At 44.4% G+C, this 72089-nt stretch overlaps 1 protein-coding gene and 1 pseudogene across 1 annotated transcript; both read left to right on the forward strand.

Moving 5' to 3' along the window:
* Window positions 1-19289: 19289 nt before the first annotated feature.
* Window positions 19290-23083, forward strand: LOC123170698 (probable RNA-dependent RNA polymerase SHL2; annotated as a pseudogene).
* A 10182-nt stretch (window positions 23084-33265) lies between these two features.
* On the forward strand, window positions 33266-35445 carry LOC123169084 (putative F-box/kelch-repeat protein At5g24040). The gene is made up of 2 exons (XM_044586930.1): window positions 33266-33463; window positions 34081-35445. Exons 1-2 carry the CDS (start codon window positions 33339-33341, stop codon window positions 35252-35254), a joined length of 1299 nt encoding a protein of 432 aa, XP_044442865.1. The 5' UTR covers window positions 33266-33338; the 3' UTR covers window positions 35255-35445.
* The last annotated feature ends 36644 nt before the right edge of the window (window positions 35446-72089 follow it).

Below are 72089 nucleotides of genomic sequence, written 5' to 3' on the forward strand. Positions count from 1 at the left end.
ATAAGAAAGTTAGAAGAAGAAGATTAGAAGAAGAAGAAGAAGAAGAAGAAGAAGAAAATGAAGAAGAAGAAGAAGAATATATGACATTTATGAGCTAATTTAGGTGAAATTGATCGTTTGTGAGCTAACTTAGGTGAAATGGATCGTTTATGAGCTAACCTAGGTGAAATGGATCGCTTATGAGCTAACTTAGGTAAAATGCATTATTTTAGAGCTAACCTAGGTAACATGGATCATTTATGAGCTAAGTAAGGTAAAGCGGGTCATTTTAGAGCAAACTTGGGTAAAATGGATCATTTATGAGCTAAGTAAGGTAAACATGGGTCATTTTAGAGCTAACTTGGGTAAAATGGATCGTTTATGAGCTAACTAAGGTAAAATGGATCATTTTAGAATTAACTTAGGTAAAATGGATCGTTTATGAGGTAACTAAGCTAATTATGCCATTTTTGACATAAGTAAGCTAAGTACATGTCATTATTGAGCAAACCTAGTTAACTAAGCATATTAGAGCTAACTTTGGTCATTTTGAAGGAAACAAAGCTAAGTATAGATCGTTTTAGAGCTAACTTAGGTAAAATGGATGGTTTTGGAGGTCAGTAAGCTTATTAAGTCATTTTGCAGGAAATAAACCTAAGTCTAGGTCATTGTGGTAAGCATTTTGGAGGAAATAAGGCTAAGTCTAGGTCTTTATGCATTTGTTAAGCAAAACACTAGAGAAACTTCCCATGATCATGGAGGTGTAGGAGCGGGCAGGCTCGTGCCGGTAGCTGGAGAAGGATCGTGCGATGCTTGTCTGGAGTTACGCTGCACCAAAGATCATCTCCAATGTCTCGTTAGCATGATGACACTCAAATGTTAAGACTAGCAAGTAACGTCCATTCAAATTAAACTCACCGTGGTCCCAGGAGCAATCACTGGCATCGGCGGAGCGGTCTGACCGGTCTTCTCGCACACAGACTGCACATTTGGTTTTGACGACTCAGTCATACTAGTTAGTAATGAGACAAACACTACATGAATGTTTTGGCTAATCTGCAGAAGAAACTTACCACAAGGAGCTCGTACATGGTCCTTGCATGCATATCATTCCGTGCCCTCTCCTCCTCCAACATCGTTGTCGTCCTCTCCTCCAACTCCCGCTGTCATCATCATCATCACTATAATCAATGACGGGCTCATAGGGTTCAATGGCATCAAATATAAGACCTAACTCATAATTCACAAATATATGACCTCGTCGGCCTCTGGTGTCGTGGGTGTCGTGTCGGGGTCGGGGTGGCGTGTCGGGGTCGGGTGCTGTTTTGGGGTCGGGGTGTCGGGGTGGTCGGGGTCGGGGTCGGGGTGTGGTGTCAGGGTGTCGGGGGTCGGGGGTCGGGGTGTCGTGCCGGGGTGTCGGGGTCGGGGTGTCAGGGTGTCGGGGTCGGGGTCGGGGTGTGGTGTCAGGTTGTCGGGGTCGGGGTGTCGGGGTGTCGGGGTCGGGGTGTCAGGGTATCTTTTTCTTCTTCTTCTTCTTCTTCTTTTTTCCTTTTTTCCTTTTCTTCTTCTTCTTCTCTTCTTCTTCTTCTTCTTCTTCTTCTTCTTCTTCTTCTTCTTCTTCTTCTTCTTCTTCTTCTTCTTCTTCTTCTTTTCTTCTTCTTCTTCTTCTTCCTCTTCTTATTCTTGTTCTTCTTCTTCTTCTTCTGCTTCTTCTTCTTCTTCTTCTTCTTCTTCTTCTTCTTCTTCATCTTCTTCTTCTTTCTTCTTCTTCTTTTCTTTCTTCTTCTCCCTCCACCTCTTCCTCCCTCCTCCTTCTACTCATCTTATTCTTCTAAACTAAAACTAAAACTAATCTAAAATAAACTAAAATAAAAATAAAACTAAAACTAAACTGAAACTAAAACTAAAGTAAAACAAACTAAACTAAAAGAAACTAAAAGAAACTAAAAGAAACTAAACTAGAACAAACTAAACTAAAAAGGCGAGGAAGATCACTCACCTGCGCAGGGGATCGCCGGTGGAGGGGGAGGCGGCGGCCCGGTGGAGGGGGAGGCAGCGGCGGGTGGGGGCGGCGGCGGCCCGGTGGAGGGGAGTCCGCGGCGGGTGGGGGCAGCGGCGGCTTGGTGGAGGCGGAGGCCGCGGCGGGTGGGGGCGGCGGCGACCCGGTGGAGGGGGAGGCCGCGGCGGGATGGGGCGGGGACGGCCACGCATGGGAGGGGAGGGGGCGGCTGGCCGGCGTGGAAGGGTCGCCGCAGGGGAGGGGTGCGGGGCGACGGGGCGAGGGGGCGGCGACGGGCTTTGGGGCGACGGGGCAAGTTGGGCGGCGGGTGGTCGGGGCGACGGGGCGAGAGGCGGTGGGTGGGCGGATGGTGGCGGCGGGTGGCTGGTGGCGGGGGCGACGGCGAGTGGCGGTGGTCGTCGGGGTGGGGAGGAACAGAAAGAGAGAGAGGGAGGGAGCGGGGTGGGGGGACGCCCGTTAGTTAGGTTGTCTCTTTGCCGTCCGCCCCCCTTTGCCGTCCGCTTTTTGGCTCTTTGCCGTCTGCTAGCAGACGGCAAACAGGGGGGCGTTAGGTTTTTTCTAAGCAGCTCGTTAGTGGGGCCCACCTCTCTCTTTGCCGCCCGTCAGCTGATGGTAAAGAATTGGCTGATGGCAAAGACATTCTTTGCCATCAGCTAGTTCTTTGTCGTCCGTTTTTTTAAGCTGACGGCAAAGACCTTCTTTGCCGTCCGCCAGCAGAAGGCAAAGAATAGGCAGACGGCAAATAAGCAAATTCCAGTAGTGCTGGCCCAGTTGACCTGGAGATCTACCCCTTTGACTTTCATCAGACGGCTTTGACCAATGAACAGCTCCACCTGCATGTGATAGGCCAGCCCATGGGAACACTTCAGAGTAAGGTCTGGGCCCAACCCATCACAAAATCCCCTTCATGTGGCCAAGGAATGAAAAATATACAAAAAGTCAAAACAGAACCGTTGTTTTCTGTAAATATGAAGCAAACATGATTTTAGTTTGTTAAAATTTGAAAACATTGTATAGAAATAGAATCCTTTCAAGATTCTGATAAAAAACCTTTTTTTTCAAAATCGATGCAACTACAAATTACGTGCTATTTTAACAATGTGTAAGAGCTTATATGGAAAATTACATGAGGTCACATTCCAAACATACCCAAAAACAAAAACAAACTGGATATTTTTAATCTATGGAAAATTCTACCCCAAATAGATATATAATTTGGGTATGTTTAAGTTTAAATAAGTCAGATTTAAATTAATCAAATTTTAACAAAAAATATCACTTAAAATTAAAAAAGTAAGACATAATATATGCCGACGACCGCCATCAAGGCCGTCAGCATAAACTTAACGGCGTCAGCCTGCCGTCTGAGTCCGGGTATGCTGACAGCTTATCTACACTGACGGCTCTCGTCGGCATAGTCTGAGATTTGCCGACGGTCTTTCTATGCCTACGGCTTTCCGCAGGTCGTCGGCATAGATCGAGGTATGCCAAAGGCCCCGACAAAAAGCCGTCGGCTTAGGCGTTTATTCCGGTTGTCTTTCTGAGTACGTTCTATTTGTCCAGCATAATGTGATGTCTTTGTAAGTGCCCTTGCTTTGCCATGGGTTTTTCACGAGGTACTCGAGAAAGGCCGGACGTTACCGTAAAGACCATCCTCCTCCTCCTCATGAAAAGCCTCCCAGGCAATTTACCTCCTCCTTTCGTCGGTGTCGCCGTCAGTCCATCCCGGATCCGATGGATAGTGGGTGGGATCCAGCTCTCGTTCGTGTTAGGTTCAACCTCTTGGTTGGGACTATGTGGCAGCGGCGTTGTTCCTCGTTAGGAATAATGTCTCCCACATTTGGTACCTATCCTGATGGTGCGTCTAGTGTTGTCGGAGTGCATGAGGAGGTATGTCTAATGAGTGATATTTTTGCACTCATCGCACTGTTGTTTAAACTGAATAATCCTTGGATTTCCCAAGAGAATCACTCAGATATGCCTACTAATGACTAATGAATGCAAGAAATTGACAATTCCATTTCCTTAATGTGTTTCGAGAGGAAATGAGCCCAAACATGAAAGAATATCATCACATAAAAGGAACAAAATGTGGGAGAAAATGCAAGCACTAGTAAAAAAAGAGTTATCTGTCCTGGTTGGTAAGGGCCTTTTGTCCCGGTTGTTGAACCGGGACTAAAGGGTCGTTACTAATGCCCTAGCCCTTTAGTCCCGGTTCTTACACGAACCGGGACAGATGGGCCTCCACGTGGCCGCTGCGGCCAGCCCAGGCAGGAGGGCCTTTGGAACCGGGACCAAAAGGCATCCACGCGTCAGCATTTCAGTGGCTGGGGTTTCTGTTTTTTTTAAAGGTGGGAGGGTTTAGGGGGTAATTTAGGGTGTGTAAGCTAGCTAACAGAGATATATAATAACTGATATATAATAACTCTTCATGCCCGCATCATGCATCATCATGATAACAAGTCCTACTAATCATCATCATACAACTTCTACTCGTTATTAATAACAAGTCATACGATCATCATCCTCATAGTCATCGAACCAACCCTACTTAATTGTTCTTAGCACATGATCATCAGTATTAGGTAGGACCTAAATACCCTTTTTAAGGTAAAATAGTATAAAACAATATAGACCCCGACTCTCCATTATGGAGAATGGAGATCATCCTGTCTCCAATTTTTGTGCTTCGCTTCCTTTTGCTTCCAAGAACCTCCTTGCGACTGTCCATACATTTTTTCCATTCTTTGATTTTCATGTCTTCACTTCTTTTAGAAATCCGGTATGGACAGTTGAGATTCGTAGGATGACCTGGTTGTATGTTCAAAACATCAAGGCTATCATTCTGATACATCAAATGAGGCACACAATTCTCTGGGATTATCTGTTGAAAAACATAGTAATAACTTCATAGTTAGAAATGATGTACTAGTTTTAGAAGTATGCAAAAGATGCACGGATGTCGTAATAGTAAGAAATCTTACCAGGGTATCTCCATAGTAGTTACCGTAGTTCAACACGTGCACTAGTGGCACGTATTGGCCATAATGTGGAGGAGTTTTACAATAGATATTGTAATTCTCAAGATCAGTACAAAATCCGACCAGATGCGTTTTCTCCTTGTAAGTTAACTCAGAGCCATCGGTATAGTAGGTTCTGTCTACCATGTTCCGCACATTGTTTGAACAACCAAAATAAGCTGTCAATGAAAATAAGTTGTCAACTATTTTAAAATGAACAATATAAATTAGCTAATAACTATGTTTGAGAAACTCACATAGCGGTAGAATTGGAGGCGTATCAACAAGGACCCAAATGTCCATATTGTCTTGCTCGATGTCAGGATCACCAAGATCCATGGTGACAAGCATACCCTCATCAAAACCATACATCTTGCAAAATGCTTCCCAATTTTTGCAACCAAAATGGGTTACACTCTCAGAATTATACAGATTTACTTCAAAATCTATATCATGATGGGTCCTTAGGTGAATTTTCTTTGTTTCCATACTTTCATGGTCTTCAAAACCCATCCTCTCCAAGACGTAGCGTCTTGCATGGCATGGGATAAGCTAGTCGAATTGTAAAAGATGAAAAGTACACATTGAAATAGTCGAAGTCGTGCTTAATTACGAAAAAATAACACTTGTCGTCATTGCGTACTGTTTCAACATCGAAGGTCTCCTCCAGCTTAATACCGAAGCGCCGATCTTCGTCCAGGTGAGGCTTGTCGCACAGACCTCGGTCGTCGTGGCACCAGTCGCACTCCCACGGGAGACTTTCGTCGTCCGAGTACGACATTTTCTATGTTCATAATTCAAATATTAAACGTCTACAATTAAATATATGTACTAACAAACCTAAGTTAGATCATTATTATTCATCACGGGTTGACTATCGGTTTGTCGAGTCTTTTCTTGAAAACTCTCAGCTCACGTGGTGTATACATTCGACCGTTGATGATGGTCGCTCCTCCTTTCATCCCCGAGTGCATTACACCAAAATGTCTAGCACACGGGAATGAAGGAGACCGACCCCCACGACAACAGTTGGGATTCTTCGTCCTCTCATATATATATGGTGGAACTCTCCCTCACTGATTTCTCTCAGACATTTGTGACCGTCGGTGATGGTAGCTCCTTCTTTTCGTTCCTGAGTGCATTACACCAAATTGTCTAGCACACGGGAACGAAGGAGAAGCTACCCCCACGACAACAGTCGGGATTCTTCGTCCTCTCATATATGGTGGAGACTCAATAGACTTAAAGTCAACCAAAATATCGTTTAATTATCTTTCTAAAACCGGTTCGTGGCTGGTCTCACCTCGAGGTCGGAGGGGGTCGGTGACGGGGACGACGGCGGGGATGATGGAGGGGGGCTCCTAGATTTTTGTGAAAACAAAAACCCTATAAGCTATCAACTAATCATATGCATACGCCTTGCATAGTGCTCTCCAATTTTAGCATTCAAAGTAGGAGTAGTTTTCCAATTTGAGCATTCAATAAGCAAAATCAAATCAAAAAATAAAGTAGTATTCAAATTAGGATGCATTCAATTATAAGCAAAACTACATCATCTCCATGCGTCCGTACATCGTCCAATATTATCACTAATACACCTCGAATACTATCATACATATAGCATCGCTAGTGCAGCTAGAACCGTAGCACCCGACGGGTATCGGCGCGGGCGGTGGATACCCAAAGAGAAGGAACCATCACAGGATCATAGCTCCAGTGAGATCCCTGAAGAACCTGCCAGGTATTGTCGAACCTACACTCCAACGCAACCATGTAGCGACGGACATGCTCGTCCTCCTCGCTGACACGATGACGTACCACCTCCGCGGTGTCCGGAAGCCTCGGCACCATCACTGGCCCACGCGACCGCCACCAAACAAGGATCGGGTCAATGACGGGCTGGCTCCTCACCAACCTACGCCCCCCGGAAGGTAGCACCTCCCAAAACCAGCCCGGCGGAGCCCAGTCCCGGACATGGCCCCTCTGATCAAGCCGGCCTCCTCCGCCGAGTCGACGACGAGGATGCGGGATTGGCATCGTCGACGTCGATGCGGGAATAATTGCTTTAACTAAAAAATAAACTAGTTTTATTTATTTTCTTGCTAAAAATAAACTACTTCTATAGTAAAATAAACTAGTTTTATTAAATCAACTAGTTCAACAACTAAGCACTTACTATAAATAGAATAAAGTAGTACTTACTAAAAATAAACTAGTTTAACTAGTTCTATTATTTTTCTAACTAATTTTGTTAAACACTTTCTCTTCTTATTCTATGAACAAAATTACAACAGAAAAAAATCATAAAAATTCTATGAACAAAATTACAACAGAAAAAAATATAAAAATTCTATGAAAAAAATTGACATATTCTTTGTATATGAACACACAAACATTTGCATATTCAACAATAATATCACAAAAAATCTATGAACAGAAAAAAATTCTCACTTTTGCATATTCATTCATGAACAAATTACAACAACTCAATTAACTACACATCTAAACTACACATCTAAATTAACTACACATCTAAATTAGGAAAATTCATATGAGCTCACTAAGGGGCGGCGATCGACGAGGAGGCAGGGCACGGGGGCGACGGTGAGGGGGGCGGCCACGGGTGACGAGGAGGCAGGGGGCGGCGACGGCGACAGTGAGGGGCGCGGCGATGGGCGACGAGGAGGCAGGGGGCGGAGGTGAGGGGCGCGGCGAGGGGCGACGAGGAGGCAGGGGGTGCGTGGCGGCGACGGCGTCTAGGCGGCGCGGGACGGCGTCGGAGGCAGGGCGACGACGGCGACGGCGAGGCACAGAGGGGCAGCCTAGCGGCGTCGTCGGGGCGGGGAAGACGCAAACTGAATGAAAATTTTCACAAGTGCTAGTTATATAGACGAAGCATTGGTCCCGGTTCGTGACAGCAACCGGGACGAATGCGACCTTTAGTCCCGGTTGGTGGCACCAACCGGGACTAAAAGGGGGGCATTGGTACCGGTTAGTGCCACGAACCGGTACCAATGCACGGCTTTAGTCTCGGTTGGTGCCACCAACCGGGACAAAAGACCTTGTGCTATTGGCGCCCGCGTCGTAAGTTTAGTCCCACCTCGCTAGTTGAGAGGGGCGCGCAGTGGTTTATAAGCCCCACTGCCGCACCCCTCTCGAGCTCCTCTCCATTGCAGGCTTACGGGCCTAATTGTCACTGCTATGCCGGATGGGCTTACTGGGCCTTCTGCGGGCCTGAATCCTGGCCCATCGATGGGTTTCTAGTCGTATTCAGGTCGTGGTGGCCCAGTAGGTGGCATATTTTTTATTTTTACCTACTTTTTGTTTTCTTTTTTGCTTTATTTATTTTGTTTTGTTTCTACTTACAACAAAAAACTTATTTATTTTATTTTATTTTGTTTCTAATTACTTATTTATTTTACTTTATGATAATTCTTTTTCCTATTGAGGTTTCTAACAAAAAAAGTTCTTTGTGAAAATTCTTTTTGCTTTTAATGATTTTGAACAGAAAATACTTCGATAATTTTAGTTGCATCAATTTTATATAATTTTAGTTTCAATAATACTAGAGGTTTCTTATAATGTTTTGAACAGAAAATACTTTGTTAATTTTAGTTTCATAAATTTTATTAAAGTTTATTTTATTTTGTTTCTACTTATATATTTTAATAAAGTTTATATTATTTTGTTTCTAATTACTTATTTATTTTATTTGTTATTTTTCATGCATTTACTGATTATTTTGAGGTATAAGACCCTAAAATTGAAAAGCATTTCAAATGAACTCTGAAAAGGTTGAAAGTTGGCATGGTATCATCATTTCATCCACATAGCATGTGCAAGAAAGTTGAGATGGTTACGGCAAAAACTGGATGCACTTCATGTACAAAACTGACAATCTCTTTCAAAGTATCAGGATTTCATACGGAAACTCGTCTGTTACAAAAGGGATTTCATTTTTTTAAACATATTTGAACTCCTGACTTTTTGTGTGTTCAAAATGCACTATTCAAAGCCACATCATCATTTTTCAATCCTTTATGACTTCATTATTTTTCATGCATGTACTAATTATTTTGAGCTATAAGACCCTAAAATTGAAAAGCATTTCAAATGAACCTGAAATTGAAAAGCCCTACAAATGAACTCTGAAAAGGTTGAAAGTTGGCATGGTATCATCATTTCACCCACATAGCATGCGCTAAAAAGTTGAGAGGGTCCCGGCAAAAGCTGGATGCACTTTATGAACAAAATGGACAATCTCTTTCGAAGTATCAAGTTTCAGAGGAAAACTCATCTGTTACAAAGGGATTTCATTTTCTTGAACTTATTTGAATTCCAGACTTTTTGTGTGTTCAAAATGCACCATTCAAAGCCACATCATCAATTTTCAACCCTTTCTGACTTCATTTGTTATTTTTCATGCAGTGATGGATTGTTTTGAGCTAAATGACCCTGAAATTGAAAAGCCCTACAAATGAGCTCTGAAAAGGTTGAAAGTTGGCATGGTATCATCATTTCACCCACATAGCATGTGCTAAAAAGTTGAGAGGGTTACGCTAAAAGCTGGATGCACTTTGTGAACAAAATGGACAATCTCTTTCGAACTATCAAGGTTTCGGAGGAAAACTCATCTGTTACAAAGGGATTTCATTTTCTTGAACTTATTTGAACTCCAGACTTTTTGTGTGTTCAAAATGAACCATTTAAAGCAGAGACTGATTTTGAATGGTGCATATTCAACACACAAAAAGTCTGTAAAGATCGCCAACCCCAACATAAAAAAATGAGCATAGATGCGCCTATAGAGAGAATTCAACCTAAATTCATAATAAATTTCTATGAATATCAAAGAAATTTACTCTGAATTTAGGTCAAATTCCCTGTATAAGGGCATCTATTTTCATTTTCAGAGGAGCTCAACAAGGCAGAGAGGGACGGGCTTATAAACCGGTGTGAGCGCCCTTCGGTTGGCGAGGTGGGACTAAACTCTGACCACAACGAGGACCAACACTTTAGTCCCGGTTTGTGCCACAAACCGGGACTAATGGTCATGGGCCAGGGGGGACGCGCATTGGTCTCGGTTCGTGCGTGGAACCGGGACCAAAAGGTCCAGACGAACCGGGACCAATGGCCCACGTGGCCCGGCCGGCCCCCTGGGCTCACGAACCGGGACAGTTGCCTCCTTTGGTCCCAGTTCGTGAGCGAACCGGGATTAATGGTATTACGAGGGCCGAACCAATGCCCTGTTTTCTACTAGTGAAGGCAAAAGGAGAAGCATGAAGGTAAATAGAGCAGAAGATGGCGCACGTATACGAGCGCGCCCTCTTGTACCAGTGGTCGTACCGCTCGCCTTCGGTACTAGGGCATCGAACCACTGACACTTCATAAAAGAAGCCACGGCTAATTCGCAACAGAGGAGAGAATTCATCGAAAGATAGAACCAGAAACCAACCACAAACCCTAGCCGCGGCCAATCTCATCTCATCTCCATAGTCATCATCACCATCATCACCGCGACCATCTCTGTCAATTTTCTCTTCGGAGGTCATCTCTCTCCAAGTTAGTCATACTTGTAATCGATGCATCGCTATCGGTAACATTGCAAGACCTATTACAAATAGATCGTAAGTTTCTCCCAAAAAAAAGACCTAGGTCACCGAGTTTCCATTGCATGTCGAATGTTTCATCTATGGTATTCGTGTGACGACTATTTGCTGAGTGCCCACAAAAAGGACATCGACAAAGATCGAAACCTTCGACCTTTTTTTTGAAAACATTACAATCGAAGTCGCTCACATACATAAGCATACACTCATCCTTGTAAACGCAAGACTGCACACCCTACCCCTATAAGCACCTTCGAGAGAATGAGCCGGCCGGCAGATCATCTTGAGATTGACGAAATAGCCACAGATGCTTTGGTAGTCGATGGAATTGTCTCCTCCTAGAGAACGCAGATTGCCGTAAGGTCTAAAATAAATCTAGAAAATGCGAATACCAATGTCAAGTATAGGATTTAAACTATGGAATCCCCGACTTTTCTTTTTCATCATAGTACCCTCGACCTTTTATCCCGTACTGAATGCATGCAGCCGGTTTTCTTTAATCCTATTTTCACTATTTTTTTTGCCTTTTTATCTTCTTCTTCACCAAAGTGTGTAGTGTGTACACGTACAAAATCTCGTCAAACAAGCATGCTAGAGTTGTGTCGAATATTATGTACAAGGTAGGTTACAATTGGACTTGTAGTTGTATTGTGTTTAGGTAGGATACTGAGTCGTGTCCAAGTAGGACACTTGTATCCTAGGCCTCTCATATATAGCGAGTGTAGACACATGGTGTAACCTATGCCAACATAATAGCACCGGAACGCAGGGAAAGTCGGCGGCATCTACCGGTGTCCAGGGCGACCGGGTTTTGTATTGTAGCGGTGTCATGGGAGGAGCGCCCATAGTCAGGCCCCGGAGATGTAGCCATATAGGTGAACTGCATTAACAAATTTTGGTGTCGTGCTCGTGTGATTGCTTGGTCCTCGGTTGATCAACGGTATGCCTCGGATTTATTCTAACAAGTGATACTGCAGATTGTTCATCTAGAGAAAGTATCAAGTTTGAGATGCAGCCGGTTGCGGCGTGGTTCTCGACGAGATTGGAAGAAGCAATTGGAAGCAGCAGCTTAGTTGATAAATCGCAGCAGTGGTTCTCAGCGGCGTCAGCGGGATCAGAGTCGCGAGCAGCGGTTGGATCGGAGTAGGCGGTTGATGGCAGCAGACGTGTGGCGGCGGCAGAGCGAAAGTGTAAGGGTTCGCTAGGGCTTCCTCGAGGGTTGGCCGAGCTAGGCCAACGTGGATGCATGAGGCCCATGTGCAGGCATGCCGCGTGCGTCGCGCAAGGAAGCTGCTAGGGCGAGATGTGTTGTTGCGTTTTGCTGTACCAAGGTAACACGAGATATGTTTTGGACAAGGGGTCTGACTATAGCACATCTAGATATGAGATAATATTTCACATCTAAGTTGTAACATCAGCAGATTATTTTTTTATTTGTTTGTTGCCCTTTTTTTTGTCTGTTTTTTTTTCTTTTTGAGCGAGAATTTCTTTTGGCATGTTGTCTCAGTTCAAACGTTAAAAATCCTAAATAAGAAAGGCGAGCCTGGGATCAAACGGAAGACTACCTGGTTGTCAGTGCGCTTGGCTAACCACCTGACACAATTAGACTTGGTGGCTATTATGTAGCTCAGAACCTTATGAAGTATAAGCAGTGACAGATCTTAGACTTTTTTGAAACATCAAAACACAACTTTTTAGAAAAAAAAGAGAACTTTTTAAAATGCGAACCTTTAAAAATATACAAACTCGAACATTTTTTCAAAATGTATACCTTTTTTGAATCTTTGAATAATTCTTGAAAAACAAGAACATTTTTTAAACACGAACATCTTTTGTAAGCATCAACACTTATTGAAAACAGGAACTTTTTTTGAAACTCCAAACAAAATTTGAAACTGTAAACATTTAAGTACGACATCATCACACATTAGCAGATAAACAAAGCCCCGCTGTCGCATTGTTTGATTGTTTTGTCTTGTTTTCTCGCTGTTTATGTTTCGCCCATGACACCCAGCCCAAAACGACAGGAGCTTCTACTCGGCTAGCCCTTTGGTGTAAAACTGTCAGTGAGCATCGCGCGCAAAAAAGAATGTGCCGCATGTACTACAATTCGAACTGCATACCTCCTTTGCGGCTACACATCTTGCTAGCCACTGCAAGCAACGAGATTTGGTGACAAATGAGCAGTGCGAGGTCTACAGAACTAATGGCGGCGGCGTAACTGAACATTACTTGAAAATTATAAAGAAAATTTCAAATTTCAAATACATTTTTAAAATTAGGAACATTGTTTGTCAAACCCGAGCAATTTTAAATTTGTGTATATTTTTAAATCTATGACCAAATTTTAAAACACCTGATCCTTTTTTGAATTTGTAAACAAAACTTAAAAATGATAACATATTTGATTCAGAACAATTTTTGAAAATTGAATATTTTTTGAATTGGTGAACACAAACTTTCAAGCAAATATTTTTCAAAATACCAGATTTTTTTTGGAAACACAATTTTTTTTGAATTCATGAACAACACTGGCCTTATATACAAAAGGATATGACTCAAAAGGGTGTATCTCCTTTGTATACAACTATCTGATTTTGAAAAAAAGGTGGGGAACTAACTCTCAATGGGCTGGGAACTAAAAATCATATAAATGGTGGCTTTTCCAAAAAAAAAACTAACACATGAAAACTTGGGTTCCACCGACTCGGTTGCATAACTTTAAAAAAGTTTTTAAAAAATGGGTTGCAGATGAGCTTGCAACTGGGACATTCAAGAAAATGGGTTGGGACCAGAAAAAATAAAAATAAAATAATGTTGGGAGCTGAAAAGGGCCAAAAATGTGGACTAATAACTGTCAGGATCAGGGCTCACATTTTGCGTATTAAAGGTGGAATTGTAGTTGGATAAAAATTGGTCGCTCACCCCAATTGTAGGTTGATGTGACCTTGTAATTCCAACAACAAAAACTTGGAAACCAATTGCAAATCGATGGTGGACTTGCAACTAGGGAAGAATAAAAAAAGGATGACCTACTCGTAAAAATGAAGGTGGGCTTGTAACTAAGGCAACAAATAAAAATGGTTTAAAAAGCCCGATTGCAAGTAGAGGGTGGGCTTGCAACTAGGAGAGGAGAAAAAAGGTTGGTGTTGTGGTATGCCCAACGCGGACTTGCAGATTGAGGCGACAAAAAAACTTTTTGCGAGTTCAGTGTGGACTTGCAAGTGGGATGAAAATAAAACGATGTGCCGAGTTGTGAGTTGAGGGTGGACATGCAACTAAGACAACTATGGAAAACTACGAGACCAGTTACGATTCGAGGCTGAACTTGCAACTCGGACAACTACAAGCCTAGTTGCGAGTTGACGTGGACTTGCAACTAGGATGAAAACAAACTACGGTCTCAGTTGCGAGTAGAGGGTGGACTTGCAACTAAGATGAAAAACAAACTACATGCCTAGTTGCAAGTCGAGGGTGGACATGCAACTGGGATAAAAACGAATGGCCCATTTGCGAGTCGGGGGGGGGGGGGGTGAACTTGCATCTGGGATAACAACAGAACTATGGGCCCAGTTGCGATTCGATGGTGGACTTGCAACCAGGACAACTACACAAAACTACGAGACCAATTGCGATTTGATAACAGACTTGCAACTAGCACAACTACGAGCCTAGTGCGAGTCGAGTGTTAACTTGCAGCTGAGATGAAAACAAACTACAATCCTAGTTGTGAGTAGAGAGTGGACTTGCAACTGGGATGAAAAACAAACTACAGGCCTAGTTGCGAGTCGAGAGTGGACTTACAACTAGGACAACTACACAAAACTATGTTATCGGTTGCGAGCCGATGGTGGACTTGCAATTGGGACAATAGCAAACTACGAGCCCAGTTGCGAGTCGAGCGTGGACTTGCAACTCGGATGAGAAACCAAACATATGCCCAGTTGTGAGTCAAGAGTGGAGTTGCAACTAGGACAACAACGAAATTAGGAGCCCGATTATGAGCCAAGGGTATACTTACAACTAGGATGATACAAACTAGGTCCTAGTTGCGAATCAAAGCCGTACTTGCAACCGGGACAACTACCCAAAACTATGAGACAAATTGCAATTCGATGACGGACTTACAACTTGGACAACTACGAGCCCATTTGCGAGTCGAGGGTGGACTTGCAACTGGGAAAACTATGAAACTACAAGCCCGCTTGCAAGTCAAGGGTCGACTTGAAACTGGGATGAAAAAAATATGGGCTCAGTTACAAGTCAAGAGTGGACTTGCAACGGTGATGAAAAATGCTCTAGTTGCGAGCCGAGGGTGGGCTTGCAACTCGGATAACTATGAGCCTAGTTGCAAGGCGAGGGTGAACTTGTAACTGGGACAAGTACAAAACTACGAGCCTAGTTGCAAGCCAGGGTTCAACTTGCAACTAGATGAAACAGTTTATGTGCCTAGTTGCGAGTTAAGGGTGGACCTGTAACTAGGATGGAAAACAAAACACAGGCCGAGTTGCGAGTTAAGGGTGGACTTGCAACTGAGACGAAACAAACAATGAGCCTAGTTGTGATTTGACGGTGGACTTGCAACAGGGACAATAGCAAACTAGGAGCCCAGTTGCGAATCGAGTGTGGACTTGCAACTGGGATGAAAAACAAAACACATGCAGTTGCAAGTCGAGAGTGGACTTGCAACTGGGACAACTATGAAATTCCGAGCCCTGTTGCAAGCCACCCAACTGGGATGAAACAAACTACACTCCTAATTGTGTGCTAAGGGTAGACTTGCAACTAGGACAACTTCACAAAACTAAGACACCATTTGCGAGTCGAGGGTAGACTTGCAATTGGGACAATAACAAAATACAAGCCCATTTACGAGTCGAGCATGGACTTGCAACTAGGATGATAAACAAAACACATGTCCCGTTGTGAGTCGTGGGTGTACTTGCAACTAAGACAACTACGAGCCCATTTGCGAGTCGAGGGTGGATTTGCAATTGGGACAACTATGAAATTACGACTAGTTGCGAGCCAACGGCGGACTTGCAACTGGGACAACTTCACAAACCTACGATACCATTTGTGAGTCGAGGGTGAACTTACAACTGGGACAACTATAAAACTACGAGCCCAGTTGCAAGTCTGGGTTCGACTTCCAGCTGGGATGAAACAAACTACTGGTCTAGTTGCGAGTTAAGGGTGGAATTTGGATTTAAAACAAAACATAGGCCGAGTTGTGAGTTAAGAGTGGGCTTGCAACTGGGATGAAAGAAACTACGAGCCTAGTTCCGAGTAGAGGGTGAACTTGCAACTAAGACAATAACAAATTACGAGCCTAGTTACGTGTTGAGCGCTGACTTACAACTAGGATGAAGAATAAAACATATACCCAGTTTTGTTTTGAGGATGGATTTTCCTACGAGCGCGAATCGAGGATGGACTCTACAAACTCTCCACCAGGCCACAGAAAACGCACAACAAAACGAACAAGAAAAGAAAGGGCCCCGTCCCCCAAAACAATGACATATATGGGCACATGTGAAAAGAAACGCGAGAAAACGAGACAAGAGGACACATCACAAAAAATAACGATCTACCAGTGCATATGATCGAGTTTGTGCAAACATTAAAGCAAACAAACCGAACGTTTATAGACTTAGATGAGACATCACTACATCTCATGTTGAAGAGATGAGCAAATCTAAAAGAAAAAAAATCAAATGACGCTCTCCTCTACGTACACAATTGAACCAAAATAAACAAAAACGGAAAACAAAAAGACTCGCGATCCTTCACAAAAAAGTTGGAGCCCACAAAATAAACACAATACACAAAACATAAAAACGGCTCACTAAAAAAAGTTATATCAGGCCTCACTACTTCACAAGGGACAAACAGAAAACAGGACATAACGACAACAAGCACGACTCAGAAGCCGGATATCTAAGGGTATATGAGGTAGACGAGACATAGTTAACTCTCCTCTAGATGAGAATTAGCAAAAGTAATCTGAAAAAGGACCTAGATTGCGCTGCCAAAACGGCCCAACAAAAGACACGCGCGCGAGCAAGCCGACAAAGTAGATACCAGATGCACGGCACGACATAAGACATGTGCAACAAAACAACCTGCGATCAAGATTACACGACATTTAACGCAAACAGATGGCAGAGTGGAAAAAAATCAAGAATTTAAAACAAATAAATAAGAAAAAAAATGAAGAAACAGAAAAGAAAAAAAGAAATAGAAAATGTGACAATAGAAAATAGAAATGAAAGACAAAAAAATCATGAATTTAAAATTGTCCGTAATTTAAAACAGAAAAAAAAAGAAAAAAGAAAAAAAAACACAGAGGCCCAGATAGTAACAGGAAAACACTACAGCCCATGAGAACACTTGAAATAAAATAACGCTTAAGCTTTTTGCTTTGACGGAAATTGCCTAGCGGGACAACCGGAGACAACGCACTTAGTTAGACAAAGATGCTGCACGAGGGCACCCATCAAAAAGAACACCAATCTTAATGTTGTTTATCAAACAGTCTAGAATTTAGATGTGAGATAGCTATTTCACATTTAGATGTGAAATAGCAAACCTGTTTGGACAAAAAAAGAGGACCGAGTCCTTGTGTGGACGCGGTGAGAGGCAGATCGATTCGGCGAGGAGAAACAAATCCATCACGTTGGCATCCATTGGAAATAGCAGAAGGCGAAGCAAAGCTTAGCATTGGAATTTTGTGCCAGGGAGCGCTATACACGTGAAGACCAGAGAGATTTTTGGTTGGAATTTGCTAGTAGTACAACCTTGTGTACTTGGGCATTGTGTGACAAGAGAGCTCGGATAATTTTTCGCAAGGTCAGCTATACAAAGAACCATGTCGCCAACAGGTATCAGGTTTGAGGTGGACAAGTTCACAGAACTGAAAATCTTGGGTTATGGCAGACAAGAGTGAAAAATTTGTTGGCACAACAAGGATGCTTGAAGGCATTGCAGGAAGTCATGTCAGCTAAGATGGAATTATCATGTGATGGATGGAAATTCGCGGAAGACTATTTGAGAGCCTCGAGCGTGTCATGCAGCCGGACAAGTTCGGCTGGGTCGGACTAGATAGTCAGACGGATCGACGTGAGTCTTTGTAACAGAAAACGGTGGTGAGATCGGCGACAGCGATATAGGTGCGTGATGCTAATGGTGACCGACTTCTGGGGCGTGGAAACATGCGGCGCATGCCCGAGGCTTGTGCGGCTTCGACAAGACTATGGTGCAGAGTTGATTCAAGGTGATGTACACACGAAGCTTGGAGTCAACGGGGCGCAAGGGTGGACTGATCATGTATCATGGATTCATGTTGAAGGTGGAGCTGATTGTGGGGCTACGACGTAAGTGCACAGAGTGTCGAAGTTTATTCATCGGGGAAAAAACCGAGTGAAGCGTGGTTCGGATTGGAGCCCAGTGGTCTGATGGAAATGTGAAACTCGTCATCGGTCGGTGATGATCGATGGTACTCTGCAGTTGGGGCTTGAGTGGTGTGGGTTCGCGACCCTTGAGACTCGACCCGGACAGCGGAGGCTCGATGCGATAATAGCGGCGAGGTGTGCGGTATGCACGGGACATGGAGACGGGCCAGGGCTCTGGTGGTTATACATGTGGTGAGACAACAGCGAATTTAACTCGGATGACTACAAGCAACGGTGAAATTCATTCAAGTTTCACACAGGCGGTCAAGAAAGGAGCGGTGATGTTGAGTTCAGATAACTCTTATGTGTGACACCCAATATGTGAGTTGTTCACTTTCACACAGGTCAGTGATCGGTGTGTGATGGCGTTGAACGGATATTCTGAACGTTGGAGCGCAAACTAGAGTAAAGGGAACTTAATTTCGCACGAGTGTTGACTGTAGTCAAGAAAAGGAGGGACTACAAATTGCAGGTGGAATCACATGGAGTCTTTGGAGTAGCAGCGGTGCTCATGGATAAGCTCAAGTCCGATGTACATGGAAGTTTGACACATAGACGAATTCAAGGTGATGGAGAATATTCGCCAAATTGGAGTTTGTTAGAGTTGTGTTGAATATTGTGTATAAGGTAGGTTACGGTTGGACTTGTAGTTGTATTATGTTTAGATAGGATATTGAGTCATGTTCAAGTAGGACACTTGTATCCTATGCCTCTCATATATAACGAGGATAGACACACGATGTAACTTATGCCAACATAATAGCACCGGAACGCAGGGAAAACCGGCGGCATGTGTCGTGTCAAGGGCGACCAGGTGCGGTATTGTAGCGGTGTCATGGGGAGGAGCACCCATAATCAGGTCCCGGGATGTAGCCATATCGGTGAACCTCGTTAACAATTCTCGGTGTCGTGCTCGTGTGATTGCTTGGTCCTCGGATAATCAACGGTCGATATGCCTCGGATTTATTCTAACAAAGCACAAGTTCACACTAGTAATTACTGGTGTGTACACGTCACAACTAGTGATTAGTCAAAAGTCAAAACTCAAAACCGAGGCAGCTCTCGATCTGGGGGCATGCAACGCGTCGTTACTGAGGAGTAGAAAAAGACATCCCAAGGGAGGGAGGAGGGATTACATCGCCTAACGCCAGACACACAAGACACAACCGCTTCATCTCCTCTCCCAACCGCGTTCCCACACCGCGCCATGGCCATGCGATCGCGCGACCCGCCGGTGACGACGCAAGTGAGCGTCGGCGGCTTTGACCGCAGCGTCTCGGCCCGCAGCCTCGCCGGCTTCCTGGAGTACATGGGCATCGGCCAGGTCTGGCGATGCCGCGTCAAGAGCTCATGGACTCCGCCGGGCTCCTACCCCGACTTCCTCCTTCCAGCAACGTTGGCGCTCCCTTATGCGCCGTCGCCGCCCTACCTCCGAGCGCCCCCGCACGCGTTCGTCCACTTCGCGCACCCGCAGGCGGTGCGCCGCGCGATCGACGCCGCGGCGAGATCCGAGCTTCCAGTACGTGCTGGAGCTTCCAGTCATGCAGGAGCCAATGCCGAGGCTCAATGTACGTGCCGAGCTTCCAGTCATGCAGGAGCCAATGCAGCAGCAGCAACTCTTCTTCTGCGTACAGAAGGCCGAGGGTCTCACGTTCCCGGTTTTGTTCCTCGTGAATGCATTGGTGCACAAGGGGATCATCAACCAGCACCAGCTCACGCCGGAGTTCCTCGGCTTGCTGAGGGAAAGAGACGACCATGACAATGTGGCCGCGTTGAAGGATTTCTGGGGGGATAAGCTGCCAGTGTTCGATGCATGCCAGAGGCTAACGAAAGCCCTAGACAGAGTTAGCCCTAAACTTCTCCGGTGTGGGAAGGACAGGAGTCACAATAACACTGTCGAGGTGCGGCGTCTGGTGATCACGCCCAGCAGGGCCTAATGCTTGCCACCAGAAGAAGAGCTTTCCAACCGACTGCTATGGCACTACCATCATGTGGCCGATCGGTTCCTGAGAGTAACATTCATGGACGAGGCGATGCAGTCACTCAACAACAATACACTAAACTTTTACGCGGCGCCGATCCTCCAGGAGTTGATGTCACACTCATTTAAGCAGAAGACCACTGTGCACATGCGGGTCAGGACGTTCATGACATCAGGGTTCCACATGTGTGGAAGAAAGTACTCCCTGCTCGCCTTCTCGCCGAACCAGCTCAGGGATAGATCTGCGTGGTTCTTCGCCGAGGACGGCAACACGACGGTGGAGAGCATCAGGCAGTGGATGGGACGGTTCACGTGCAGAAACGTAGCCAAGCACGCCGCTCGGATGGGGCAGTGCTTCTCATCATCATATTCCACTGTCACGGTTCAGCCACATGAGGTGAACGAGAATCTTGAGGACATTGAGCGAAATGGCTACACTTTCTCGGACGGAATCGGCAAGATTGTGCCGGAACTTGCAATGGAGGTCGCCCAGAGGCTGCAGCTCACGGCCGACAGTCCACCATCTGCTTACCAGATCAGGTTTGGTGGCTACAAGGGCGTGATAGCAGTGTGGCAGGGAGAGAGTGATGATGGGATACGGTTGTACCTGAGGCCGAGCATGAAGAAGTTCGACTCTGATCATAAGGTGATAGAGGTGCTTGCCTGGAGAAGGTTCCAGCCAGGGTTCCTTAACCGCCAAATAAATAGTGCTCCTCTCGTCGCTGGGCGTCTCTGATGCCGTCTTTTGGCGGATGCAGGAGAGCATGGTGGGTAATCTTGAAAAGATCTTGACTGACAGTGACACAGCCTTTGAGATAACAAGGAGGTCATGTAGTCCTGAGAATGCAAACACGTCGGCGCTGATGTTGAGTGCCGGTTTTGGTCCCGGAACTGAGCCACACTTGAGGGCCATGCTCTTGGCCATCAGATCTGCACAACTTCATGATCTCCTGGAGAAAACGAGGATCTTCGTGCCAAAAGGCAGGTGGTTGATTGGCTGCCTCGACGAGCTTGGGATCCTCAAATATGGACAGTGCTTCATCCGTGCCTCGGCTCCGTTGCTCGATCCATGTTTGGTCAAGCGTGGTGCAAAGATCATTGTTGGCACTGTAGTAGTTGCAAAGAACCCATGCTATCATCCAGGGGACGTCCGGATACTCGAAGCAGTCGATGTGCCTGAGCTGCGCCACATGGTTGATTGTTTGGTCTTTCCACAAAATGGCGAGAGGCCACATCCAGATGAAGCATCAGGGAGTGATCTTGATGGTGATATATACTTCGTCACATGGGATGACAAACTTATATCTCCGAGCAAAAAGAGCTGGAAACCCATGGATTACTCCCCACCGGAAGTGAAACTACTACCACGTGAAGTATCTCAACATGTAAGTAGTGAAACCCATGACATTTTTCCCTTAGATATGTGTGTTATATGATATCTTCATTGCTCTTTGTATTCGTTATTTGCTGTGCAGTTATCCATGCATGTTCAACTCTTGGTTTAATTAATGTCAACCGTAACCATATGCCAGTTCAAATAAAGTTTTAGATCACGCAACAAGGCTAATGTGATCAGTTGGTTTTTAGTGTACATCAGTCTGATCAAAGTATAAGCTCAACAAAAGTTTATCAGCATCTTGGCAATCCTTCTTTTTTCATGGGTGGTGAATGTTGTCACCTACCAGAATATTTTCATTGGCTGAAATGAAACATGAGTTGACAAGTCCTGGCATTTAGTATTAAGGCTAGAGCTCTTGCATACCAGATAATTAAACACCTAACTTCTCTCATCATTTCTCAAGTAGATTACTTTATTTGGATATGAATGTCCGCATAGACGTGCTTCATAGTGTTTCCACACACAAATTGCAAGTGTGCAGATTGTTGCAATGTTTAAGTGTCCGATGTCAATTTTTCTGATTAGGTGTATGATGTTAATTTTTCTGTTTTTGTTTTTACAATGCCCAGTTTATTAATTTTTTTTTCAGGAGTAGTCAAACTTGGGAGGTTCCTGGGTGCCAAAAATCATTACTCACATGGCTTGTATCTTAATTTCGTCTCTGCATATGGCTTCCTTGTTTTGTGGAAAAATACTTTTTGTAGTTATTCGTTGCATTAGTAAATTAACATATTATATTTCTAACAGGACACAGTTGGTTTCTTCTTGGAGAACATGGTGAGTGACAATCTTGGTATGATCTCCAATGCTCATGTTGTTCATGCTGATCTTAGTGAATTTGGAGCTATGGATGAGAAGTGCATTCGCTTAGCTGAACTAGCAGCAACTGCTGTAGACTTCCCCAAAACAGGCAAATTTGTGGCGATGCCATCATATCTTCGACCAAAAATCTACCGACTTTCTGATAAAGGAAGATTCAAAATCATATAAATCCGAGAAGATTCTTGGAAGACTTTATCGGTCAATCCAAGAAGCTTCTGGTGGCAATTGGGATTCTGATGAAGCTTGGACCCTACATGATCTGCCTTACGACAGCGATCTAGAAGTTGCCGGTGCATCAGATTTCCTTGCGAGTGCATGGCAGTGCAAGTGCTCATATGATAGGCAGCTGAACTCACTGCTTAATCAATACGGCGTCCGCACCGAAGCTGAACTTGTGACAGGGCACATCTGGTCCCTTCCTAGGAACAACAGCAGAAAGCTAGTGGATGTAAAGGACAGGCTCAAGAATGCGTACAATGCGTTCCAGAAGGAGTATCGGTCTGTCTTCGAAAGCATCACATTAGATGAGGTTGAGATCTCCGATGACGATGAGAAGAATCAGTTGTACGAAATGAAGGCCTCTGCGTGGTACCAGGTAACGTATCACCCCAAATGGACTGAGAAGTCGAGGGCCTTATTGGATCCAGATGATGAAGAAGGAATGCCGGTGAGGCTTAGCTTTGCATGGATCGCGGTGGATTACTTGGTGCGGATAAAGCTAAGGTGCCATGGAGAAATGGAAGTTGGAGGACGAAGGCCAGCTGGAAGGCTGGCGGCCTACATTTCTGAGAGAATATGAGGACCGACCTTGATGCAAAAGATTGTAGCAAGACCACTCTGCCATTTTATCTTAGTATGCCTAGCATTGCTCAGTTTGTCATCATTCTGGGTCAATTGTCGTTTTTTGTACTGAACTTATTAGTCCGAAAATGTTTGTACCTACCAGCATTCTCTTCTTTCTGCCCTATATATCTATCTTTGGGTTGTGATGGCCGGCTGTTTCTGTGTGAAACTAGTGCAGCATGTGACAATTAATGAGTGTATCCATATATGAAAGATTTTGAATCTGCGCCATGTATTCTTGAGAAAACAGGAAAGGGTCGTGGTCACTGCATGTCAGTGTCGCTAGGGAAGCATCGAACTTCTCAGTGGTGATTATTTCCCTTCATTTTGCGTTTCTTTTCTTATCATTTGTGTTGCTAGTATTATAACAAATCTGCATTTCTTGATTGTCCCTTGTTTTTCATATTTCTTGATGATTACCGAGACACATTGAGAGAGAGGTTTTTCGTAAAGGAAAAATGCCTCGTGGCCCTGCTTTATAGACTAGTAGAAGGAAAAACGGGCATTCAAGAACATGCCAAGGTTCTCATTGATCCCAGAAAGTACCTTGTTCAATACAGGACAAACTAGAGTCACTACCGCAATTTCCATATTTCCTAAGTGCCTGCAACACTCAACATATAGTTTTCCGAGTAAAGATATCGGCTATGGGTTCTCTGCCTGAAACCTTCAATCAAAGGACATTTTGCCGAGAACCAACCCTTGGGGACTTGGCAAACTCGTTGCCGAAATCTAAGTGGGTACTCGGCAGAAAAAACGCACTTGACAGACCGAACTGCGGTGGCCGTTGCCACATGGCACATGTATTTGCCGAGAGCCGGAGAGCCGAACTCGGCGAAGCTAGACAAGCATGAGGCGACAAGTGGCGATGCCGGTACGCCGAGCACCAACTGTCTGGGACTCAGCAAACACACATTGCCATGTTTTGCAGTTTGTAAAGCTTATACTCGGCAAACTCACCCACAGGGAAACCCCTACGCACTCGCTTTGTCGGGGATTACCAATTCGGCAAAGCCTCTAGTGACTAATCAGAGCGCAATGGTGTGGCACCTTTGCAAAGCTTTGTTCCTGACAAAGTATCTCTACCGAATGTGGTACTCGGGAAAGCTTCTATCAGTTGGTATTTTACATTTGTTTTCCGTTAGTCCTGCAAGAAAATACATGTATATATAGAAACTATACCACACATAGTACCACATCATAGCCAACTCACAAACACTCCATCAAGCTCACAGAAGCATCATATATAGCATCATAACAAGTCGCAAGTAGTCACTAAATCCCAATGTGACAAATTTATGCTACATGGTCCACACAAAGCATCATGACCAGCAATGCCACAATTAGGAGGAACTGGATGAAGATTGTCAAGTTCTTCCAACTAAATCTGATCTGACCTGCACCCTTGCCTACTTTGTGGTTCCTCTTCTCTTTGATCAAATACTGGGAGTAATCATCCTCTGTCTCCTCCCTGGTATTAAAATCTTTGTAGAAATTGTCTTTGTAATGATTCACTTGTTCATGCATGCTTGCCATGAATTGTAGACTCCTAGATATCTACCTTAGTACACCATAGACCACTTGATCTACATAAGGAAGAATAACAAAATGTTACCAGTCAACACGGTGTTAGAAAAACACATGCACGGAACATAAGCAATATAAGGATTCATGATTCATATATGCAAAAGCATCAGAATTTTTCATCAGAGTTGACACCAACTACATAATTACATCCCTACATCAATGTCAAACTATCTATCTTGACTACTCCGGGAATGGAACTCTACTCCGAGCGATAGTCAGTGAAGTTGGTCATCATGGGGTCAGGGAATGTGGATCCCCCCCCCCCCCACCCCATTGGAGGAGCTAGCGCGTCGGCACGCACGGTCGGCGAACTCGATGCCACCGGCTCATCACTCTCCTCAAGACGTGCTTCTTTCTTGGCTAGCTCCTAAAAAAACTTCTGTTGCTAGGCATATGGCGGATTACTTTGGACTTCTGCTCATCCTCGACGGACTCATAGATCGAGCGGTTCTCGGCGAGGAGCTATGGGTTCGCCTGAATGTGTTCTGCCAAGTATGCCTCATGGGCGCACTCGGCCGCAAACAGCGCCACACGGTCTGCCTAATACACAGCCAGTGAGTTGGCGCTAATGGGAGCGGCGTCGTAGGATGACACCATGACCATGAGTTTGGTGCTAATGCCCTTTAGAACATTAACAAAAACGTGTCATAAACATAACATTACATAAATATCGAGCAACAAACAATAATTTTGCTAAGATGGAAAATTTGAATTTCAGTCTGCCGGGCCTCTCTTCAAAACATAAGCTTAATGTCCAAGTCAAATAATCCGTACTTCTACCACAAGGGGATTTTTCTGCAATGAAAGAAGAGACTTGCCAGGCTTCAAGTTCTTCAGTATCCCGCTCTCAAATTTCCTGAGGTAGATGAAGAGAAAACAAGGTATGCAACAGCGGACCAAGGCATCTTTGAACAACAGACCACCAATCAACTTAGCTGCTCAAGACAATTAGTGCTACGTTATTCAAAGAAGCCCTTGGTTTGTTGTTGCATCCTTTCATTTTCCTTCATCTACCTTCAAGTTATTTAAGAGTAGGATCGTGAAGGACTCGGCGCCCTTAAACACGTAACGAAACCGCTTTATGTTAGGAATGGAGAATGTTTTCCCTTCAACAACACTAATCTCTCATGTGATTTAATGCCGAGCAGATCGACACCCTACACATGGGTTTGCTGCCTGTGGTCACCTATCACTACTAGGGAAAACCTTATACACAGAATCTTAGCAGCAGCGCGGTTTAAAAACAAACGCTACTGCTAATTAGCAGTAGCGTGCTTGAGGGAACCGCGCTACCAATAACCCGGTAGCAGTAGCGCTCTAGGTGAAACAAGCGCTACTACTATAATTGCCACGGCGTTGCCTCCAAGGTAGATATTGTAGTAGCGCCCTTCCCTGGACGCGCTACTGCTAAAGTACTTAGTAGCAACATTTTTTTTCAAAACTCGCTGCTGCTAAGTATTGCACCTAATTAAGTTTAGTCCCATACTGCTAAGCGAACAAGGTGTTTACCACCTTAAATATGTTACTTCTCAAACTATCTCGAGCACTTGATCTTCATTGAACTATATGTGTAGGATTTGTGGCTGCAATATGAATCCTCGCCTGTACCTATACAGGTACAGTGAGAATTCATGTTGACTATTTAGATTCTACATAAAAAGATCAATGATGACCAATGTGTATTTTTGATGCGTGCTTAGACTTAGCAGTAGCGTTTTTCTCTAAAACGCGCTATAGCTAATTTAGCTATAGCGCGTTTCCTAAAGTGTGCTACTGCTAGTTCGACTTAACCACCCGCGGGCTTAAAATTTCACTAAGTCCTGCTTCCCCCCTCTCTCCCCCCTGTTCCCCTAACTCCTCTGTCGCCGCCGCCCGAGCCCGAGCCATCATGGAGAACATGGAGAACACCAACTGTGAGCTACACTTCAAAATAAAGAACATATCCATGAAGGTAGCGGACGCCGTTGCTTATACAAATCCTCCCGAAGCAACCTTCCATTGCAACCCGATTCCAGCCGGCTATGCTCGTGTCGTGGTTGATGAAGTGGTGGACCAATATTCGGGGCTAGAGCTTGACATTCCTGGACAGCATGAGGAGCACACACTGGGAGAGGCCATACATCGTATCATCCTATGGAGAAAGGATTGCATCATCTTTCGAAGGCCACCGACACCGTGTCGTCATCCGACTCCTCCTCGATGTGTGGCCATTCCTCCTCCTCCAAGTCCGGCACAGCAGCAGGCCACTCCTCCTGCTTCAAGTCCGGCACAGCGTGAGGCCACTCCTCCTTCTTCAAGTCCGACACCGCGTGAGGCCACTCCTCCTGCTTCAAGTCCGGTACAGCGTCAGGCCACTCCTCCTACTCCAACTCAGCCACGTCAGCCGTCTCCGCCGCCTCAGCAATCGGGGAAGAGAGCCGCCGGAGCTATGGTGCATAGCACTACGAGTCGAGGTAGTACAGGAGGTACAGGCGGATGCAAGCGATATAAATATGGTCCAAGCCTCGCTCCTCTTCCTCAGAGGCCTTACGACATGACTGAGGAGCAAAACAGAGCCATAGTGAAGGCCCAAGTGGACGCCCATTTTGGACCGAAACCGGCACCGCCGCCGAGAAAGTGCTTGAGGAAACGATTGACCACTTTATTCGTATGGCTAGACCACCAGCTCCCAAGCCTGTTGACTCAGACTATGAGCGCCAAATCAGGAAGGCACATTGAGCACGAGTACAGAAGGAATCGAGCTCGAGCTCGATCCAAGCAGCTGGCAAAAAATGCGGGAAAACCGTTCCCCAGCTGGGAGAACAGGCGACGCAATCGACCCCCCCGCTTGTTGTGCCAACAACACATAAGAGTACCGGCGCCCTATATATATGTGGGCAAACCGTTAATGTTCCCCAGCTGGGCAATCTGGTAATAACCGAGGAGCATATAATGCAGGCTGAAATGCTTGGTATGACTGTTGGACAATTCCTCAAGATCGAGCCCATGTCTCCGCTTAGAGAGGAGGAAATAAAACGGAAATATGTCCACGACGAACCTTTGGTCAAGCCCGAGGAGGTCAAGAACCTCCCAACGAGAATGTATGAATTGCATCAATGGTACATGGAAATTTGCAAGACCCACAATCTACAGTCCCTCATGGTGAAAGTCAAGGAAGAGGATTACTTCCATAAGCTAGCTCTGTCTATTGAGTATACATAACTGTTTCAGCTATTCAATTATGACGCACTCGACAAATCTATCGTCAGTTGCTATTGTCTGTAAGTGATTTCTTTCTGTAATTTAAGTCTCAAGCTAGCTGTAGTGCTCTCGTTGATCATTACCTGTAATTATCCTCACTATATTCTTTTCTGTGGTATTATGCAGGATGAAAATGTCCGAAATGAGAAAAACTGGACGCCATGGCATTGGGTTCATTGACCCAAATACCATTAATGAAGAGACATGGTCATATGAACATTATAAACAAGAAGTAGAGAATAACATGCTAGAGTTCTTGAAGCGCCTCAATACCAATGCAGATATACTACTTCCTTACAACTTCCAGTGAGTCCACACTGTCTTGTACTACAAATTCTGTTTTTGTTACTAGCTAGATACCACTGGATCTTGGTAGACATTAAAGTGCGCATGCAGGTTCCACTGGATCTTGGTAGACATTAAAGTTAAAGAAAGAAAAGTTGAAGTGCTGGACTCACTGTTTAAAGAACCTAAAGAGTACTCAATCGTGAAGGGGATAGTCAACATGTAATTTCAATCTCATTATATATATGTCCTGATATCAACTAATTAATAACTCCTTTATTCATTTTCTTTGCCGGCGGGCCGGCAGGGCTTGGCAAAAGTTCATCGAAGACGTTCCAGGCCCGTTCAGAGATAAACTGTATTGGTATCGACCCACGGTAATTAATTAAGTAGTACTATAGCTAGCTAGTTAGCTACCATGCAATCTCTTTAATTCTATAGTTTCAATAACATTAATTATCAGGCTTGATTAAGAATTGGAGACATGATAATCTCCATTCTCCATAATGGAGAGTCAGGGGCTATCTTGTTTTTTGCTATTTTACCTTAGAGAATATAGTAGGTCCTAAGAGAATGTAGTAGGTCCTATGAGGTACAATATGTTTATTATGTGGTACAATGTGTTAGAGTTGATTATGAGGAGTAGTTGTGAATATGACTAATGACCAATTTGCTATGTGATGTCTCATTGATGAAAACGATGATCATGAGGAGGTGTTATATGACAATGATGTATTATGATGATAAGTTGTTAATGATATGATGATGATGATATTTATTATATCATTGGGTGAAAGCCTTTTGCCTTGTTTAAATAAAATAGATCACCACTATACTGTGGATGATAAGTTTGTGTATCTTGGTCGTATTCTCACTGGTTGTGATCTCATGATCTGTGCTTCTTATCAATGAACATAAATGATCTTTGAGTTACACAAGGGCACCCCAACTGGATGACTGCAAGGTTGATGGGGACAGCCTCGGCATGCAATCCTATTCTTTTCGGGATCTAGATGTGGCCACAATTGGATTTGCCGACGTTCTTGGTAGGGGTGCTTCTGGTATGGTAGTCAAGGGTGTCCTTGCCAACAGAAACAAGGAGATTGTTGTGAAGAGGCCCGAGAAGATGGCTGAGGATGGGGTGAGAGAATTTCATCCGGAGGTGCGTGCAATTGCAAGAACACACCACCGACACCTGCTGTGCTTGATTGGTTTCTGTATTGAGGATACGTGCCGCCTGCTTGTGTACGAGTATATACCGAAAGGATCCCTTGCAAGCCTCCTCTTCAACTCAGATGTACCGCCAAGCTAGGGAAAGAGCGTTACGATTGCATTAGATGTCGCAAGGGGGGCGCAGTACCTGCATGAAGAGATACAGAACCCAATAATCCACTGCGACATCAAACCGGGGAAAATACTCATCGACAGTTCAGGGATAGTCAAGATTGCTGATTTTGGACATGCAAAGCTACTGATTAGGAACCATACCAACACACTCACTTGTGTCCGAGGCGCGAGACGCTATCTCGCGCCCGAATGGAGCAAGAACACAATGATTAATGTGAAGGTCGACGTGTACAGCTACGGTATCATGCTCCTTTAGCTCATAAGCTGTATGGGGAGCGTGGAGTTGAAGAGGGCCGGGAACAATTACGACATTTCTCAGTGGGCCTATGAGTGTGTGATGTTTGGTGAAAGCAAGGAAGTGGCCGATGACGTATGCATTGAAGAGGCTGGTTTGATCTGGTGCACAAAGAACATGCAAAATGAGCTCGGATGCTCCAAAATGCTTTCGAAAGTAGCATTTTCGGAGCATCGATTTTTTTTTGTCACGCCTTCCACGGATGTGATCTCATGATGAAAATTTGCAAGCACTTAAAATATTTTTCAAAGTTTACCAAAAAAAGTTTCAGAATTTTTTGAATTTGTTTTCAATTTTTTAACTGTTCATCCAAGCTCATTTGAGTTCGAGCTCATATACTTTGCGTCCGTATTTTAGCAGCTTGTACCATAAGGCAAGTATTTTTTTTGCAAAATAAATTCTTTCATTACTATGAAATGAGAAAATACATCTTGTCCCACAAGTGCCAATACTTGTTCTGGGCCAGAGCCTAGCCAAACCATAGTTCGGCGTTGCATCCTACCAAAATTTGCCAAGGCATGACTAACCCTATTACTAGTATGAGCAATGCGAGAATTTCTCTCCCCCATACTACAAATGATCTCTCTAATAATGAACACATTTTTAGATTTGTTGCTGGTACCTCCCTTGATCATGTTGACAGCCTCTAAATGATCGGACTCCAGGTCTATCGGTGAGCTACTCCGTTGTAGGGCCAAAGAAATTCCTTCCCTTATTGCAAGTAGCTCCGCTTTGAAAACATCATCGCATGCATATAAGAATCTGCAAGCACTGAAAACTATTTCTCCCTCATGGTCCCTTAGGATCATTCTGGCTCCTGCAGTAGCACCCAGGACCGAAGCGTCCTAGTTGAGTTTGACTCTGCTAACTAGTTGGTGCAGCCCAAGAGCAGACCTCTTGTTCAATACTACATGTGACCTGAACCGGTCTCTGAATATTTCTAGTTGCTATCTTCCCTTTCACTAGATCAACATTTGAACACACGTGAAGGGAGATTAAGAAGGGCAGGTAACTGGCAAGGACGCGCACAGAAACTTCCACGGGTGGTGGTTGTTTTGTGTGCACTATTTTATTACGCACATACCAGATTCGCCAAAAGAGCATCATGATCTTAACTTGTTCCTCTTCATGCATGTTTGATAGGAGATGAAGGAACCAGCCCCGGCCAACATGTGCAATGCTTAATCGCTCAGGCAGTACCCATTCCTTCGCCATAGCCTGCCATAAGATGACGGCATGATTACAAGTGCAAAAAACATGAAACAAGTCTTCGTCCTCCATCCCATATACAGGGCATGTTCCTAGAACTTCCAAGTTCCTTTTTACTTTGTTGGTCCAATTTGCTAATGAATCAGTCGCCAGTCTCCACGCAAATGCCTGAACCTTTGGTGGCGCTGCACTACGCCATAGAAAGTTCGATGCTTCTCTTGTTCCATCACGTCGAGAACTAGTAGAAGCCTCTCTAAAATTCGAGCATTCATCACTAGCCACTAGCCAATTTGTACGCACTACATACAGTAAAGACTCCACTTTTTTCAGGCGCACCAGAAGACAAGTTTAGTGGTCTTGAAAAAAAAACCTTTTGCTAGTAAACTATACTGCCTGTATTTTTTTTACTTTTCAACAAAGGGGGAATTTTATTGGCTCAAAGTGGAGCCTCAAGAGGATACATAACATAATTAAGATACACACAGCCAACCCAACACATACGTAGAAACATACGAGCAGCTAGCAAAGTCATAAGAGCAAAAACTATGCGTAGGCGAGGAAAAAAGATAAAAGAAAGCCCCAAAACAATCAGGTCAGTGATCGACAAACTACAACTGAGATCATATCTGCAGAAACCATTGACACCACATTGATGACGGCGATTTTCAACCGCAACACCTTCAGGAAGGGAGCGACACTCAAGCGTCGCCGTCACTGGATCCAACCACAAAGTCTAGAATCTAATTTTTCACCCTGAAGTATCAGTCCGAGCATATCCGAGCAATGCCTCCAACAAGGCAACAACGTAAGAAAACATCACCATTGCCGGTTATAACCACTCGGGTCTGACCTAGGCTTTCGCCCCAGTGCTTGAGACCAGGTGCACGCAGCACCACCATCCAAGTCACACAAGTGTTGTCACCACCGCTTTTCCGCATTCCCAGCTACAACTGGACCCTTATATTTTTTTTACCGGCACTCTGAAAAAAATGTCGCTCTTTACAACTGTAAATATTCTGAAATGATCTCTCTTTTTTTCCATGAGAATTTACAGTTGTACAGAGGGACTATTTTTTCCGTTTTGTTGACATTTGCATATTACTCCCTCAGTCCCATAATGTAAGATGTAGTGTCAAAAAAAAGTCTTACATTATGGGACGAATGGAGTAGTTTTTGCTTTCATCAACGAGCAAATGCTGTGCACCGTCCATTTTCTGGACTAACGTCAGGCTTTGTTGTGCATGCTGTTGACACGCTTGGCGACTCGGCAACTTACGGGGCAAACGTGTAACTGCAGCTGTTTCTATAAAAATGAAATGCTACTCCAGACGTGCTGAATATATAATCCATCGTCGTCACGGGTGCATCCTTGGTCATCATGTGTGAGAGAGCGGCTTTGGCCAAGTTATCGCTGCCGTGAACATTGCTTCAAGGATAGAGCTCGGAAGGGAAGCTTTACTAGTGTACTCTTATGCTGGTTGTTGGTTGTTTGATATACCTTATTATTGTGATTGGGATGTAGCATTGCTGACATACATATTCTTGTAAAGACTACTGTTTGATAAATTGTATTTTTTTGCTTAGTAAGTTCACTAATTTTTACATCAGTCTGATATACTGTTGTTGAATATTCCTTATGATGGAGAAGCTGTGTGTCGAGCAGATCCGTGGAACTATGTGGTTTGCATCAATTTTCCAAGACTACAGGTTCTTAATTAAAGGGTGTGCCTGCCACACACATCTTTATGTAATAATAAAGAAGAAAAGGAAATCGCCAGTCCATATTTTTTCAGATAATTTTACACAAAATTTGCACTAATCCTCAGAACAAATTCCTTTTTATAGGGGGGTCAGAACAAAAATCCTAGGAGAAAAAAATCTTCTGGGCTTAACTGCTACTCTGGTACTCCCTTTGTTTCTAAATATAAGTCTTTTAAATATTTCAATATGGACTACATACAGAGTAAAATGAGAGAGTACACAATCTAAAATGCGTCTATATACATCCGTATATAGTCTATGTTGAAATCTTTAAAAAGATTTTTTTATAAGCTCTAAAAAGACCTATATTTAGAAACGGAGGGAGTACTGGAAGCACACGGGTAAGCTGGGCTGGGATGGGCCGGGCCCGAGCAGGTTCGTTCCAGCCGAATAAAAAGCCAGGCAGAAGGTTCGTTCCAGCCAAATAATCCATCGACCATCTCCGCGCCGCCGATTCTTTTCCGCCCCTTCGTCGCCGACGCATCCGATGGGCAAACGCGATGCGGCGGAAGGGGTAGATACAGACTTGGTTGCCCCTTTCTGGCTCGGAAGCCAAGAGCCACCGGAGACCGAGCTCTCGCCGCCGCCGGCACCTGCTGCTCTCGTCCCTAGGTCTGTAGAACCCTAACCTTGTTTTCTCCTCTTTCTGATGCAAGTTTGATCTTGTTGTAAGAACATGCGGACGCGGCCATGAAATTGTGTAACTATGGGCCTGGTGTTATTCTGACCCGAAAGAATTTTGGCATGATGCTTTGTGTTGTCAGTCGTGTAACACCTAGGGATTGGGATAGCTAGTTACCAAAAAAATATGTGCAAAGCAGGGATTGACCCAAAATAAATTTATGTGATGAAAAGATTGCATTAAAACGAATTTTATTTATTTATGAATATGATACTCTCGTCACTTGGTATGTGCGCTATAATTGTTCTAAGGATACTGGTGCTCTCCAGAGTATGAATCACCCCCTGTTGCATGATTTGAAAATATGCATATATTATGCTGTTGTGCTGAACATGAACATGTTGGTTATTTTGCTGTACCTTATTGTGATTGAAATATGCCATGTTGATAACTTGATATACATCTTGTCTGAAAAGAAAAAAATGATGCTCAGTGAGATGAGCATCTTGGTTTGCCCCTTAGCATTTCTAACCATTTACTAGTTATGTCCCTGTGATATTTGATTTCTTGATTCTGATCTATCTTTCTTGAATTTTCTGTATGACAGAGAAGTTGCCATCACAGAGAAGCCGTCTAAGAAAATTTGCCACAGCTTTGGATCAAATGACTCAGACTCATCTGGACGACAAGTTTGGGCAGATGTTACGGACAGCCTGCTTCACCTAATCGTTGTCCTCCTTAGCTCATTCCATGACTTCCTTGCTGTTACTAGCACATGCCGCTCTTGGCGTGCCACAGTTTCTTCATTCCTGCCCATATATCACTTCTCCTTCCCACCTCTCTTTGTCAACACAGATCTTCATAATGCTCATCGGCATATAGGGGACGACGATACGTCGGACTACCCTTTATCCAACACCCAATGGCAACTTCATGATCCTGCGAAGACAAACTTATCCCTTCGTCGTTCAGCACTCCGACAGACTCCATATCACGTGCGCTATTTGGGCTGCTCATATGGGTATTTTATCTTCTACAGTTTTGAGCAATGCTTCCTTGTTGATGTGTACACTGGTACTATCATGAAGCCCCCGAAATTCCGACACAGTGACAACTCTGAAATCTACTACGGCATCCTTACAGCTCCGCTAAGTTCGCCCAGCTCGTACCTCCTCCTTTTCTCAAGAAATTCTATGTTCCAGTGGCAACTTGGAGCAAACTCCTGGACAGAACACCCTCTTATTGCTGAACGCCGCATTCATCAAATTGTGCCCTTCAAAGGTAAGATGTTTGCCATGGACTCTCTTCAGAAGCTCAATATCATTTCTTTGGCACCTCAGCTTGGCATGTCGGAAATACCAGTTGTAGTGTGCGGACAGGACATGGTCAAACCATGGTTGGTGGTCTGTGGTGACATGCTTCTCATGGTTGACCTCTGCATACGTGTTCACGAATTCTGCTTTCAAGCCTACCGCCTCGACTTAACAGAACCCGCTAAGTGGATGAAGTTGGATAAATTGGAAAATTGGGCTCTCTTTATTAGCATGGATACCAGGAGTTCTACATTTTCTTGCAAGAACCCTGAACGATGGGGCGGGAAGAGTAACTGCATTTACGTTCCGAGTGGGTCCAAAAATTCCGACAAACCTTGGATTGAGGTAGAGCTTGGTCAGTTCGTGCCTACAAGTTCCCACCCCATTACATATATTTTCGGATGGAAAAGAAAGCAGTTGGAGAGCTTCTGGGTGCTCCCCAGTTTGGTGTATGGTGTCAGCGAGTGAACCATTTCATCTTTGCTCGTCGTGGAGTTTTGCCTAGTCTTGCACATGCCCTGTCAACTGGTGCATTTATGATTTAGCTAGCCACTAAGTATGGTTTCTTGACTTGGCATCCATGTAATCACATACAAAAATATATCGAATTATATTGTACTCCGTTCAGTGAATAATTTGGTTGAGTGTTAATCCTGTATGCTGAACAAGAAAGATTTATTGGACTTGTCTTCCAACCTGGAACTTGTTGATACTGTTTGATCACGTATTTATGTTTCTTGCTATGCATCTTCTCTCATTTACTTTTCAGCTTTCTTGCTGGGATCCTTCGTTTTTCACAAAAGAACTCTTTTGCTTTCGTGGAATACACAGTTGTATATAGGATGTGGTTTCGTTCGGAAAGATGCTCCTAAGATTGCATTCTTACTCTATTAGGGGGACACTATTAAAAAATGACACGTCTTACATTGATGTAGCCACAAAAGGTAATCTGAATTGCAAAATTGTTTTCTTTCAGCAGCAGGCCAGAGTTTCACACAACTTGCCAATGAATATTAGCCTCGTATATTTGTACTCTGGTCGTCACGAATTAAGCAGATGTTTTTTTGTAATTTTTTAAGACAGAACTCAGAATAAAAGCTTGCAGAAGATGAAGCTTTAATTACTAGCTTGTCTGATTACTAATATGGTGCTCTTGTACAGAAAATCAAGGTGTTAGTTTTGATGAAGCTTATTGCGATCCAAATGTAGCACAAATTTTTCTCTGCAACGCCTAGGAGCATGACATTTTCATTAAGAAGGAAAAGCTAATATGCTCGAACGATAAATATTACAAACCACCATCAACACTCAACAGCGATGCAAAAAAAAAAAAAGGAAACGAACCATTCCACTAACATGGACCTAGTTTGAACAGCATTGGAAACAAAAGATCTGAGACCTAAAGCACCATGTATGGTCGTCACCAGCCACTCACAACGCGGTCGCTGCAAGGGTGATGTAGAAATTCGCACCGCCCTTGCACCCAGACCAGCTGCCAGCTTGGGATCACAACCAGAGCGTACACTCCACTCCAGACTTCAAAGAACCGTGACAGAAATCCAGCATTCAAGCAGCTATGTCAGGAACTCAACTTGCCTAGCATCCAGCCATGAGTGGTGAAGAAAGCGGAGCACCGGGCCTCCGATGCCCTTTGTGACTACAAGGTGTTTGACTCGTCTACCACACTGCAAACTGTAGTCTGGCATGAAGTTATTCAGAAGATTGGTATGTATGTTCCTTGTTTTACTTTGGATCTGGTGTGACCATGTGTTATAGTTGTTTGAAGTGGCTGGCAAGATTTTGATGGGCCGTCAATGAGCTGGTTTTCCCTTGTAGATTCCTTTGTTTGAATTAGCAGCAACGAGCATGATCACGTGTTTCTGCCAATCCATGCACATATTACAAAGTAGTTTGTCATATGCAGCCATTATTTGTGTGCATTATTAGCACCACCCATATTTATAGTGAATCGTTCGTTAGGCAAAATGTTATGATGAAGATCTTAGAGGCCCTATAAATTAGACGGCTTGGTTGAATTAGGGCATCATGAAAGAGTACAAATGGTTCATGTTTTCGGAGGATGAGACTTGACAGGCCACATAACACTGTTGAGCACCAATATGGAGTGTTGGTTATTTCTTCAAAAGAAAAATGTTGGTACACGAGAGTAAGACTCCACAAGATGCGCTAGATGAGAGCAACATTCTCTTTGCTTTTTTCATGACTTCTTCCTTCGACCACTAATATTTTTTCCCACCTCTACCTTCTAATTCCAAGAGATAACTGATTTCGTCTCACTAGTGACCACTTAATTCAGCATGAGTCCCATGTGCTGCTTAGCAGTCCCACTTGCCTTGCCAACTTGACAATCCCATGACTTAGCCTCCACCACGTCATAGATCATAGCCACCAAATGAGATTTCATTGTTGATAACCAGAATTACCGACATTGTCATCATGGTGCTACTGAACTGTTCTTTCCTACCAGATAATCAACTGTGTCATGAGGGTCTCGTTGAGGCTACTTTGTATGTGGCTAGTCCATTAGCACTAGGACTAGCAGAAACCTAACCATTTGAATGGCTTCATATCTCACCATGGTTGTTTGCTTTTCCATACATATTTATCTGGATCTTTATTATGGTCTCCTCCGTCTATGTGGTTGCTATCTATATATCTTATATGCTCATATATATGCCAGACAAGAGAATCACTGGTTAGAAGTGCGGATGAATCAACATCATGAAGTGGTATATGTAAAGGGAGGGAAAATATGGAGAACGTTATTCACAAAAGTGCAAGTGTTGGTGGTGTATTTACCCTGTCTCCCTACGGTGAATGCTAGTGTCCTATTGCATCCTAAGGCGCCTTTTACATATTGGTAAGCATTCATTCTTTTGAGGGGCACTTCAACTTTGCATTATCAATGAACAGAATGCCATCACATTTGTATATCAAAAGTTTGTCAACCTATTTTATGCTTTGGTGGGTACACACAATAATATACTCCCTCTGTTCCTCTTTGTAGTGCGCATTAGCTTTGTGCTAGAATTCCGAATTGTAGTGCGTGCATGCAGCTTCGGGCTGGTATTGGCGAATTAGCCCTCGGCTGCAACCATGCGAGAAACAGCTGCCCGGCGCACATGGGTGTCAGGCAGACCCTGCATGCAGTGCTAGTTTGGTATAAACCGCATCTCCACGTCATACATTGGTCTTAGTGCTAGAAACCATACGCACTATAAAGTGGAATGGAGGGAGTAACAAATTTGATTATGTGCATTTTGTACGAAAGATAAATATTTTAGCATACCAGATATGTACACTATTCATTGATGAACTCCACTTTGTGAGTACGTGCACGTGGTTTGTGCATGTGTCTATGTCTCCAAAAAATATTAATTCTTCTTAGCAATATGCATTATTGGTATAATACTAAGGAAACACTAGGACCAATAAGTTAAAGGGAACACAAAATAATTAACTCACTTTCTTATCCCCAAATTGTGTATTTCTGGCCCTTATACTCTGTTTAGCGACAAAACTATCCAAATTACCCTATCAAAGAAACTTTGTTCGAGCTTTTATCCCTTTTCAACATTTTAATGATTGTATGGTGGGACCCAACCAATGTTGGCGTGCTACACTGCTTAGCTGACAGGTCGGAGGTGTATTCATCCCCAACACATCCAAAGAGAAGGAGAACCGGCCAGCTGAGAGGATCTGTATCACATTTGTTTCGAACCTGCAGCAAGCTAGGTAAGTAGCATTCTCTACATCTAGAAATTGACCACTGCCAGGCAGTTTATTTTTCACAAGGAAGTGATTTAGATGTTGTATATTTTTTATTCTAATATGCGATAAATCTCAGATTATGTGCATGTTTAACAAATAATTTATTTGTCCGAGATTAAGAAAAAAGTACGATGCCTTGGCATAAAATATTTTCATGTACTTTCGACATTTAATATATTACGAACTTCCTGTATTTCTCAAAATCATGTCTCATAGTGTATAATATATGTTTTGGTACTTTTGCATGTGCAAAAATTTAGATAGATGATGGCATATAGAGTTATACATTTCACTGTTTAAATTGTTTGTTTGTTGTATTTGGCAACAGATCTAGGTATATGGCCTTTTTTATACAAAACGCTCATAATGAAATTTACTGCAATTGTAACAATTGAATCAATGAGGTCTTACTTTGTTTTTAGTAATACATGTTATCTATCCATCGCAGTTCCAATATTCAGATGTTTATAGCTGACACTGGCAGAAAATATGATGAGGAGTTTCGATATATTCAGATGGAATTTCAGCCCAGTTGGATTTGAGGCGAAGGAGGCGAACTCTCAGCAAGGTGACACTTCTCCCGATGCAGACATAGCTTGTCGGGAGAAGAGAACTTATACACACGCAGTTTGGCATAGGGAGGCATGAAGAAGACTTCATATTTTTCTAAAGGATCATGCGCAAGGCTGCACCCTATTTTTGAACAAGTCATGTCACATCCTCTAGGACATCTTCAGTTAATTTCTGAGCACTCCTGATCCAAACAGGGTTTCATTAGCTCTCTTCACTTCAATCAACATGCATCATGTGCAAACGGCCATGCTGAAGATCAGCTCAATGATCTCTCTTCATGTAGTGGTGTCCCCGACGGTGGTCATATGTTGACGCGGCATCTGCAGGATCTAGCCATCAGGCATGCTTGCCGAAGATACGACCCATGTATAGCAACAAGCAGATTGACCGTTTTAGTCAGTGTGTGGCGGCAGTTATGGTGCTCCACATAGCTATAGCTCGCAGGGTTTTGATGTTTTGACCACCTCGCCAAAGATGCAGCCTTTGCTGTATGTTGAGTTTCTATGGTATGTCTCTTATTGCTTCATACGACAAATTGCCGCATTGAGTTCACTTTTTTGGCAGCAAGCAATCGCAGTTTATCCTGAAATTAATCATCAAACCTCATGCAAAAAACACCAGTTCCTTTTTGAAGACTACATGAAATAGCTTTAGAGTTTACTATATATGGCCATAATAAATATGCCGCTATTTGGTGAGCTGGTGTATAAGTATGGCTACTCAAAATTAGTGTATTGCATGCTCAAAATCTTTAATGTCATGCTGCATCTATGTCCCATACTATATGATATTACTTAATTAGTAAGGGTGATGGAGTCTAAAGCATTGTACTATGTAGCAAAGCACTGAAGCAGGGTACAACTAACAAACTGTGGTTTAAAGAAAATAGAAAATTCAGTTGCCGACCAGTGATCTCATTTATGTGTGTAGAATACAGTCTCAGACAAGTATATAATCTATCAGGATCAGTGGAAGGTTAGATTAACTACAATTCTTTTTTTCACCATGCAAACTATTGCCAACTCAAAGTCATCCTCTATTGGTTAGGCCACTGAACTCTGGATGATCTACAATCTACTTTTTGTTTGTTCAGTAATTCGTTTCCTGCATAAGAGCCAACTATTCGCAGGAAAAAACACTGTATTTCTTATCGACAGGCAAAATGAATTGTTATTTTGGAACATAATGAATCTTTATTATTACTTTCAATGGTGAATTTTATTATCAGGTAAACAAGTGTTCACATGAAGTATTAATGCTTCCAAGCCAGCCTTTTATTTCAGTAAGCCTAACTGATGATTTTTCTTCTCTATGCTTATCAAGTGTAACAGGTTATTCCATGATCATCATAATTTTTACTAAGAATCAGCTTGGTGCTCTATATTTGCAATCCACGCACCGCTGAATCTCTACAATAGAGCTGTGTTAGCAACTTCAACAATGAAACACATGCGAGCTTCTTGATGTCTATTTGAGGCTCAAGCTATATATCCTTTTCCATGTCCCACAATGTTAGTTAATAGGATTAGTTGTGTTATTTATGTAAATTATTTTGATGATGTATGCTATTTATTCCAGATACATGCTTAAACTCGGATTATCTACAATGGTTATCTTATCATTGTCTCGCAATTAAATGAATATATGATGCCTAGACTCTGAATATAATCATATGCTAATGTCATTTAGCATACAACGACTTCCTTTATTTTTCAGAACAATATGAAATAGAGTGTATAATTCGTTCTTGGTTTTTCTGGCCAGGCCTGAAATTTTGAGGGACGATTCAGAGTACATGTGGATCAGTATTTGTTGCCTACAATCCTATATCTTATGCGTAAAAAAATTCAATAACTTTTCTTAATTTTGAGTTTGAGTGTATTGCAGATAGGCTGTGAACGATCATGCATGCTAATAATTTTGGATTGCTGAGATTTGTTTAGATGTTTTCTTAGAGTTGGTCCAGCGGAATAGTGCTCATTTTACTTGCTGTTGTTGGTAAATAAATCCAGCAGTTTGTTCTCAATTCTTTGGGAACTCAATTACAATCTATAATTTACAACGTGATTTTTGTCACACTGTTGGTTAATCTATCCCCACCATACTATGCCTTGATATCTCTGAACCCCCTTGTTCTGCACTCTTGTGTGTAGCTGCACCATATCTGCCACTGGCACCCATGATGCCTCTGTCCTCCTAAATTGCACACCTTCATCACTAAAGCGTCCGCCTCTTACCACCATGCCATGTGACAATCCAATTGAAGGGCTTTGATGATGATACAAACCATCTGATATATTTATTCCTCATTATGCTGTATGAATTTGTTTTTCCGTATGCACACTTATGATCGCCTGATTGGACTCCATTTCTTCACAGTATTATAGCCCAATTCGCCTACTGTTATTCAAGCATCCATGTTAAAATCATTGGTGCAATTTTCACATGCTTAATACCAAGGAGCAAGGAGTCAAACTAGACCAAGGCCGGTTAGACTAGCTATCTCTTCTAAATTTTAATCAGTAAAGATTACTTAAATTTGGTTATGTAGTTGGCACCAAAGAGCACAAAAACCATTATTAGGTAAAATATTGATACTGGCAGTGGGCACCAAAGAAAAAAAGCATTAAAAGCTTTGATGTCCCTTCGCAATAGAAATGCCATTTTTCAGACTTATTATATGCTATTGCTTTAGCACAGTCGATGGTAAAAAAGAAAAGGCAACATCCTGCTCTTATTTTGTAGGGAACAAATTTCATTACAAGGACGCATGGAAAATTAAGATGGTCAAGTTTAAATTTGGTTGACATTAATATTGAGATACTCCATCAAAATTCTTACGTCTAATAGAGATAAAAAAATATCAGTACAATTATAGGGTAAGGCTGAGTGACAATGGCTTAGTAAAAAAAGGTTATTGCATTCATTGCGACATAATTGCAGCTCAGATCGATTTGCATTAAGGAAAATGCTAACACATAATATGCTAGGACTATTAATTTCTTCTCATGGACAAATCTAGCCACGCCATTGGATATACTCTAAAAAGGATACTTATTACACTATTTAGTGTACGTAAAAATATGGAAGTGTAGTATGCTTAGCCTCCTTGCTCAATAGTAATGATTAGCCTCATTAGTAGCCAGCCTATTAAAGATTTTCATTTCCTAAGACTCAGAATGTACAGTGTTACAATTCATTGTTTAGGAATGCACACAACTATAATGCTTTTAGTGAAAACTTTATCTTGAAAGTACTGCAAAGTGCAATCTCAAGTTTGAAGAAAGTCCAAAATATGTATCTTTTATATATGTCATCATAAGTTTTTTTGTTGTGATATATGATTTTCAACTGCTCTTTTTTCTGGTTAATGACCAAGTAATTCTAGCATATCATAAAACATGTTAGATTGCTATACACCTATTGATTTGTGGCTAACTGAACTTCTTTGTAGATCACATATCATTGACATCATATTTTTTCCATTATCATGCTTATTTTAGAAGAAAAAAAATATGGATGAAAATTGTGAAATCTCAAGATTAAATCTTAACATAGTACCTATTTAACAATACTATTATTAAAAAATGTTTGGCGACAGAATTCAATCAACGTTTCGCCAAAACATTGGCACTTAGTATATGCCACTAGTAGAAAACAGGGCTTTGGTCCTGGGCAGATCAGAGCATTAGTCCCGATCATCTTACGAACCGGGACTAATGGGAGCATCAGTCCCGGTTCGTGAGGCTAGGACGCCGGCCGGGCCTCGGCAGGCATCAGTCCTGGTTCCATCCACCAACCTGGACTAAAGGGGTTCCTGCCCTTTAGTCCCGGTTTGTGTCAGGAACCGGGACTAAAGGGTGGGCCTCTAGTCCCGGATTTAGACAAAAACCGGGACTAAAGTTTTGCCTATATATATTCACGCCCCCCCCCCCCCCCCCGCCCCAACTTCTGTGTTTTCTGCCCGTGGATGGGTGAGAGGTGTGCTACTCTGTTTTGTGCCTATATATCCACATGAGGTGTTCGATGAAATGCCCGAGCCACACTTAAGCTTCCTCCTCTGTTGTTCCTCCAAGCTCAACGTCCAGGCTACATTTTCCGCAAGATTTGTCTAGGTTTGACGGTGCACCAGCTACACAAGTGTTCTAAAAGTTTAGCAACTTCATCCTTTCATCTCTAACTGCCAGTTTAGCTCATTTCAAATGCTCTAGAAGTAGAGTGGTTTGTGGGTTTTAGTGGAGGAGTGTATGTGGGAGTTCATTGATTTAGATGCACAATTTGAGCTCGAATTAACTTATTAGAGTCTGCACATGTGTAGGGTGCCGTCCCGTCCCCGTCCTCGTCCTCACCGCCGTCGATCGCTCGCGCTGATCTCGTCGCCGGCACCACCGTGGTGAGCCTCTTGTTCTTATCTTCTTTTTAAAAGCAAAATTCTTACTTGTATTATTTAGATAGCTACTTGTATAATTTTCTATTCATGATGTTTTGTAATTGTTTTTGATACACTTAATTATATAATGCACGCAGATGAACCGACAATGGATGTACGGTGACCGATGCACCTCTGAGTACATTACGGGCCTGCATATTTTTCTCGATGTGGCTGAGGCAACCAAGCAGAATGGTTTTATGTATTGTCCATGTACTATCTGTGGGAATAGAAAGGATTACTCTGACTTGAAAACCCTTCACTTACACCTGCTTGAGAAGGGTTTCATGCCACACTATAATGTTTGGACCAAGCACGAAGAAATAGGGGTTATGATGGAAGACAACGAAGAAGAAGAGGGTGATGACAACTATCCTCCTGAATACGGTGATACTGCAACGGGGGAAGCTGAAGATCAAGGGGAACCAGACGATGTGCCCGACGATGATCTTCATCGGGTCATTGTTGATGCACAGAGAGAATGCCAAAGTGAAAGGGAGAAGTTGAAGTTCGGTCGTGACGGTGTACAAAAGTAGGGGCCCTTTTTTGTACCCCTCTACTTGTGCACGGGCAATCAGAGTCGCGCTCGCGGCCACACGAAGTAGGGCAGAGGAAGGCAAGAGACGGGCAAAGCAACGCAAGAACAGAAACACAAAGAGCAAGAGGGCGAGGTGGACTCCCCCGGCGAGACCCTTGCCGGGGCGGCCTCCGCAGCCCCGGCAAGAGTCTTGCCAGGGAAACCTGCCCAACGCCAGCAGGGCGTGCCACCCTTGAGCCCAAGGGTTCCAACACCGCCAACAACCACATTGGAACCAAGGCTCGGGAGGCACTTCCGTGGTGGCATGGAAATCTTCGTCAAGATCATAAACGCCCAAGATTAGATGAGGACTAGAAGACGACGATCCTTGGCGAGATCCTTGCCGAGGAGATCCACGAGACCCCCGGCAAAATCCTTGCCGGGGACAACCGCGACGCCACGACAAGACCACTTGCCGGGGCCCCGGCAAGACCCTTGCCGAGGACACCGCGGGGCCGCAGCCAGGCCCGCGTCTGCCATGACTCCACCGCCATTTCCATACAGCTCCCAGCCCAACCAGCTGGGCAGGCACTTGCGTGGCGACGTGCGGCCTCCAGGCCAACTCAGCAAGCACCTACGTGGTGGTATGCGGATCTTCGTGAAGACCCTACCACCACGCCATCTCAGCAGCCTACCAGCCTGCGTGGCGCTGCATGCCTCGTTGGCCTGGACGCGTGTCGGAGCAAGACGGAGCAGCGACAGACGGGACGGGCCTCATTGCCGTCCCCAATAAAGCAACGGGACACCTAAGAAGCACATTTAATGCGCCTTGTCCCGTAATGACAGGCGATAAGCTTGTACACTGTATACCTTTCCACCTCCTGTGTGCCATTGTGGCGACCCCTTTTGATTATTCGGATCTTTTGGACTACGCACGCACCATAGCTAGTTTGAGAGCTCAAGAACACTCAAATATACACCAAAGCAGGACTAGGGTTTACGCATCTTCGCGGCCCGAACCTGGGTAAACGAAATGTGTGTTGGCTCCTAGACCCGCTCTTTGCACAACCCCGCGCCCGCCAACTGTAGAAGGGATCCAAGTGATTCCATAGGTGTCGTTTCCACCGACATCTTTGGCGCGCCAGGTAGGGGGTGCAGTTGTGGAAATCTGGTCTAGCAGTTAGTTCAACAGTTCTTCATTGCCATGGCTCCCAAGAAGAAGACGATCACGGCGATCGATTCGTCGAGAGCCCAACGGCCCGTACCAGTGCGGGCGAGTGGCGGGGCAGTCGTGGACGGAAGCCGAGGCGCGGCCCGCGAACACCCACATCGCTTTGGCAGTCAAAGCCTGGCGAGCGGCGTCATTCGTGCGCGAGACGACGGGCCGCACGCCACCAAATCCAAAGACGGAGCCAGGCCCCCGCTGGCGGCGCGGGGCCCTCCAGGGGGGCGTCGCGCAACTTCCAAGATGCTTACGCCGGCGCCCATGACGCGCTCTTCCCAGGTTGTGCGCGACGAGCAGCGTCACCACGCTGGTGACCCTGGGCGCCTTCGTGGGAAGAGTCATGTGCATCATTTGCGGGATGTAGAAGGCCAGCATGCACGCCGCGAGATGCTGGTGAAAATGGCGCACAGCCGCCGGGCCGTGATAGAGCTCCTTCTATCATGGTTAGAAGTCGGAGCGCGTTACGGTCCACGCAGCTTTCGTCGCCACCCACGCCAGCAGAAGCTTTGGCGCGCGCGCAGTTGCTCCTCGACTTTCCTCCTGCCACTGAAAAGCTCGACGAGTGGAGAGCCACCATCCGGAGCCTCGTCGGCGTCGCCAACAAAGAGGAGCCACGACCAGCGGGGCCCTCAGGCCGGCGCTCCGTCGAGCCACCGCACGCCAGCGGTGGAAGGACCGGAGGTGCTGCGGCCACAGTGCACTCTCCTCCTCCACGCCAGCCACCACGGGTGTCGGTCCGTCGTGATGACGCTTGTGATAACATTTCCATAGCGTCGTCCGACCCACGGACCCACCACAATCAGCGCCAAGTTCTTCGGGAGCAAGCCCATGAAGACGCTCGAACTACCATCGAGTGCCGGCGCAATGCACGCCACCAGTCAGATAGGTGGGCGGGGCCCACTATGGACCACCCAGCACCAGGGGGCTCTGGCGGCCTACCCTACGAGGTGGGTTGCCCAGCCTTTACCCGTGAGCTGCGGCAGTTCCAGTGGCCCTCCCACCGCACGTTCAAGCCCGACGTCGGCGAGAAGTACAACTGCAAGACCCATCCGTCAGAGTTCCTCAACATCTACACCATCGCCATGCAAGCTGCCGGGGCTCGCGACGAAAAGGTGCTTGCCAATTACTTCCCATTGGCACTTAAACCCAATGTCATGTCATGGTTGATGCACTTGCCAGTGGATTCTATTTCTTCTTGGTCTGATTTGTGCCATGAGTTTGTTGGCGTCTTTACGGGGGGCCACCAAGCTCATGGCCAGGCAAGCGATTTGCATATCATCCCCCAGAAAGAAGGTGAAACCCTGCGCAAGTACATACAGACATTCAGCCGGGTGCAGTACAACATCCCAGATGTTCATCCCGCCGCCGTGATCAGCGCATTCTACAAGAATGTGCGCAACCGCAAGATGCGTGAAGAGTTGGCGATGAAAAAGGTCAAAGATGTGGCCAAACTTTATGTTCTGGCCGATAGGTGCACTCGAGCTGAAGAGGGTAGGAAGTACCCCGGCGAGGACGCCGGTGCGGAAACCGACTCCACAAACGAAGACACAGCCACCTCGACGAAGAAGGATCGACGCCGCAACAGGAAGCGCAAGGGCAAGACCGTGCTTGCCGTCGAGGGATCAGAGGACACTGGCACTGCCAAGAAGGCAAAGGCAGACGACCCCGGCAAGGAAATTACCGGGTGCGCCGCTTGCTGGGCCCTGGCGGCTGCCAACAAGCCAGGAGGCTCCGACAAGCAGTACTGCAAGCTCCACCGCACCAAGGGCCATGACCTCCAGAACTGCCGACAAGTTGAGCTGCTTGCTGTGAAGCAAAAAGCTGAGTATGGGAGGCGGGACAAGGAGAAGGGTCAGGATGGTGCCGAAGGATCCGGCAAGAAGCGTCCCGGCCAAGGGGGTCGCCGTGGAAAGGATAACCAGCAAGAGAGGCTCACTCGGGGCCGCGACAAGAAGCAGGAAGACGATGGTCATGATGAGGACGACGAGTCCGGCGAGCAAGAGGTCCAGAAAGCTACGGAGGCCATGTGCGTTGACGGTGGCGCCTCGCTGCACACTTCTCACCGCCAGCTCAAGCAGTGGGCACGTGAGATCACAGCAGCGGAACCATCACTCGACGCTCAAAAGCCACTGAAGTGGTCCAGCACGCCTATCATTTTTTATGCCGAGGACCACCCTGATCGTACAACTGCGGTCGAGTGCTTGCCGTTGTTGGTTTCGCAAGGCAAATGGGAAGTGGAGGCTGTGTATTGATTACATAGATATCAATAAGGCTTGTCCAAAGGACCCTTTCCCGTTCTCGCGCATTGACCAGATTGTTGACTCCATGGCCGGGTGCGACTTGTTATCGTTCCTCGACGCCTACTCAGGATACCACTAGATCTTCATGACGAGAGAAGATGAAGAGAAGACATCATTCATCACCCCATGTGGTACATATTGTTTTTTACGAATGCCTTTCGGGTTGAAGAGTGCTGGCTCAACGTTTGCAAGAGCAGTCCAAATTGGGTTTGAGCCCCAGCTGCATAGAAATATGGAAGCTTATATGGATGACATAGTGGTCAAAACCAAGGACAAGGCGACAGTCGTACAAGATTTGGAAGAGACATTTGCGAACTTGCGCAAGATCAACCTCAAGCTGAACCCTGAGAAGTGTGTCTTCGGTGTCCCGTCCGGCAAACTTCTCGGGTTCTTTGTGTCACAGTGCGGGATCGAGGCGAATCCAGATAAGATCAAGGCCATTAAGCAAATTGAGGCGCCTAGGCGGATCAAGGATGTGCGCCGGATCACTGGTTGCGTTGCCGCCATGAGCAGGTTCATTTCCAAGTCTGCCGAGCGTGCCCTTCCCCTTTTCAAAATCTTGAAGAAGGCGGGCCCAATGGAATGGACCCCAGAAGCCGAAGCAGCACTGCAGGATTTGAAGAAATACCTCTCCTCTACACCGATACGAGTTGCACCTAGACCACAAGAGCCGTTGCTGCTGTATCTAGCGACAACGAACCAAGTGGTCAGCACCGCGCTAGTGGCGCAGAGAGAGGTCGACGAAGAGGCAGTGGCAACGGCAGGACTGGCGGATGGCGAGCCAGAGCTCCCCCAAGCAGGGCCTGGTGCCGGCAAGGCAAGGCCCCTGGCAGGGTCTCCCGCTGGCGGGGCGGGGCCTGTGCAACCAAATGGAGTGGTGCAGAAGAAGAAGATGATGCAGCACCCGGTTTACTTTGTCAGCTCCCTCTTGCTGGGGGCTATATCAAGGTACTCCGGCGTGCAGAAATTGCTCTTCGGCCTCCTTATGGCCTCGAGGAAGTTGCGTCATTACTTCCAAGCCCACGAAATCACCGTCGTCACCCGCCTCCCGTTGCAACGGATATTGCATAACCTAGACGCAACCGGGAGGATTGTGGAAGGGGCCTTGGAACTGTCGAGCTTTGTTTGAAGTTTGAAAGTACTTCAACTATCCAGAGTAGAGTCTTGGCAGAGTTCATTGCGGAATGGACTTCAACGCTCGACGAAGTGATCCAGGAGACTACTCTCCCCGGAAAGGAAACAAGTCGCAACTGGGTTATGTACTTTGACGGGGCTTTCTCGCTGCAAGGCGCCGGTGCTGGTGTGCTACTCGTTGCACCCATCGGAGAGCACCTCAAGTATGTGGTCCAGATGCACTTTCCCAGGGAGATGTCGACGAACAACACTGCTGAATACGAGGGGTTGCTTGCCGGTCTCAGGATCACGGCAGACCTCGGAATCAAGAAGCTCATCGTCAGGGGTGATTCACAGCTTGTCGTCAAGCAAGTTAACAAAGACTATCAAAGCCCGTTGATGGAAGCTTACGTAGATGAGGTGAGGAAGCTGGAGGAGCATTTTGATGGTATACAAGCGGAGCATGTTCCCCGAGTGGAGAACGACACCGCCGACTACCTGTCAAAACGCGCTGCCCTCAAACTACCTGTGGAACAAGGTACTTTCGTGCTTCGGTTAACTCAACCATCCGTTGAACCATCGACAGAGCAGAACAAGCGCAGGAAATCAGGACCCGGCAAGTACTTCCCCGCCGAGCTCCCAGGAGCCACCGGCAAGGATGTTGCCATGGACACCGAGCCTGCCATGGGGTAACAGACTCCGTCAGGGCATCAAGCCCTGGCCGTAGAGACAGCCGCTCCCATGGCAAAGGAAATGCCTTTGGTCCTTGTTGTCGAGACCCAGGCTCCGGCATGGGCACGACATACCGTCCGATTCCTCCAAACAGGGGAACTCCCTGGGGAGTAGGAAGAAGCATAGAAAGTAGCCCGTCGGTCTGCCATGTATCAGTTCGTCGATGACGTTCTGTACAGAAAAAGACCAAACAGTGTGAAATTGAAGTGCATTCACCGGGAGGAAGGACTTGAGCTGTTGGCAGAGATACACGGAGGCATATATGGCTCCCACATAGGGTCGAGGCCCCTTGCCGGCAAGGCATGCCGGCAAGGTTTCTTCTGACCCACAGCCCTCCAGGATGCAGTGGCGCTAGTAACCAAGCGTGAAGCGTGCCAGTTCCATTCAAAGAAGCTTCATCAACCAGCTGAAGCTCTCCAAACAATCCCTCTTTGCAGGCCATTCTCGGTCTGGGGGCTCGACATACTGGGCCCCTTTCCCCATGCTGTCGGGGGCTTTGTGTACTTGTACGTTGCAATCGACAAGTTCACAAAGTGGCCGGAGGTGGAAGCAGTGAGAAAGGTGACAACACAATCAGCCGTCCAATTATTCAAGGGGCTAGTCTGCCGTTTTGGTGTGCCAAATAGAGTCATCACCGACAACGGCACACGGTTCACGAGCCACGCCTTCATGCAGTACATCCAGGACCTTGGTAGCAAAGTCTGTTTTTCTTCTGTTGCACATCCACGGAGCAACGGCCAGGCTGAGAGGGCAAATGCTGAAGTGTTGCGAGGCCTCCGGACGAGGACTTTTGACAGGCTACACAGGTGCAGACGACGCTGGATTGATGAATTGCCGGTGGTTCTTTGGTCAATCAGAATGACACCAAATCGAGCGACCGGCCAGACACCCTTCTCCCTTGTTTACGGGGCAGAAGCAGTTCTACCCACGAAACTCAAGTACGGGTCATCTTGAGTGCCGCTTATGATGAGCTTGAGCAAGAGCAGTTGTGGCAAGATGACGCAACGCTGCTTGAGGAAGATAGTCTTCGGGCGGCTGTGCGAGGAGCACCCTACCAGCAAGCCTTGCGCCGCTATCATAGCCGCAAGGTTCATGCCCGAAGCCTTGAGGAAGGCGACCTTGTTCTTCGGCACGTTCAGTCGGCCAAGAGTTCCAACAAGTTGACGTCAAAGTGGGAAGGCCCTTATCGGGTAATACGAGTCACCAGGCCCGGCGCAGTCCGCCTGGAGACCGAAGATGGTATTCCAGTGAGAAACTCCTGGAACATCGAACATCTTCGCAAGTTTTACCCATAAGGCATGGTTGCTGGGCTCCCCGGCAAACCACCTTTTGTAAAAGCCTTGCCGGCAAGGCGTGTAACCCTTTGTACAAAGCCAGGCGCAGACCCTGGGCATAAATAAATGAAGCACTGGCGCCCTAAGTTTTAGCATGCATGCTAGGTTCAGTCTCTCTCTGTGTTAGGGTTGATAGTGCTTGGCGGCGAGTAACCCTTAGCATAGGGGTCGAGTATGCATCTCTCTGTTCCTTTCTGTCCTTTTTTGCTTCACAGGATGCGTGGACATTTCTGCTGAGCTATTTTGGAAGAAAATAGAACAGGCCGACGCCCGGACCCCGACAAGCCAAGGTTGCCAGGTGCTGCAGGTCTGAGAATCCAATCACGGCAAGCCAAGGTTGCCGGGGGCTGCGGCATCAGATAAGTCTTTCTCCCCCACTCTGTGCCTCCATATGAAACTTGAACGTACGAGACTTTGCTCGCTCTCATACCATCTTGCTCCCTCTGTCCCGTGTCCGAAAACCTTACTTTGGGCCGGAACTTGGTTGTAGTGCGATGGAAAGGGGACGAGCGAAGGGCCCAATCTTACTTGGCCCCTACCTCCGTCAAAGGCGTGAGTGTAGCCGAGCTATAGGGCAGGAGGACGACAAGGCCTGTTGCCGGGGTACAGTGTTTATCTTAAAGATAACGAGGACTCGCTCCTTGGTGTGGCCCTCGCCCACGCGCAAACAAAACCCGAAAAACACCCTTCTCTTCATTAATACGTTGCTAACAAGTACAATTCGTACGGAATGCATACATGAGCAAGTGGGTTACAAGGTCTAAATTCTACTAAGGCCCGTAGGCTTACAAACTGAAAAAAGATAAGTGCCCCGTGATCCCCGTTCTTGCCCTTTTCCTCCCAGGTGCGGCGGGTGAAGGCAAAAAAGGGGCGATGGGGAACGCGCCGATGGAGAGCTTGACGAGGAAGGCCCTCGGCAGGGCACGTGGCCAAGGGAGGAGCGACGCGGTCAGTCGGAGTCAGAGTCGGCGTGCCCCCGTTTGACGCCCTCGTCGTCGCTGTTGCTGTCCTCCTCGTCACTCCCGCTCGAGGAAGAGTCTTCGTCATCAGAGGAGCTCTCCACGCAGCACTTTAGGCGAGTTTCAAAGTCTCCAAAGACCTTGATGGAGAGCAGGACGTTCTCCATTAATTTGAAATAGAGAACGAGCCCCGCCCGTTAGGCTGTGAATACGAGAGAAGGTCTTCCATCTGCGACGAAGATACATGACGTGGGGGGCGGGAAAGTCGACATCAACCTGCGTGCCGCCATTCCCGCAGCTCCTCATATGCAACCTCAGAGTCTGTGGCGGGTCGAGCTCCATCTCCCGAGAAAATGGAGTAGGGAGACGAAGACAACGTCGCACTGTCCGACGCAGCCCGATGAAGAACTCGCGGGGCTGGTCCCCGACGTGGCCCTCCATTGGGGGAGGGACCGCCGGCAGGGGCGAGGCAGATGCGCCGCCCCGTCCTCCTCTTCGCCGAGCGCCACGGCGACCTCGGCCTCGCACCCTCCCTCTCCCCCTTGTGGCCGGCTCCACCGCCACGAGCTCTTGGGAAGGAGGGGCGCGCTGTCGAGCAGAGACCCTCATCGCCACCGTCGAAGCACCGGCGCGCCCTCTCGCCATAGCAGAAGAGAGAAAGAGGCCAAGGTGTAAGGAGGCGGATGATGAAAGATTGAGGGGTGCCATCCCCTCCCCTTCTTATAAAGGGGCGGGGTCGGGGCTCGGCCGCCCCGCTCAACCAATCCGGCCATCAAGGGCGCAGGGAATCGAGACCGACCCGCTGCTCTAATCAGCGGCGGCGCGGTTTCCCGCCTCCTCATTCAAGGCCCATACCAGCCGCCTACCATCTTCAAGGCATGGGGGACACATGGCGAGCGAACAGAAATCGAAGGGACAAGTGAGGCGACCGTTTTCCATCCCGTGATTGCAGGGCACGGGCGCCTCGAAGGCCACGACCCGAGTCCGCTCAGTAAATGGGCCGCACCCCTGCGTCTTCCTCTTTTTATGGGGAAGGCGTGAGCCGCCTATTTACCACGATGTCACGCATGAAGGCAGGAACCGCCCCATGCATGACCCACACGTCACGCGTTCAACGCGGGTCGTGGGGAAGCGCGACGGGCGAGGAAATTACCGCGGTAAAATTCCACCCCGCCTGCCCGCGCACCGTTTTGGGCCTGGCCCAACAACGCGTTGCGCTTATGTGTTGCCCAGGCCCGGGGGCTCCTGACGGTGTACAAAAGTAGGGGCCCATTTTTGTACCCCTCTACTTGTGCACGGGCAGTCAGAGCCACGCTCGTGGCCACACTAAGTAGGGCAGAGGAAGGCAAGAGACGGGCAAAGCAATGCCAAGACCAGAAACACAAAGAGCAAGAGGGCGAGGTGGACTCCCCCGGCGAGACCCTTGCCGGGGCGGCCTCCGCAGCCCCGGCAAGAGTCTTGCCGGGGCAACTTGCCCAACGCCAGCAGGGCGCGCCACCCTTGAGCCCAAGGGTTCCAACACCGCCAACAACCACATTGGAACCAAGGCTCGGGAGGCACTTCCGTGGTGGCATGCAAATCTTCGTCAAGATCATAAATGCCCAAGATCAGATGAGGACTAGAAGACGACGATCCTCGGCGAGATCCTTGCCGAGGAGATCCACGAGACCCCCGGCAAGATCCTTGCCGGGGACAACCGCGACGCCACGACAAGACCACTTGCCGGGGCCCCGGCAAGACCCTTGCTGAGGACACCCGCGGGGCCGCAGCCAGGCCCGCGTCTGCCAAGACTCCACCACTGTTCCCATACAGCTGCCAGCCCAACCAGCTGGGCAGGCACCTGCGTGGCGACGTGCGGCCTCCAGGCCAACTCAGCAAGCACTACGTGGTGGTATGCAGATCTTCGTGAAGACCCTACCACCATGCCATCTCAGCAGCCTGCCAGCCTGCGTGGCGCTGCATGCCTCGTTGGCCTGGACGCGTGTCGGAGCAAGACGGAGCGACGATGGACGGGACGGGCCTTGTTGCCGTCCCCAGTAAAGCAACGGGACACTTTAGGTACACTGTATACCTTTCCAACTCCTGTGTGCCACTATGGCGACCCCTTTTGACTATAAAAGGAGGCCCGAGGCGTACAGGAGAGGGATTCGGATCTTTTGGACTATGCACGCACCATAGCTAGTTTGAGAGCTCAAGAACACTCAAATATACACGAAAGCAGGACTAGGGTTTTATGCATCTTCGCGGCCCGAACCTGGGTAAACGAACTGTGTGCTGGCTCCTAGACCCGATCATTGCACAACCCCACGCCCGCCAACCATAGAAGGATCCAAGTGATTCCATACGTGTCGTTTCCACCGACAGGTCGCATGTTAGAGGATCACAAAAAAACGTTGTACCCAAATTGCGAAGATGGCAACACAAAGCTCAGTACCGCACTGGAATTGTTGCAATGGAAGGCAAAGAATGGTGTATCTGACAAGGTATTTGGGAAGTTATTGAAAATAGTTAAGAAGAAGTTTCCAAAGGATAATGAATTGCCTGACAGTATGTACGAAGCAAAGAAGGTTCTCTGCTCTCTAGGATTGGAGGTGCAGAAGATACATGCATGCCCTAATGACTACATGCTCTACCGCGGTGAGTACGGGAATTTGAACGCATGCCCGGTATGCGGTGCATTGCGGTATAAGATCAGACGAGATGACCCTGGTGATGTTGAGGGCGAGTGCCCCAGGAAGAGGGTTCCTGCCAATGTGATGTGGTATGCTCCTATAATACCACGGTTGAAACGTCTCTTCAGAAACAAAGAGCATGCCAAGTTGTTGTGATGGCACAAAGAAGACCGTAAGAAAGACGGGAAGTTGAGAGTACCCACTAACGGGTCGTAGTGGAGAAAAATCAAGAGAAAGTGGTGGGACTTTGCAGATGATGCAAGGAACGTATGGTTTGGTTTAAGTGCAAATGGCATTAATCCTTTTGGGGAGCATAGCAGCAATCATAGCACCTGGCTCGTGACTCTATGTATCTAAACCTTCCTCCTTGGTTGTGCATGGAGCGGAAGTTCATTATGATGCCAGTGCACATGCAAGGCCCTAACTAACCCGACAACGACATTGACGTGTACCTAAGGCCATTAGTTGAAGAACTATTACAGCTGTGGAATAAAAAAGGTGTACGTGTGTGGGTGATACGTCTCCAACTTATCTATAATTTTTGATTGTTCCATGCTATTTTATTATCTTTTTGGATGTTTAATGGACTTTAATATGCTCTTTTATATTATTTTTGGGACTAACCTATTAACCGGAGGCCCAGTGCCAGTTTTTGTTTTTTTGCCTATTTTAGAGTTTTGTAGAAAAGGAATACCAAACAGAGTCCAAACAGAATGAAACCTTCGCGATGATCTTTCTTGGACCGAAAGCAAACCAGAAGACATGGATTTGAAGTCTGGAACTCCACGAGGAGGCCACGAAGCAGGAGGGCATGCCCAGGGTGGTAGGCGCACCCCCCACCCTCATGGGCCCCTCGTAGCTCCACCGACGTACTTCTTTCGCCTATATATACTCTTATACCCTAGAAACATCAGGGAGTGCCACGAAACCACTTTTCCACCGCCGCAACCTTATGTACTCATGAGATCCCATCTTGGGGCCTTTTCCGGTGATTTGCCAGAGGGGGAATCGATCATCAAGGGCTTCTACATCAACACCATTGCCTCTCCGATGAACCATGAGTAGTTTACCACAGACCTTCGGGTCCACAGTTATTAGCTAGATGGCTTCTTCTCTCTCTTTGATTCTCAATACAAAGTTCTCCTCTATGTTCTTAGAGATGTATTCGATGTAATACTATTTTGCGGTGTGTTTGCCGAGATCCGATGAATTGTGGATTTATGAACAAGTTTATCTATGAATAATATTTGGTTCTCTCTGAATTCTTATATGCATGATTTGATATCTTTGCAAGTCTCTTCGAATTATCGGTTTAGTTTGGCCTACTAGATTGATCTTTCTTGCAATGGGAGAAGTGCTTAGCTTTGGGTTCAATCTTGCGGTGTCCTTTGCCAGTGACAGTAGGGGCAGCAAGGCACGTATTGTATTGTTGCCATCGAGGATAAAAAATGGGGTTTATATCATATTTCTTGAGTTTATCCCTCTACATCATGTCATCTTGCTTAAAGAGTTACTCTGTTCTTATGAACTTAATACTCTAGATGCATGTTGGATAGCCGTCGATGTGTGGAGTAATAGTAGTACATGCAGAATCGTTTCGGTCTACTTGACACAGACGTGATGCCTATATTCATGATCATTGCCTTATATATCTTCATAACTATGCGCTTTTCTATCAATTGCTCGGCAGTAATTTGTTCACCCACCGTAATGCATGCTATCTTGAGTTAAGCCACTAGTGAAACCTATGGCCCCCGGGTCTCATTCCTATTATACTTCGTCTCTTTTATTTACATCGCATCTCGTTTACTATTTTGCAATCTTTACTTTCCAATCTATACAACAAAAATATTTACTTTACTATCTCTATTAGATCTCACTTTTGCGTGTGACCGTGAAGGGATTGACAACCCCTTTATCGCGTTGGTTGCAAGGTTCTTGATTGTTTGTATAGGTACTAGCTGACTTGTGCGTTGTCTCCTACTTGATTCATACCTTGGTTCTCAAAATTGAGGGAAATACTTACGCTACTTTGCTGCATCATCATTTCCTCTTCAAAGGAAAACCAACGCATGCTCAAGAGGTAGCAAGAACGCTTTCTGCCGTCATTGCCGGGGAGAGCTAAGCCAAGTCAAGACATACCAAGTACCCATCATAAACTCTTCTCCCTCGCATTACATTATTTTCCATTCACCTCTCGTTTTCCTCTCCCCCACTTCTAAAACAATTTTCGAAAACCTTTGCCTTTTCTTCACCCTTCTTTCGTTTGATCTTTTGTTTGCTTGTGTTACCATGTGCCTTCCTTTTGTTTGCATCTTCGCTTGCTAAAAGTTTATGGATCCTCATCCACTTGCTAATCTTTTTATGAGATCCAATTATGATGAACCAATTTCTAGTGATGTGACTGCACTAGATTATCTTTATGAGGTTTTGCTTGAAATTCGTGAATCCAAAAATTGTGATGAAGTGTTGAAAGAAGAAATTTATAAAGTGATACACGATAGCTCCTTGAATAAAAAGCATGATTGCAATGATTCTACTACAAATTCTATTAATGTCAATTGTGCTAATAATATGCAAAACCCTAAGCTTGGGGATGCTAGTTTTTCTATGTCTACTACTTGTTGCAATGATCATGATTGGGGTGATTCTTCTTATGATCTTGAAAATTTATTTAAGCCCCATGATGAATATGAGATTGATAATAGTGTTTGCAATAATATTGAAAGTGGGTTTGGAATAGTGTCAACTTTAGATCCCACATATTTGGAGGATTTTCAATCTTATGAAATTTTCGATAAAAGTGGGTTTGGAGAGGTCATGACTTTAGTTAATGTTAATCCCACTATTTCGGAAGAGTGTCAACTTTGCATGCATGTGGATCATGATGAGAAAATTTTATGTGATAGATATATTGTTGAATTTGAGTATGATCCCACATGTAAATATTATGAGAGAGGAAAATATGGTTGTAGAAATTTTCATGTTACTAAATTACCTCTCGCTATGTTGAGATTGCTATTGTTTCTTTCTTATTCCTTGCACATGCTAGATCTTGCTTGCCTTGCTAATTTGTTTTCCTATAATATTCCTATGCATAGGAAGCATGTTAGACTTAGATTTTTTTGTCACGTGTTTTATGATGCTCTCTTTCTGTTTCAATTTCTATCTTTCATGTGAGCATCATTAAAATTATCAATGCGTAGCTAAAAAGGCTTTAAAGAAAAGCGCTTGTTGGGAGGCAACCCAATTTTATTTTTGCTTTTGCTTTTTAGGTTCTGTTTAGTAATAAATAATTCATCTAGCTTCTGTTTAGATGTGGTTTTATGTTTTAATTATTGTTTGTGCCAAGTAGAACCTTTGGGAAGACTTCGGTGAAGTCTTTGCGATCTTGCTGTAAAAAACATAAACTTTTGCGCTCACGAGATTAGCTGCCATTTTTTACTGGAGAGTGCTTTTAGGTTGATTATTTTTTCAGATGATTAATAGACAAATTCATCACGTCCACCAAATTATTTTGGAATTTTTGGAGTTACATAAGTATTCGAATGATACAGATTTCTACAGACTGTTCTGTGTTGACCGATTCTGTTTTTCGTGTGTTGTTTGCTTATTTTGATGAATCTATGAGTAGTATCGGGGAGTATGAACCACAGAGAAGTTGGAATACAGTAGGTTTAACACCAATATAAATAAATAATGAGTTCATTACAGTAACTTAAAGTGGTGGTTTATTTTCTTATACTAACAGAGCTCATGAGATTTTCTGTTAAAGTTTTGTGTTGTGAAGTTTTCAAGTTTTTGGGTAAAGATTTGATTGATTTTGGAATAAAGAGTGGCAAGAGCCTAAGCTTGGGGATTCCCAAGGCACCCCAAGGTAAAATTCAAGGAAAACCAAAATCCTAAGCTTGGGGATGCCCAGGAAGGCATCCCCTCTTTCGTCTTCGTCTACCGGTAACTTTACTTGAGGCTATATTTATATTCACCACATGATATGTGTTTTGCTTGGGTCTTGTATGATTTGAGTCTTTTCTTTTTAGTTTACCACAATCATCCTTGATGTACACACCTTTTGGGAGAGACACACATGAATTGTAATTGATTAGAATACTCGTGCTTCACTTATATCTTTTGAGCTAGATAATTTTGCTCTAGTGCTTCACTTATATCCTTTTAGAGCACGGTGGTGGTTTTATTTTATAGAAATTATTGATCTATCATGCTTAACTTATATTATTTTGAGAGTATTTTAGAACAGCATGGTAATTTGCTTTGGTTATAAAATTAGTCCTAGTATGATGGGCATCCAAGATGGGTATAATAAAAACTTTCATATAAAGTGCATTGAATACTATGAGAAGTTTGATTCTTTATGATTGTTTTGAGATATGAAGATGGTGATATTAGAGTCATGCTAGTTGAGTAGTTGTGAATTTGAGAGATACTTGTGTTAAAGTTTGTGATTCCCGTAGCATGCACGTATGGTGAACCGTTATGTGATGAAGTCGGAGCATGATTTATTTTTTGATTGTCTTCCTTATGAGTGGCGGTCGGGGACGAGCGATGGTCTTTTCCTACCAATCTATCCCCCTAGGAGCATGCACGTAGTACTTCGTTTTGATAACTAATAGATTTTTGCAATAAGTATGTGAGTTCTTTATGACTAATGTTGAGTCCATGGATTATACACACTCTCACCATTCCACCATTGCTAGCCTCTTTTGTGCCGCACAACTTTCGCCGGTATTATACACCCACCATATACCTTCCTCAAAACAGCCACCATACCTACCTATTATGGCATTTCCATAGCCATTCCGAGATATATTGCCATGCAACTTTCCACCGTTCCATTTATTATGAAACGCTCCATCATTGTCCTATGGCTTTGCATGATCCTGTAGTTGACTTCGTATTTGTGGCAAAGCCACCTTCATAATTCTTTCATACATGTCACTCTTGATTCATTGCACATCCCGGTACACCGCCGGAGGCATTAATATAGAGACATATTTTGTTCTAAGTATCGAGTTGTAATTCTTGAGTTGTAAGTAAATAAAAGTGTGATGATCATCATTATGAGAGTATTGTCCCATGTGAGGAAAGGATGATGGAGACTATGATTCGCCCACAAGTCAGGATGAGACTCCGGACGAAAAATAAAAATAAAAAGAGAACAGAAAAAAAGAGGCCATAAAAAAGAGAAGGCCCAAACAAAAAAAGAGAATGAGAGAAAAAGAGAGAATGGACAATGCTATTATCCTCTTACCACACTTGTGCTTCAAAGTAGCACCATGATCTTCATGATAGAGAGTCTCCTATGATATCATTTTCATATACTAGTGGGAATTTTTCATTATAGAACTTGGCTTGTATATTCCAATGATGGGCTTCCTCAAATTGCCCTAGGTCTTCGTGAGCAAGCGAGTTGGGTGCACACCCACTTAGTTTCTTTTGTTGAGCTTTCATACACTTATAGCTATAGTGCATCCATTGCATGGAAATCCCTACTCACTCACATTGATATCTATTGATGGGCATCTCCATAGCCCGTTGATACTCCTAGTTGATGTGATACTATCTTCTCCTTTTTGTCTTCTCCACAACCACCATTCTATTCCACCTATAGTGTTATGTCCATGGCTCACGCTCATGTATTGCGTGAAGATTGAAAAAGTTTGATAACATCAAAGGTATGAAACAATTTCTTGGCTTGCCATAGGGGTTGTGCATGATTTAAATACTTTGTGTGATGAAGATAAAGCATAGCCAGACTATATGATTTCGTAGGGATAACTTTCTTTGGCCATGTTATTTTGAGAAGACATGATTGCTTTGTTAGTATGCTTGAAGTATTATTATTTTTATGTCAATATTAAACTTTTGTCTTGAATCTTTCGGATCTGAACATTCATGCCACAATAAAGAAAATTAGTGGGATGAGCACAAACAGCAGGAATTTGACCTGCAAGCATTGCTGTTTGTAACCATCAATGATTGGCCTGCTCTTAGTAACCTTTTAGGACAGACAAACAAGGGAAACAACACATGCACGCACTGTTTAGATGACTCTGAAAGTGTATGTTTGGACAAATGGAAGAAGAATGTGTACCTGGGACATCGTCGATTTCTTCCGACCAAACATTCCTTAAAAAAAGGCAAACATTTCAAAGGTGAGGCAAATAACCAGAAGAAGCCCGTCCTCCGTACTGGTGCTGATATACTTGCTATGGTCAAGGATTTACAAGTAATCTTTGGAAAGGGTCCTGACGGACAATCTGTTCCGAATGACGCTGAGGGACACGCACCCATGTGGAAGAAGAAGTCTATATTTTGGGACCTACCCTATTGGAAAGACTAGAGGTCCGCTCTACAATCGACGTGATGCACGTGACGAAGAATGTTTGCGTGAACCTGCTAGGCTTCTTGGGCGTGTATGGGAAGACAAAAGATACACCGGAGGCACGGGAGGACCAGCAACGTGTGAACGAAAAAGACGACATGCATCCAAAGCATTATCATGGTCCTGCCAGCTATGCTCTTACCAAAGCAGAGAAGGAAATCTTCTTTGAATGCCTGCTTAGTATCAAGGTCCTGTCTGGCTTCTCGTCGAATATAAAGGGAATAATAAATATGGTAAAGAAAAAAATTCCAGAACCTAATGTCTCATGACTGCCACGTGATTATGACGCAACTGATTTCGGTTGCATTGAGGGAGCTTCTACCAGAAAATGTTCGATTAGCCATTGTGAAGCTATGTGCGTTCCTCAATGCAATTTCTCATAAGGTAATCGATCCAGCAATCCTACCATGGTTACGGAATGATTTGATCCAATGTCTTGTCAGTTTCGAGTTGGTGTTCCCACCATCCTTCTTCAATATTTTGACGCACGTCCTAGTTCACCTAGTCAACGAGATTGCCATTCTGGGTCCCGTATTTCTACACAATATGTTCCCCTTTGAGAGGTTCATGAGAGTCTTAAAGAAATATGTTTGTAACCGTTCTAGGCCAGAAGGAAGCATCTCCATGGGCCATCAAACAGAGGAGGCCATTGGTTTTTGTGTTGACTTTATTCCTAACCTTAAGCCGATTGGCGTCCCTCAATCGCGGTATGAGGGAAGACTGATTGGAAAAGGCACGTTAGGAGCGGATTCAATAATATGTAGGGACGGGCATTCTTGGGCGCAAGCACACTACACAGTTCTACAGAATTCTACCTTGGTGACCCTGTATATCAATGAACACAAGAATATTCTACGCTCCAAACACCCGGAGCAGTCTGACGAATGGATTACACTTGAACACATCGGGACTTTCGGCAGTTGGTTGCAAACACATCTCATGCATAACAACACTATTGGAGAGGAGATGTACTTGTTGGGCAGGACAACATCTTCGACTGTATTGACTTACCAAGGGTACGAGATAAATGGGAATTCATTTTACACGATCGCCCAAGATAAAAAGAGCACCAACCAAAACAGTGGTGTCTGCTTTGATGCAGCAAACAACAATAGGGCAAAGGACACATATTATGATTACATAGAGGAGATATGGGAACTTGACTATGGACATGAATTTAAGGTCCCTTTGTTTTGGTGCAAATGGGTTAATCTGTCAGGAGGCGGGGTATAGGTAGACCCGGAGTATGAAATGACAACAGTGGATCTCAACAATTTTGGGTAGATTGACGAACCATTCGTCCTAGCCAATGATGTGGCGCAGGTTTTCTGTGTGAAAGAAATGTCTACCAAACAGAGAAAAATAAAATATAAGGAACGAATATATCATACGATGAGCCAAAGTGCCACATAGTTCTTTCAGGGAAAAGAAACATCGTGGGACTTCAGGACAAGACAGACATGTCTGAAGATTATGAGAAGTTTCATGAAATTCCTCCCTTCAAAGTGAAGGCTGACCCAATCATCCTGTTAAACGATGAAGATTATCCATGGTTCCGGCGCAATAAGCAAGGGACACACGCGAAGAAAAAGTGAAGACTTTCTCCCTTTGTAATAGATGATTTTTTGTCCGAAACCCTGATACTTCGAAAGAGATTATCCAGTTTGTACACAAAGTGCATCTAGTTTTTCCCGTAACCCTCTCAACTTCTTAGCACATGCTATGTGGGTGAAATTATGATACCATGCCACATTTCAACCTTTTCAGAGTTCATTTGTAGTGCTTGTCAATTTCAGGGTCATTTAGCTCAAAATAAATCATTAAATGCATGAAAAATAGCAACTGAAGTCACAAAAGGGTTGAAAATTGATGATGTGGCTTTGAATGGTGCATTTTGAACGCACAAAAATTCTGGAGTTAAAATAAGTTTAAAATATGAAATCCCTTTGTAGTAGATGAGTTTTCGTCCGAACCCACATACTTCGAAAGAGATTGTCCAGTTTGTACACGAAGTGCATCCAGTTTTTCCCGTAACCCTCTAAACTTTTTAGGACATGCCATGTGGGTGAAATTATGATACCATCCCAAGTTTCAACTTTTTTCAGAGTTCATTTGTAGTGCTTTTCAATTTCAGGGTCATTTAGCTCAAAATAAATCATTAAATGCATGAAAAATAGCAAATGAAGTAAGAAAAGGGTTGAAAATTGATGATGTGCCTTTGAATGGTGCATTTTGAATGCACAAGAAGCCTTTGAATGGTGCATTTTGAATGCACAAGAAACCCTGATACTTTGAAAGAGATTGTACAGGTTGTACATGAAGTGCATCCAGTTTTTCCCGTAACCCTCTGAACTTTTTAGCACGTGCTATGTGGGTGAAATTATGATACCATGCCAAGTTTCAACCTTTGCAGAGTTCATTCGTAGTGCTTTTAAATTTCTAGGTCATTTATCTCAAAGAATGAACTAATAGCGAAAAGAATGAACTAAAAAGTTTTTATAAAACTCTAATAACAAAAAGAATCAACTAAAAAACTATAATATTCTAGAATATAAAGGTATCTGTATATAAGCAGCACTTAGAAAAATTTCCAAAAGCCATCTGCAGTTCCCCCGACGACGCCGAAGACCACCTCGACACCGCCAGGCTGCCCGAGCTCGCCGTTGCGTCCGAGCCATCCCCGAGCCCGCTCCTCGTCGCCGGACCTCCCCGCCGTCCTCGTCGCTGGACCTCATCGCCCTCCTCCCTGAGCCCGATCCTCGTCGTCGTCCCCGAGGCCTGCCTGACGCCGTTGCTGAGCCCTCCCCCACTAGTAGAAAAAGGGCCATTTGTCCCGGTTCATAAGGCCCATTTGTCCCGGTTTGGGAACCGGGACTAAAGGGTCGGTACTAAAGCCCTAGGCCTTTAGTCCCGGTTCTTACACGAACCGGGACAGATGGGCCTCCACGTGGCCGGTGCTGCGAGCCCAGGCAGGAGGGCCTTTGGTCCCGGTTGGTGGCACCAACCGGTACCAAAAGGCATCCACGCGTCAGCTGTTCAGGGGCTAGGGTTTTTGTTTTTTTCTGAGGGGGGGGATTTGGGGGTTTTGTATGGTTAATTAAGGTGTTTCATATATTGTGTTAGGTAGCTAATTAATTAATAGAGAGAAGTCCCCTCTCTTATCTCCATGCTTGGTCGACGGTACGTACTATACGTATAGAGAGGCCCTCGACACGCTAGCTAGTAAGAAAATGAAGGAAACCATTAAGTACAGAAGTCCGTCATGCATACTGAGAGAAGTGATCGACCTCTCCTTCTCCAAGAGATTGGTCGAACAACAAGTTTTCGTATTATCTATCCGACGCTACTGGCTACATACATATACAGTATGTAAGATCTCTTACAATCCCCTAGCATCTGAACTCAAGTTCCACATGGTATTCTCCGGCTTTATTGATGATGTGGTCAAGAAAGAATCCCGCCAATTCCTCTTGAATTGCTTTCACGCGATCTTCTGGTAGGAGTTCATTCCGCATCTGCCACGTCTAATTTGAAGAAGGGGGTTAATACATATATATGAATGAAACTCAACAGAAATGATGGTGTAATAAAATGAAATTGTGAATATTATTGCTTACGCACTTCATATTATCTTTTAGAGTAGCCCCGCTTATCTTTGCAAGCCGCGTTGTAGATGAACTCGCACACGTAGTATCCACAGTAATCATTCGCTTGTTCCTGCCACAAGCACTTTACGAGAAATAGAGGTCAATCAAACTGATAATGAAGCATTATAAATGGCATTGATGAAAGTAGCTAGAATCAATGGGAGATGCGCGGAAGTAGCTAGCTAGTAGTACTTACTTTCGGGTATGTATATCGCAGCTCCCTCGGCAGTCAAGGAGCTTCTGCGGTGAACTTTTTCCAAACCCTACAAGACAAAGAAAATAATTATTACTTGAGATATCACGAAATGAACAAAAAGTTCTCGATATGGTGCGATAATGATCGATTGAACTTACTTGTTGAGAATTTGAATCATGTCCGTATATGTCTCGGGATCTTTTCGTCTCGAGTCTAAGATGATTACTAGTCCCTGCTCAAGCTTAATCTCCAGGAGAATATAGTGGAAGCTGCGCACGCATGCATAACTCATCAATTAATTACATTACTATAACCTTGAGTAATAAGGGAAACCGAATATGCACAAGACAGTAGCACTCACTTGAAGTTGTAAGGAAATAGTATTTTATCTTTGTTTTGATTTATTACCAACGATTTGAGCAAGTTGGCCTCGGCTTCTTTGGCATTCTTTTTAACCGTAAATTCATCTATGACATTTGTGTTAATAAACCCAATATCATACATTTCTGCTTTTCTGCACTCGACGATCTTCAATCTGCATAATATAGTGAGGATAATTATAAATACATACAATGAAAGAGTTGAGCTATATAGACTTAATGACAGAAGTAGTACTTACAGACAGTAGCAAGTGACAGTTAATTTATCGAGGGCCTTTTGATTGTAAAATTGGAAGAACTCCTCAAATGGAATAGACAACAGATCAATTCCAATGAGGTCGAGCTCCTCTTTAACTCTCAGCGTCAAAGTATTCGTCCCCCCAGACTCTCTGCAGGTTTCCATGTACCAATCATGCACTCTTCGCATCATCGTTGTTAGAGATTTTTCATCTTTGACGAGAGGCTTCCTGATACATCTCCAACATATCTATAATTTTTGATTGTTCCATGCTATATTATATTCTGTTTTGGATGTTTAATGGGCTTTATTATGCACTTTTATATTATTTTTGGGACTAACCTATTAACCGGAGGCCCAGCCCAAATTGCTGTTTTTTTGCCTATTTCAGAGTTTCGCAGAAAAAGAATATCAAGCAAAGTCCAAACGGAATGAAACCTTTGGGAACGTGATTTTTGGAACAAACGTGATCCAAAGGACTTGGACCCTACGTCAAGAAAGCAACCAGGAGGCTACGAGGAAGGGGGCGCGCCTACCCCCCATGGCGCGCCCTCCACCCTCATGGGGCCCACGTTGCTCCACTGACGTACTTCTTCCTCCTATATATACCTACGTACCCCCAAACTACCAGATACGGAGCCAAAAACCTAATTCCACCGCCGCAACCTTCTGTACCCGTGAGATCCCATCTTGGGGCCTTTTCCGGCGCTCCGCCGGAGGGGGCATTGATCACGGAGGGCTTCTACATCAACACCATAGCCTCTCTGATGATGTGTGAGTAGTTTACCTCAGACCTTCAGGTCCATAGTTATTAGCTAGATGGCTTCTTCTCTCTCTTTGGATCTCAATACAAAGTTCTCCACGATTCTCGTGGAGATCTATTCGACGTAATCTTCTTTTGCGGTGTGTTTGTTGAGACCGATGAATTGTGGGTTTATGATCAAGCTTATCTATGAACAATATTTGAATCTTCTCTGAATTCTTTTATGTATGATTGGTTATCTTTGCAAGTCTCTTCGAATTACCAGTTTGGTTGGGCCTACTAGATTGATCTTTCTTGCAATGGGAGAAGTGCTTAGCTTTGGGTTCAATCTTGTGGTGTCCTTTCCCAGTGACAGTAGGGGCAGTAAGGCACGTATTGTATTGTTGCCATCGAGGATAACCAGATGGGGTTTATATCATATTGCATGAGTTTATCCCTCTACATCATGTCATCTTACTTAAAGTGTTACTTTGTTCTTATGAACTTAATACTCTAGATGCATGCTGGATAGCGGTCGATGTGTGGAGTAATAGTAGTAGATGCAGGCAGGAGTCGGTCTACTTGTCACGGACGTGATGCCTATATACATGATCGTACCTAGATATTCTCATAACTATGCTCAATTCTATCAATTGCTCAACAGTAATTTGTTCACCCACCATAATACATATGCTCTTAAGAGAAGCCACTAGTGAACCCTATGGCCCCCGGGTCTATTTTCCATCATATTAAACTTCCAACACTTAGTTATTTTTATTGCCTTTTATTTTACTTTGCATCTTTATCATAAAAATACCAAAAATATTATCTTATCATATGTATCAGATCTTACTTTCGTAAGTGACCGTGAAGGGATTGACAACCCCTTTATTGCATTGCTTGCGAGGCTTTTATTTGTTTGTGTACGTGCGAGGGACTCATGCGTGGCCTCCTACTGGATTGATACCTTGGTTCTCAAAAACTGAGGGAAATACTTACGCTACTTTACTGCATCACCCTTTCCTCTTCAAGGGAAAACCAACGCAGTGCTCAAGAGGTAGCAAGACGGATTTCTGGCGCCGTTGCCGGGGAGATTCGCGCCAAGTCAAGTCAAGATTTGACTCTCAGCAACGAGCCATTTCTGGCGCCGTTGCAGGGGAGTCTACGCACAAGTCAAGACATACCAAGTACCCATCACAAACCCTTACCCCTCACATTACATTATTTGCCATTTGCCTCTCGTTTTCCTCTCCCCCACTTCACCCTTGCCGTTTTATTCGCCCCTCTTCCGTTCGTCCTTCTGTTTTCTCGTGTTACCATGTGCCTCCTATTTGCTTGCATCTTTGCTTGCTAAAAATCTATTGACATGGATCCACTTAACGTGTTCTACTTGGATCATCTGCGATCCTTATGCACTCGTGCTGAAACCCCAACTAGCCTAGTTGATGGGAAATCTTTAGATGAGCATGCTCATTTTGTGCGTCACCGTTTGTCTGAAAAAGGGAGACTCTTATGGAATCAAATAAACAGATTGCTATGTTATGCTTGGAATCTTTGTGAAATTCATGATTTTACTTGTTGCTCTAAGAACCCTAAAAAACACCTTCCCTACCTATGTGAGTTTAATGAAAATGAAATCTTATCTTCTTATGCAAAGGGTGTTTATAGTTACTACAGTATCGAACAAATTGAAGAATTCGTTGCTTTTAAGGGTGCTTATGAAGTTGCTTCTTTGATTGAAAAGTATGAGATTACTCTCTACGAATCTGAAAATTTTGACATACTTAAATATTGCTATGAAAACTATGCTCATAATGTCTATGTCAAAGAATTTATTGAGAGAGTGACCATTGCTTTGGAAGAAAATAATGATATGCATGAATCTATAGATAATGATGATTCCGATGATTTGATTGAAATATCCCTTGATGAACATGATGCTTGCTATTCTTGTGGCCATGATGCCAATATTTATGAAGATGAATTTGCTATAGTTCCTTATGTTAAACATGAGATTATTGCTATTGTACCCATACTTGGTAGTTCCTTCGATGAAAAGCATGATTGCAATGATTTTACTATAAATTCTATTGATGTCAATTGTGCTAATAATATGCAAAACCCTAAGCTTGGGGATGCTAGTTTTGCTATGTCTACTATTTGTTGCAATGATCATGATTGGGGTGATTCTTTTTATGATCTTGAAAATTTATTTAAGCCCCATGATGAATATGAGATTGATATTAGTATTTGCAATAATATTGAAAGTGGGTTTGGAAGAGTGTCAACTTTAGATCCCACATATTTGGAGAATGTTCAATCTTATGGTATTTTGATAAAAGTGGGTTTGGAGAGGTCATGACTTTAGTTAATGTTAATCCCACTATTTTGGAAGAGTGTCAACTTTGCATGCATGTGGATCGTGTTGAAACTATTTTATGTGATAGCTATTTTGTTGAATTTGCTTATGATCCTACATGTAATTATTTTGAGAGAGGAAAATATGGTTGTAGAAATTTTCATGTCACTAAATTACCGCTCTTCATGTTGAGATTGCTATCGTCACTTTCTTCTTCCTTGCAGATGCTAGTTTTTACTTGCCTTGAAAATTTGTTTGATTATAATATGCCTATGCATAGGAACTATGTTAGACTTAGATGTGTTTGTCACATGTTTTATGATGCTCTCTTTGCGCTTCAATTCTTGTCTTTCTTGTGAGCATCGTTAGATTTATCAATGCCTAGCTAGGGGCGTTAAATGATAGCGCTTGTTGGGAGGCAACCCAATTTTATTTTAGTTTTTTGCTTTTTGCTTATTTTTAGGAATAAATATTTGATCTAGCCTCTGGTTAGATTTTTCTTTATGTTTTAATTAGTGTTTGTGCCAAGTTTTACCTATAGGAACTTCTTGGATGATAGTTATTTGATCTTGCTGAAAATTCCAGAAACTTTCTGTTCACCAAAACAATTATTAAAAATCATCAGAACGTGATAAAATATTGATTCCAATTGCAGCAGATCACTAAACAAATTGTATAGGTCTTCTTATTTTGGTATTTTTTTTGAGTTCCAGAAGTTTGCGTTAGTTACAGATTACTACAGACTGTTCTGTTTTTGACAGATTCTGTTTTTCGTGTGTGTTTGCTTATTTTGATGAATCTATGGCTAGTAAAAGAGTTTATAAACCATAGAGAAGATGGAATGCAGTAGGTTTAACACCAATATAAATAAATAATGAGTTCAATACAGTACCTTGAAGTGGTGTTTTGTTTTCTTTCACTAACGGAGCTCACGAGATTTTCTGCTATGTTTTGTGTTGTGAAGTTTTCAAGTTTTGGGTAAAAGATTTGATGGATTATGGAACAAGGAGTGGCAAGAGCCTAATATTGGGGATGCCCATGGCACCCCAATAATCTAAGGACACCAAAAAGCCAAAGCTTGGGGATGCCCCGGAAGGCATCCCCTCTTTCGTCTACTTCCATCGGTAACTTTACTTGGAGCTATATTTTTATTCACCACATGATATGTGCTTTGCTTGGAGCGTCTTGAAAGATTCGAGTCTTTGCTTTTTAGTTTACCACAATCATCCTTGCTGTACACACCTTTTGAGAGAGACACACATAAATTGGAATTTATTAGAATACTCTATGTGCTTCACTTATATTTTTTGAGCTATATAGTTTTGCTCTAGTGCTTCACTTATATCTTTTAGAGCACGGCGGTGGATTTGTTTTATAGAAACTATTGATCTCTCATGCTTCACTTATATTATTTTGAGAGTCTTCAAACAGCATGGCAATTTGCTTTAATTATAATATCATGAGAAATTTGATGCTTGATAATTGTTTTGAGATATAAAGGTGGTAATATCATAGTTGTGCTAGTTGAGTAATTGCGAAATTGAGAAATACTTGTGTTGGAGTTTGTGATTCCCGTAGCATGCACGTATGGTGAACCGTTATGTAACGAAGTCGGAGCATGAGGTATTTATTGATTATCTTCCTTTGTGTGGCGGTCGGGATCGCGCGATGGTTAACTCCTACCAACCCTTCCCCTAGGAGCATGCGTAGTAGTACTTTGCTTCGAGGGCTAATAAATTTTTGCAATAAGTATATGAGTTCTTTATGACTAATGTGAGTCCATGGATCATACACACACTTACCTTTCCGCAAGTTTCTAGCCTCTTCGGTACCGTGCATTGCCCTTTCTCACCTTGAGAGTTGGTGCAAACTTCGCCAGTGCATCCAAACCACGTGATATGATACGCTCTATCACACATAAACCTCCTTATATCTTCCTAAAAACAGCCACCATACCTACCTATTATGGCATTTCCATAGCCATTCCGAGATATATTGCCATGCAACTTTCCACCGTTTCGTTTATCATGACACGCTCCATCATTGTCATATTTCTTTGCATGATCATGTAGTTGACATCGTATTTGTGGCAAAGCCACCGTTCATAATTCTTTCATACATGCCGCTCTTGATTCATTGCATATCCCGGTACACCACCGGAGGCATCCACATAGAGTCATATTTTGTTCTAAGTATTGAGTTGTAATTCATGAGTTGTAAGTAAATAAAAGTGTGATGATCATCATTATTAGAGCATTGTCCCAAGTGAGGAAAGGATGATGGAGACTATGATTCCCCCACAAGTCGAGATGAGACTCTGGACTAAAAAAAGAGGCCATAAAAAAAGGCCCAAATAAAAAATGAGAGACAAAGAGAGAAGGGACAATGTTACTATCCTTTTACCACACTTGTGCTTCAAAGTAGCACCGTAATCTTCATGATAGAGAGTCTCTCATTTTGTCACTGTCATATACTAGTGGGAAATTTCATTATAGAACTTGGCTTGTATATTCCAATGATGGGCTTCCTCAAATGCCCGAGGTCTTCGTGAGCAAGCAAGTTGGATGCACACCCACTTAGTTTCTTTTGTTTGAGCTTTCATACACTTATAGCTCTAAGTGCATCCGTTGCATGGCAATCCCTACTCCTTGCAATGACATAAATTGATGGGCATCTCCATAGCCCATTGATTAGCCTCGTTGATGTGAGACTTTCTCCCTTTTTGTCTTCCCACATAACCCCTATCATTATACCTTATTCCACCATAGTGCTATATCCATGGCTTGCGCTCATGTATTGCGTAAAAGTTGAAAAGGCTGAAGCGCGTTAAAAAGTATGAACCAATTGCTTGGCTAAAACCAGGGTTGTACATGATATGAATATTTTGTGTGGGGAAGATGGAGCATAGCCAGACTATATGATTTTGTAGGGATAAATTGCTTTGGCTATGTTATTTTGATAAGACATAATTGCTTGGTTAGCATGCTTGAAGTATTATTGTTTTTATGTCAACATTAAACTTTTATCTTGAATCATATCAAACCTGAACATTCGTGCCACAATAAGAAGAATTACATTGAAATTATGCTAAGTAGCATTCCACATCAAAAATTCTGTTTTTATCATTTACCTACTCGAGGACGAGCAGGAATTAAGCTTGGGGATGCTTGATACGTCTCCAACGTACCTATAATTTTTTATTGTTCCATGCTATATTATATTCTATTTTGGATGTTTAATGGGCTTTATTATACACTTTTATATTATTTTTTGGGCTAACCTATTAACCGGAGGCCCAGCCCAAATTGCTGTTTTTTTTGCCTATTTCAGAGTTTCGCAGAAAAAGAATATCAAACGGAGTCCAAACGGAATGAAACCTTCGGGAACGTGATTTTTGGAACAAACGTGATCCAGAGGACTTGGACCCTACGTCAAGAAAGCAACCAGGAGGGCACGAGGTAGGGGGGCGCGCCTACCCCCCTGGGTGTGCCCTCCACCCTCGTGGGGCCCATGTTGCTCCACCGACATACTTCTTCCTCCTATATATACCTACGTACCCCCAAACTACCAGATACGGAGCCAAAAACCTAATTCCACCTCCCCAACCTTCTGTACCCCTGAGATCCCATCTTGGGGCCTTTTCCGGCGCTCCGCCGGAGGGGGCATTGATCACGGAGGGCTTCTACATCAAC

The sequence above is a fragment of the Triticum aestivum genome, chromosome 7D (genome assembly GCF_018294505.1).
Source record: "Triticum aestivum cultivar Chinese Spring chromosome 7D, IWGSC CS RefSeq v2.1, whole genome shotgun sequence".
Taxonomy (NCBI): Eukaryota; Viridiplantae; Streptophyta; class Magnoliopsida; order Poales; family Poaceae; genus Triticum; species Triticum aestivum.

What these genes read in the sequence shown, in the direction of transcription:
- LOC123169084 (XM_044586930.1), top strand. Translation starts at nt 33,339, where the DNA reads ATGGGCAAACGCGATGCGGCGGAAGGGGTAGATACAGACTTGGTTGCC. An exon ending in CCTGCTGCTCTCGTCCCTAG is followed by an intron (nt 33,464 to 34,080) that starts GTCTGTAGAACC and finishes TCTGTATGACAG; the next exon opens with AGAAGTTGCCATCACAGAGA.